At 34.4% G+C, this 72089-nt stretch overlaps 1 protein-coding gene and 1 long non-coding RNA gene across 5 annotated transcripts; both read right to left on the bottom strand.

Annotated features, from left to right (window-relative positions):
* Window positions 1-1185: 1185 nt before the first annotated feature.
* Window positions 1186-29488, bottom strand: LOC140442639 (uncharacterized). 3 transcript variants are annotated; one of them, XM_072533643.1, is made up of 4 exons: window positions 29303-29405; window positions 27315-27345; window positions 14552-14757; window positions 1186-1446 (listed from the first exon to the last, which is right to left on the bottom strand). In XM_072533643.1, the coding sequence occupies exons 1-4, from the start codon at window positions 29307-29309 to the stop codon at window positions 1274-1276; spliced, it is 417 nt and encodes a 138-aa protein (XP_072389744.1). In that variant the 5' UTR covers window positions 29310-29405; the 3' UTR covers window positions 1186-1273. The 3 variants fall into 3 exon arrangements, 1 of the variants encoding a protein (XP_072389744.1); XR_011951089.1 differs by lacking the exons at window positions 27315-27345; window positions 29303-29405 and adding an exon at window positions 29410-29488; XR_011951090.1 differs by lacking the exon at window positions 27315-27345 and having other exon boundaries at window positions 29303-29419.
* An 18769-nt stretch (window positions 29489-48257) lies between these two features.
* Window positions 48258-66801, bottom strand: LOC140442638 (uncharacterized). Of its 2 annotated transcripts, none has more exons than XR_011951087.1 (3): window positions 66684-66801; window positions 58299-58504; window positions 48258-48518 (listed from the first exon to the last, which is right to left on the bottom strand). It is a non-coding gene; the product is annotated as an uncharacterized lncRNA (long non-coding RNA). The 2 variants fall into 2 exon arrangements; XR_011951088.1 differs by lacking the exon at window positions 66684-66801 and adding an exon at window positions 66577-66662.
* Window positions 66802-72089: the final 5288 nt, after the last annotated feature.

Raw genomic sequence — 72089 nt, 5'->3', positions numbered from 1 at the left:
TTGCCACTGCTATTCTACATAACCATCAATTGATTCCGGTGTGGATTCTAGGTTTGCATTAATTTCTTGTTTCAGTTTTATTTGACGTCTTCTGATTCTAATTTTTGTATGTTTATTTTATCACTTTTGTAGCTTTTTTGTATCTTTTTTAAGTGAAGTTGGAATTTTGCTACAAGAGGATTGTGGTCCGACACCATGTCTGCACCTAGGTTCGCTTTCACCGATTGTATTGCGTTTCTGTATATGTGGTTTATTAAAATATAGTCAATTTGATTTCTAATGATTTTATCGACCGTGTCAGCTGCCGATTTCCAAGTGTAAAGGCGTCGTTTAGGCAGTTTGAAGAAAGTATTGATTACCGCAAGATTATGTTCTAGGCAGAATTCTATAAGGAGTTCTCTAAGCGTATTAATTAATGCAATATTTTAATCATGATAGCCTCTTCCTCTTCATTGCTCTTCGTGTGACTTTTTTATTGCTTCGTTTACTTTTAGAAGGTGTTTGCTTTATCTTTTTACTTCTTTTAAAATATTCATCCTGGTTTCTTCTCTTGCCTTTCGCTTTTTTATCTGTATCCATTTTGCTTTCTCTTATTTTTTCACTTTTATTTATTTTCTCATCATAGTAAAGCTTTTAAATTGCAATGTCAATTATTATTTATTATTTTAATTAAAATATTTAATTATAATCTTTAATATCTAAACTTTAATCTAATTTATTCTAAGGCCGGATCTGGACTTTTGTGATGAAATGATGTGGCTTATATTTTAATACTAAATTTCTTGTTGGTACTAATTACTTTGTTATCTACAAAAAACTCGTAGGAATGCCTAGGCGGGTAGACCTCTCGGACTTAAAACATTCGCCAAAACCAGTGTTTTAATGTTTCGCACAATTATTCATTTACTCAAAACTTATTAATATCATTAAAATAGTTCTATTTTATTTGTCTTATGTTATTTTATTTATTCACTACTATTACCTGTATGCACTAGCCCTTAAGACTTATTTTTGAACTCTGTTAAATTTTCAAACTTGCAATACCTCAATTATTTGAAGTTTATTATGAAGCAAACATCACCTGAAATACTGTTGTCCCTTGCAGGACCGTATCATTCCTAAGTATTTGTCTTCTAAATAATCTAAATCCAACTCTAACGCGCTTGCTTTTAAAATTAAAACTAATTTATTAATTTGTTACACTTTATTTAATTTGTTATTAATTCAGCAAATATGGTTTGTTCATGAATATTATATAAACATTTATGCAGTTTCAATTGTTATTAGCAGGTTTTAAATGTGGATATTCCTCATAAAATTTATTCCAGTCATCCTCATTTTCACAAGGCCCTTTTTTTATGAGTTGATCATTCTCGGTTTGTATACACTTGAATTCCGGTACTCTATTTTTGCCTTTAGGTGTTTCTGGTTCTGCAGTGGCTGGATCTATAAAAAATATTTTGTTTTTATTTTTATTTTGACTAACTTGATAAAACAATTATAGGTTGTATTAATAAATTAGCTAGAGATGCTTACAGAGATACTAATATATTTTCTCTTAATAGACAAAGTTCGCTGACCTACAAAGAGTAGGATTGGATGAGAAGGACATTCGGATCATCATGAATTTATACTGGAACCAGCGTGCTCAAGTCAATGTTGAAGACAAGCTGACCGACCAATTGAAGATCATGCAAGGAGTAAGGCAAGGCTGTGTGCTCTCGCCGACTGTTTTTAATATATACTCTGAGAACATTTTTACTGAATCCCTCACAAACCCAGAGATGGGAATCCGAATGAACGGTGAATACATCAATAATATCCGCTACGCCGATGACACTGTGTTACTAGCAACCAGCCTAAATAATCTACAAGCCTTACTAGACCGAGTGAGAACTGTGAGCGTAACATACGAACTAGACCTTGATATTAAGAAAACCAAATTCATGGTTGTCAGCCGTGCAAATTTAGATCCCGGGACACTAATGGCAGGTAGCGAAGAGATCCAGAGAGTCGACAGATTCACTTACATTGGAACTAACCTCAACTCACTATGGGACTACTCTCAAGAGATTAGATCCAGAACTGAAATTGCACGGTCTACTTTTATCAAGTTTGGGATCCAAGATGCGGATAGTAAGGTGCTACATTCTTCCAGTGTTACTATATGGAGTTGAAGCCTGGACACTGATGCAAGCCACAGAAAATCGGACTAAAGCCTTAGAGATGTGGATCTACCGGAGGATACTAAAAGTATCGTGTGTGGACCATGCCACCAACGTTGAAGTCCTACAGCGCATGAGAAAATAAAAAAAGTGCTTAATTTAGTGCAACAACGTAAGCTTGAGTACCTCGGGCACGTGATACGAAACGAAGAAAAATATCGAATGTTTCAACTCGTTATGCAGGGTAAATTATTTTGCAGGAGAGGACAGCGGCGCTGTCATATCTCGTGGTTAAAAAACCTCCGACAATGGTTTGGGATGACCTTCGCGGAGCTGTTTCGCAACGCAGTTAACAAAACCATGATAGCCTTGATGATCGCCAACATCCGGACCGGATAAAGCACTTGAGAAGAAGAAGAAGAAGACAAAGTTTATCATCATATTTATCTCTAGTCCCCCTAGTATTTTCTTCACTGCATTAGCGTTCACAATGAAGCGTTATACCGAGCGATAAACCCAATTGTGTCCGGTTAAATTTAACGCTGCTTAAAATAAGATCTCTTCTTTATTTGAGAAGAAGCTAGTAATATGACAATAAAAATCCAAAACCCCTACTGTTTACACCACTATTTGTAAGACAAATAGTAAATTGGTACTTTGTATTACAGCTTTTCAAAATAGTCCAATACCCGTAGAAGAAACTGCATTGGCTAAATATTTGATAGGTTTGGATGTACTAATGGTAGAGGAAAAAAAATGCTGCTCATGAGACCTCGTGAAAAGAAAATTAGTCAAAAACAAAAAATTAGAGAAACTCAGGTTTGTGTATTGACTGAAGCCACCCGTACTCATGTAGATGTTCAATTTTTTCGCATGCGAAAAATCATGTCATTTTTCGTTGTATTATTAACTATCATTCTATCACAATTTTATAATCACTACCTTAGTCTAACCCTTGACAATCCTTTCTATTCCAGTTAAACCTTCCCTCCTTTAGAAAAACGAACAATTCTGAACAAAATTAAATGAACGCATGTTTCCTCCATTCGTTCCTTGCACTCACTAAAATTAAAAAACGTGATTTATTAGATGTTGCTTTAGTAAATGCAGAATATGGTGCTCCTTTAGTAAGGCTAGAAATTAGAATACTGGTCAGATAATATTTAGATTCCAAACGAACTCGAGTTGTGGCAAACACAAAGAGTTCAAAGAGCAGAAACAAAAAAAAATTAAAGACTAATTTCGGACACATTCGGAAACATTCCTAGAGGCAGAGGCGCAATCCTCTTCTTCCTTAAGTGCCCTGTCCGTTGCAAACGTTGGCTATTAACATGGCAATGTCTTAATCTTGTTTGCGGCGCTTCTGAATAGTTCGACCGATGTGAGCCCGAACCACTTCCTCAGATTTTGGAGCCACGAGTGTCTTCTCCTGCCTGGCCCGCGCTTACTGTTTATTTTTCCCTGGACAATCAATTGCAGTAGACGGTACTTATTGTGTCTCAATATGTGGCCTAGATATTCAAGCTTTCTTTGTTTAATTGTATTCACGATTTCTTTCTCCTTTCCGATTTTTTGGATTACCTCTATGTTGGTGAACTGTTCGGTCCAGGATATACGAAGAATGCGTCGGTACACCCACATTTCGAATGCTTCTAGTTTTCTCGTGAGCGTCTCCGTCAGCGTCCAGGCCTCCACACCATACAGTAAGATCGGAAAAATGTAGCATTTAACTAGACGTAGTTTTAGGGGAAGAGACAAATCCCTGCTTGTGAGGAGCTTTTTCGTATTGCTAAATGCTGCTCTAGCTCGTTCTATTCTCGCCTTAATTTCTGTGACCTGTTCCCATTTTGCATTTACGTTGGTGCCAAGGTACACATAAGATTCTACATGGTCAATTAGTATGTTACTGTTGTGAATTTATTAAAAGGTTCAATATTTATAACACTTACGGATTTAATTTATTTCTTTATTTATATTAACTTATCTGACAATAATTTATTATATCCGTACGTAACAAATTCGCGAGCGCGGGTCTTGAGAATTAACTGTCCCTCCATATAAAAATGTTGTATTTATATACGAAATCCTGATATACTAGAACAGCATCGAAAGATCGCATTGTCTTGCATCGAAAAATCGAGAAGCATCTAGTTGGAGAATTCACCATAATTTGAATCTAGAACCTCCGGCGAAATTTCTACAACTAAACAGAATATTAGTCATCATATATTTTACAGTTATTTTTAGGCCAGGATTTTTATCGTAACATTGCCCCCCTCTTAAAAGATGGTTCCTCCTGGAACCTTGTCGGGACTGGAACCGGAACTGTATGCTGGTATCGGCAACTGGACCCTCTTTTACAACTTCCACTTGTATAAAAATGACAAGGAACGGTTTTCTCTCCGCACCAGTAACTATGCGGATTGCAACAGACTAACACCTGGACTTCGGTGTCTTTGAAGATCTCCTCCACCATATTTCGGATAACCCTCCAATCTAATTGGCGGCACTCCAACTTTGGCATGGCTAACTTTTGCACGTCGGACTCTAGTACGTGCTCTCTCAATTGAAGTAAGGCTTCCCATACATCTCGGTAGGTAGGTTGGTCACGGGCAGTGTCTTTTGTTACCAGGTAGAAAAGGTAACGTGATGCATCTTGGAGTTTCAAGGTTTTACCGGGAGCTGGCACCTGGCATTGAAGTTCTGCAACTCGACCAAACTTCCTTCGAAAGACGGATGCCAACCCTGGTGCGTCTTTGATACTGGCCGGGATGGTGAGGGCCAGCGAGTAGTCATCGGGGAGCGCGAGTAGATCTTGCTTTTCTTCAGTGGTAACACCATGTCTCGCTTTACCGGTACCTCCATAGGCACCCATGAATTCCTCAAACGTGAGGTCAGACACATCGTGGACTTGGTTTACTTCCACTTCTTCATCTACGTCGTGGTCACCTTCGAAAGACGCCAGCCGGTTATGGTGTACTATCATCGGCTTTCCCTTCGGAATCTTGCTTATTCGGTAGATGACATCGTTGATCTTCTCCATAATGAGGTATGGACCTTCCCAAAACTGCTGCAATTTGGGAGAACAACCTTTTCGCTTCTTGGGATTATACAGCCATACTTTGTCGTTCTTCTTAAAGCAACCCTTTTCGGCTAGTGTATCGTACCGTTTCTTCATTCGGTCGCTAGCGATCTGAAGGTGGGAACGGACCAACTCATGTACATCGTCCATTCTTCTTCGTAATTCGATCACATAATCTTCACCTGCTACATCTTCTCCAGGTCGACACCCAAACTCTAGATCACAAGGTAGTCGCATTTCGCGTCCGAATAGGACTTTCGCTGGTGTCTGGCCTGTTGATTCGTTAACAGCAGATCTGTAGGCCATTGTAAAGAACGGAAGGTATTGGTCCCAGTCTCGCTGATGATCGGACACCATCTTTGTCAAATATTTGCCAACTGTCCTATTCATCCGTTCTACCATACCATCAGATTGCGGATGATATGCTGTAGTTCTTGTTTTCTTCATGCCTAGTCTATCACATATTCCTTGGAATAGATCGCTTTCGAAGTTCCTGCCTTGGTCACTATGGATCTCCAAAGGCACTCCAAATCGGCTGATATATTCTTGGATCAACTTATCTGCAACGGTGGCGGCCTTCTGGTCTGGAAGTGCGTAAATCTCGACCCACTTACTGAAGTAATCCATTACTACCAGCATGTACTTGCCTCCATTTTCACTTTCTGGAAATGGCCCAGCGATGTCCAAAGCTATTCTTTCAAACGGGCTTCCAACATTATATTGTCTCATAGGAGCTCTCCTTTTTCGGTAAGGCCCGTTACTCGTGGCACAGATAGTACATTTCTTACACCAGTCTTTTACATCGTCGGAACTGTTCATCCAATAAAACCGTTCCCGAATTCGCTGAAGGGTTTTCCTTACACCAAAATGCCCTCCCGATGGACTGTCGTGTAACTGACGAAGTACTTCGGCTATTCTGCTCTTTGGGATCACCAACTGTCTTCTCTTCTCTGAACCGTCATCATTTTCCAGGACTCGTTTAAGCAAGCCATCTTCGATGATAAATGAGTCCCACTGGGCCCAATACGTCTTAACTACTGAGCATAGGTTTGATATTTCCTGCCAAGGTGGTCGACGGTTTTCCTCTTTCCATTTTCGGATTTTCTGTATAACTGGATCTCTCTCTTGTTCTTCCCTGATCTTAGTAGGCGTCCAGTCGTCGTTGACAATCGTCGTTCTTAGCACTGCTGCTTCCTTGGATTCCGTTTTGTTGCAGTGGGAACACTCTGCTGAGCATGGCCTTCTGGAAAGAGAATCAGCGTTTCTGTGGCTAACTCCGGCCCGGTGCTCAATCTTAAAATCGTATTCTTGGAGTCGTTCGATCCACCTGGCTATCTGACCCTCTGGATTCTTAAACTGCATCAACCACTTAAGGGCGGCATGGTCGGTTCGGATTAGAAACTTTCTTCCATAGAGGTATTGATAGAAGTGCTCTACTGATTTCACTACTGCCAGAAGTTCTCTTCTCGTGACGCAATAATTCCGCTCAGGTTTTGAAAGAACTTTACTAAAATATCCGAGGACTCGTTCCTGTCCTCCTTGAATCTGAGACAGCACTCCTCCAATTCCCACATTACTTGCATCTGTATCTAAGATGAACTCTCCTTCTGGCAGTGGATACCCTAAAATTGGTGCTGTTATTAAATGCTTTTTCAAGGTCTCAAAGGCATTTTGGCAGTCTATATCCCAGCGGTATTCTCTTGCTTCCTCTGTAAGTCGCGTTAATGGCTTAGCGATATCTGCAAACTTCTTAATAAACCTCCGGTAGTAAGTACATAGTCCAAGAAAACTTCTCACTTGATGTTTGTCAGTTGGTTTTGGCCATTCCTTAATGGAATCGATTTTTCCCTTATCCACGGCCACTCCTTCTTTACTGACTATATGACCCAGATAATTGACTTTACCTTGAAATAGCTGGCACTTCTTGGGGTTTAGCATCAATTGGGCAGCTTTAAGTCGATTAAAAACGTTTTCTAAATTCCTCAAATGATCTTCGAATGTCTCCCCCAAGACGATTATGTCATCTAAATAAACCAGGCATGTTTTCCAAGATAACCCTCTCAACACATTTTCCATAAGCCTCTCAAATGTAGCAGGAGCATTACAAAGTCCAAATGGCATAACGTTGAATTGCCACAATCCAGATCCTGTGGTGAAGGCTGTCTTTTCTTTATCGACTGGGTCCATTTCTACCTGCCAGTATCCAGACTTTAAATCTAAAGTAGAAAACAATTTACTTCCAGCCAATGTGTCCAATGTGTCATCGATCCGAGGCAGAGGATAACTATCTTTCTTGGTAACGCTGTTCAGCAAACGGTAATCCACACAGAACCTCGTCGTTCCGTCTTTCTTCTTAACCAGGACCACCGGAGAGACCCATGGACTCGTAGAAGGTTCTATCACCCCGTCTTTCTTCATTTCCTGAACAATCGTTTCAGCTTCCGCTCTCTTCGCCTGTGGTAATCGTCGAGCTGTTTGACGAATTGGCTTAGCATTACCAGTATCAATTTTATGCTTAACAACGGTAGTTCTTCCCGTCTTTCCTCCTTTCGGTACGAAAATATCACGATACTGCCGAAGAAATTCCCTTAATTTCCTTTTCTCCATCTGATTTAGAGACTGTCCTGCAACTGCAACCATTTGGTCGAATTTGTCGTTGGAATTATCAGATGTTGTCGCCTGACGGATTATGGATGTCACAGGTACACAAGTTCCTACCTTTGTCTCTTTCTTGATGGTCACTGGGTAGTCGTTGACATTGATAAGTCTCACAGGAATTTCTTTAGCCGAAGTCACCAATTCCTTTCCAATTATGATTCCACGGCCAACCTCATCGTCGTGGTTCCAAGGCTCCATCATAACAGGTCTCCCTTCGTCCACAATTCCCTGTAGCCGCGCTACTATGATCGTTTCGCTTCTCGCAGGCACGACTGTATCTTCTTTAATGGCTGCTTGCACAGTGTTGTCATTATGTGGATGGAGAAATACCTCCTCGTTGCCAACTTTGATTACCTTATTCTTAAAATCCAATTGGAATCCATGCATATTCATTACGTCCATTCCTAATATAACATCCTCTTCGATGTCAGCAACTATAACAGTATGGACAAACTTTTCTGCTCCAATTCCCAATTGTACCTGGATTTCTCCATGAATGTTGGCATTTTCACCTGTAGCGGTCCGAAGTCGCAACCTCGTTGGTAACAGTTTCTTTCGGCTGTTTATAACTGTTGGACGTATAATGGTTCTGGTCGCTCCGGTATCCACCAACAACGTATGTCTTTTACCATTTATTTCTCCATCTACATATACACTATCTTCACGACATTTCAAAGAAGCTATTAGTATAAGAGGGTCTTTGGAAAAGTTCCGGGTCGAAGCTGCTCCCCTAAAGCCAACTCGTTCTGGTTTTCCTGATGGTGAGTTTCTTGATTTTATGGTTTTCGTTTTCTTGCATGTAATAATTTTCATCATATTAACGAGCTGGTCAAGTTTATCTTCATCTCCTTCCTCTTTTACAGTCCTAACTTTACTGTATCCTCCAGAGGCGTGCGTAGCTGACTCGTATTCGAGGGCGGCGGATAAGACATCAACCAGCGTCTTGTGACGAGCTAATCGCAGTGTTCTCTGCATTTCATGATCACGAAGACCATCAATAAACGTTTGAACGGCCAATTTTTCCATCATGTCTTCGGGAGCTGTTGGATAAGCATATCGTACTAATCTGGCAATATCTACCTCATATTCTTGAAGAGCCTCATCTTTCTTCTGTCTACGATTTTTAAGCTGTGACTGATATACATGCTCCAAATGTTCGTGGCCATATCGCATATTTAACCTCTTCTTCAGTTGTTCGAAATCATCGGTCTCCTCTACGGCTATGGTCTGAAGCACATCTAAGGCATCTCCTCGAAGGGCGATAGTCAGGTTTACAGCCTTTTCTTTTTCAGACCATCCATTTGCTCTTGCGGCTGATTCGAACTGTTTCATGTAGTTGTTCCATGATGATTTTCCGTCGAAAGTTGGGACTTTAACATGAATAGAACCTCCACTTCCTTCAAATTTCGGCCGTGTCTCCAACTTAAATTTCGTCTCGTCTTCTTTTATCTCCACTGTAATCGGATTGTTACCTCTCTCTGCTGTCCCTGTTTCCTCCATCTTCTTTGTTCTCTAATGATGCGATATCACCGGAAACTTTGTTCTCTAATTTCGAAATCGACGAGATGACAGCATCTTCAAATATATAAGTCTCTGGATCTAGTCCTTCTTCTAGCAAAGCGTTCTTTAGTCGTTGGACTAACTCAGCCTTTTTTCCGGTAGAAGCTAATTCTCTGTCTTCAAGATGTCTTCTTAAATTAGTCACTGTCAGCTCATAAATCGTAGCCATTTTCACAATTTATTTTATATCACACTTGTATTATTATTATAAGTCTAATTTATGTTCGATCCCACTTCTGACACCATTTGTTGTGAATTTATTAAAAGGTTCAATATTTATAACACTTACGGATTTAATTTATTTCTTTATTTATATTAACTTATCTGACAATAATTTATTATATCCGTACGTAACAAATTCGCGAGCGCGGGTCTTGAGAATTAACTGTCCCTCCATATAAAAATGTTGTATTTATATACGAAATCCTGATATACTAGAACAGCATCGAAAGATCGCATTGTCTTGCATCGAAAAATCGAGAAGCATCTAGTTGGAGAATTCACCATAATTTGAATCTAGAACCTCCGGCGAAATTTCTACAACAAAACAGAATATTAGTCATCATATATTTTACAGTTATTTTTAGGCCAGGATTTTTATCGTAACATTACTTATCCGTAACTGTCGAGCAGGCTGTTGCTTATTGCTTATCAGCATCCACTTTGTCTTCTTGAAGTTGAGGCTCAGGCCGTATTCCTCACTAACTGAATAAACTCTTTCCATTACCTACTGTAATTCGTCTATGGTACTGGCAAGGATCACCGTGTCGTCGGCATATCTTATATTGTTCGTTAACTCGCCGTTTATTTTTAAGCTCTCATTTGCATTTTCCATACATTAGTTAAATATTTCTTCGGAATAAATATTGAATAGGAGTGGGGATAATATACACCCCTGACGGACACCTCTTTTGATCTGCACACTTTCAGTGAGTTCGTTGCCAATTTTTGCTCTTGCTGTTTGACCCCAGTATAGGTTTACCACAATTCGAATGTCCTTGTCGTCAATACCTGTCTTTCGCAGAATATCTATCAATTGTTCATGATTGACATTATCAAATGCTTTTCTAAAATCTACAAAGCACAAATACACGTGATTATCAACGTCTCTACACCGCTGTATAAGCACCTGGAGAGCGAAAATTGCTTCTCTAGTTCCAAGTGCTTTCCGAAAGCCAAACTGCGATCTATCAATATTTGACTCACATTTATCATATATTGTTCTATGAATGATCTTAGTGAACGCTTTAGTGACATGATTGATCAAGCTTATAAGCCGGTAGTCATCACAGATCTGGGCATTTGGTTTCTTCGTGATTGTAATAAATGTTGACTGCAGCCAATTCTCCGGGATTTTACCGCTATTATATATGTTGTTAAAACATATATGCCTATAGACATTTTTAAAAATGTCTATAGGCCCCAGGTCGACTCAGCCTGAATAAAATAAGTACCTTGGGTAAAACCAGGGGTAATAATAGGCGGTTGAAGCGTAGCACTGGCCATGTTACCTTCCTTGTATACCGTAGGCCCTAGATATAGCAGACTACCCTGCTATACTCCCAAAGCCGCAAAGCGGTATAAAACGGGAGACTATTATTATTATATATGTTGTTAAAAAGTTCAACTAGATTATCAAGGAACTGTTTGTTTGATTTACATAGGATCTTTAATATTTCGCAGGGTACATTGTCCGGACCTGCTGACTTATTGTTTTTTAGTGCTGCAATGGCATCTTCTATCTCCGATTTAAGGATTGAAGATCCTGTTTCTTCTTCTCCATATAGGTGATCATCAGTACTGTCAGATGCAAATAATTTTTCTATGTATGATTTCCATGTTTCTAAGATCGTTGATGGCTCCGAGATAAGATTTCCATCGCCATCTTTTATGCTGTTGGGTGACTTATTGAATTTCTGCTTAATTGTCATTGATTTTATTTGTTTGTCCATATTGTAACTGTTGTATTTTCGTTCGTATTGTTTTATTTCCCTGCATTTTCGTTCTTATGATTTTGTGGATCTGCTGGTATTTTTCTGCATTTTTATTCTTGAATTTACGTCTTTCATCCATCATATTCATTATCTCATCAGACATCCATTCTTTCTTCTTCCGTCTGTCACGCTTTAATAGAGTCGCGCATGTTGTTTGGATTGCTTCCCTCGATTTATCCCATCTCTCTATTATGTCTGACGTGTTCTCGTTAATGTCGTTTATTTTCTTTCCTAGTTGTTCTCGTACTTTTATTTCGGTTTCTGGGTTGGTGAGTTTCTTAATATCAATTGTGTTTAAATTAGATCTTTTCTCGAGCCGTTTTACTCTCATGACCATTCTGCATAACAACAGATTGTGGTCCGTAGGCACATCGGCACCTGGGTACGTTTTTGATGATTTTATCGTGTTTTTATATCTTGTTGGTACTGCTATATAATCTGATTCCTTATGATGTTGTCAGGTGAGTCAGCGGGGGATTTCCATGTGTAAAGTCGACGTTTGGGGAGCTTGAAGAGTGTATTACTTAACAGCAGGTTATATTCCTGAGAGAAGCATATAAGTCTATCACCTCTATCGTTTCTCTCTCCTAGGCCGAAGTTACCCACGATCTCATTCACCTTGCCTCTGCCAACCTTTGCGTTAAAATCTCCCATCGCTATTATTACTTCATGTTTTTTTGTAGAAAAAGGCCTAGAAAAAGGTGGAAAGACGCAGTCAGGGAAGACCTGGAGAAGATGGAAGTAAGGCCATGGGAAATAATAGCACAGGATCTAAATCAATGGAAGGCAATTAATAGTAAAGGCGGCAAAAACTCACGAAGAGTTGTAAAAGCCAATGATGATGATGATGATGATGTTTTTTGTCATTTTCATCAGGCTTTCCAGTTGTTCATAGAATTCTTCACTGGTTGTCCCATCTTTATCTGCCGTTGGCGCATATACCTGTAATATGTTAATATTCACCGGTGTTGCTTGAATTTGTAAAAGCATTATTCTATCTATTGTGGGTGGTGCAATCCACCCACAATAAATTAATGGTGGATGTAACTCCAATGTGCAGGGGTACAACTAACATCAAAGAAAAGTGTCAAATATCTGGGAGTGACACTACACCAATATGGCGGTTAGGGGAGCATATACGGATGGTAGCCTAGAAGGGAGCAAAGAGTGCTGCTGCGATGGGGAGAGTTATTCCTAACATTGGAGGATCTAAATCAGAAAGGAGGAGGGATTTAGACGGTGTTGTGAAATCAGTCATCCTCTTCGCGGTACCAGTCTGGAGTGAGGCGATCAAAATACCGACCTACAAAGGGCTCATAATACGAGTAGAGAGAACAAGTCTGTTGCGACTATCATGCGCCTACAGGACTGTATCTGCAGCGACCTTGTGAACTATCACGGGTTGTGTTCACCTGCATGTGCTAGCAGTAGAAGGAGAAATCTCTATGAGAGAAGAGAACAGCCGTAAAAAAGAAGAAAAGTAAAGATAAATGAAAAGAATGCAAGAAGAGTGAAACAGCACCAAAGATGTTGCTAAGTGGACCAAGATGCTGATGGTGGACTGTGATCACAGGTGACTGGATTACTTCTTCTTCTTCTTAAAGTGCCCTCTCCTCAATGGAGGTTGGCTACTACAATTTTAAAATCTTCTCTATCTTCAGCTGTTCTTATTAGCTGTTCGAAATTTAGCCCTGTCCATTGTCGGATGTTTCTGAGCCACGATAGTCTTTTCCTTCCTAGGCCTCTCTTTCCCTCGATTTTTCCTTTCACTATAAGTTGGGCATATTGGTACTTATTATTTCTCAGTATGTGGCCTAGGTATGATGTTTTTCTAACTTTTACTGTGTTAAAAATTTCTCTTTCCTTGCCTACTCTATGCAGCACTTCTTCGTTTGAGGTATGCGATGTCCATGAAATTTTGAGCATTCTCCGGTAGATCCACATTTCAAGGGCCTCCAATTTATTTACGGTTGATGTTTTTAGGGTCCACGTTTCAACTGCATATAGAAGAGTCGACCAAACGTAGCATTTTGATAAACGTAGTCGAATTTCGAGTTTTATTCGAGAATCACAAAGCAGTTTTTTTATTTTTTCGAAAGATTTTCTGGCCTGTTCTATTCTCGATCTTATTTCTAGATCAGGATTTAGGCTGCTATCGATCCAACATCCCAGGTACTTAAATCTATTGACCTGTTCTAAAATGTGCCCATTTATTGTGCAAGGTTGAGGTACGTTTTGGTTTTTTCGGATTGACATCACTTTGGTTTTTTTAATGTTTATTTTCATACCAAATTGCTCACAGGTCGAGTTGGTCTTGTCGATGAGTCGTTGTAGACCTACGTCGGAATCCGCAATTAACACTGTATCATCGGCGTATCTGATACTGTTGATATTTACGCCATTCACCTTGACTCCATCTTTGGAATCCTCCTCTACTACCTGACGCAAATACTCACAGGACATGGTTGTTTTAGGACATATCTTCATAGATTCAGAAAGACAGGTACAGATAAATGCCTATACTGTGAATATTCTGACACTGTTACTTCACACAGCAACCTTCCAAAAGTAGAGGAGGATATTTTTCTTTTAAAGAAAATTTAAGATATTTTCATTTATAATTTTTCTTGAATTTTTTTAATAGAAGTTTTTTAACGAACAACTCTCTGTTACGTTTTAATTTTGCCCTACAGTTTATTTAAAGAAGTTGGAACGTTGAAGTTTTCCGCGGCAACTTTTATCGATTTTTTGTATCGATTGTGATGATAAACGATAAGTACATTGGCGTAGATACGCTACCGGACAAACAGTGTGACTTATCGTCCTAGCCTTTTATATAGATAGATTCTATATTGCAAATACGAAAAATTTAATATTAATGCTTGTATTCAGAATACGTTAGCACATGTTAATGCTATTCTTTATGTAATTTTTTTCCTAATTGGATCTGAAGATGTGCGTCCATCACTTTTTAGAGAAGTCTTACAATTGATCTTATTAATGTTTATACAACAGATTTATATCAACCCGGTTAAGTTAGGTTAGGTTATGATATTTCTTAAAAAATTAATAGATACAAGATTAATACATACCTGTACATATACATTCAGGATAGATTGGTGCATTACACTCTTGTGGTGGGAACTTAGAATCCCCAAGAAAACATCTAACTATCCCATCCAAGTCTTTTCTTGGTTCAAACAGGGATCTACATTTACAGTCATCGATTTCATCAGTTCTTACTATGGCAACTGCAAGGGCGGCAAAAATAATGCGGACGGTTTTCATGTTGGGGGTTCTAAACAAAAATTTTTTTTTTAATATGTAAACGTTTAAAATACAAGTAAAATAATTCTTCTTGTGCTCACTAATAAAATGCAAAAGGAGTCTGCCTCTAATATGCAAATCAGACATTTAACATCATTACCTGTATAAAGTGGCAGCCGTAGTGCAGTGGCTATGTTACTGGCTTAACAAGCTGGAGGGCCTGGGTTCGAATCCCGGCCCCACAAAAATTAAAAATTTCTAATTTAACTGAGCTGCCACCGTGCTTCGGAGGGCACGTAAAGCCGTCGGTCCCAGCTACGAAAGTATTCGTTAGGTCATGTTAGGGGCGCTTGCGCGACCTAAAAACCATAACACCAGACCTTAGCCAGAAGGTTACACGAACTTTACTTTACTTTACCTGTATAGAGTAGTCGACTGCTGCACATTTACTACAATTTCACATAACTGTACAAGACCAGCACCAGTAAAGGAAATAGAAACTAGACTAATACTCATTTAATTAAAATCTCATGTTATGAATGAACAAAAATCAGCCAAAATAAACGAAGGCATAAATGTAACAGTGGTTAAAATAGTTGATGATACAAAAACTATTTTACGAACTGAAGCAAAAAACCAGGAAACAACTATCTAGAGAGATACAAAAACTGCAAGAATTTAACTTTAAGCAAATGAACTAATTCTGAGTATCCTTTTTATTGAATCACCTTCTTTTTCTTTTTCTTCGAGTTTTCTTCGAGTTTGCCGTTTTCGTTTCACAAAAATCAGTTAGCACAAAAAAAATGTAAGAAATATAATACAATGGAAATAAATGCTAAAGGTAATATATGTATATAGCTTATCGTCTATGCTTCGCCTAGCTCGGGCTCTCAAGTGTTAATTCGTTTTGTCTTAAACTATGAATTAAACAATAGATCCTTAGCTGATAGCAAATAAAACAATAATTTAACTAATTATGTTTATTTAACACATGAAACATAATATTTAAATAGCAAAAACCCTGCCTAATGCTTAATATTAAATACATTTAAATGATACTTGTGGCATCGATGGGCTGCTTGCTTCTTAATATGTGTGGCCTGCAGATTATGTGGATAGGTCCTGTTGCCGGCTCCAAAGTATGTAAGTACGTCTTGAAGATAGCTGTTTAAGCCCACATCACTCCATAAAGTATTTTCAATAAAATGTTGCAGACATATCCCATAAATTCTCCAATAAATTCAATAAACTAGAATATTAACTAGCCTGTATTAGGGAAACATCAAAGGGAGTTAACTTCCTTGCCAATTATTTTACCAAAATTACAATTAAACAAATAGCAAATGGGAAGGATAAAACGAAATAGACTTACCATTAAAATTAGCAAAATTTTGTAAGGTTACTATATGCAAAAAATTGAGAACGTGGCTTTAAAAGAAGTCAGGTTACGAATATTGAAAATGCTGTCAGAATTATAAAATAAATAGATTACAGTGAAAGTACTCACCCCAAGATAATTCTGCAGACGATAAAATGAACCATATGGTAATTTTTACCTTATTTTTTAAATTTTAATTACAGACAAAAAACAATATTCCCGCTACGAAAGGTGATTGACACAAAGTGAGTGGGATTAAAATGAAGTATAGCACAGATGTCATAGGATGTATGCCTATGATGGAATTAGCTCTTATGTCAACATAGAACAGAATATTTACTAGCGGACAGAAAGAGAAAGGGCGAATATTTATTTTACCGGAAAGAAAGAATTACGAAATAAAGAGAGAGGGCGAATATTTATTCTGCGGGACAGAGAAAGAGAGAGAGAGAGAGAGAGAGAGAGAGAGGGCGCCAACTAGTTTTTGAAGAAAAAATGGTAAAAAAGAAACTGAAGTTAAAGGAATTAATAAATTAATAAAGAAATTAAAATAAAATAATTATTTAAATATAAATTAATAAAGATGTGACGTTTATAACATTACAAATGAAACAAAATAAGATTAACTGAATTAAAATTATAGTTATTTATTACTATCCGGCTCGAAGGCTCAATGTTTTATGTAAAACTTAATGAGGTCGCTGGTTGATATATAATTTAAAATAACAATAATGCAATAGGTATGTGTATATGGATATGTAAAGTAAAAGATTGTAATTCAAATAACAATTGGCAGATTTAATAACGTATTGTCAATTCTAATGAGAATCACTTACCTTTTATAAATGCGGCCGATATTTAAACAAATGGACAGCGGCGTTTGTGGCTGGTGTACCGCTCGAAATCTTAGGGTAGGCTGGACGCACAGTTGACGATAGCCTCCGTTCGGCTCGCGGAGATAAGAATACGGCCAAGGCGATTTTCCCTGCCTGTCATAACAGGCCACTATTGGGAAGGCCTACACTCCTAGTATCCGAGACGAGTCTCTCGTGGGTCCACTCTACTCTCATTCAACAGAACAAGGTTAGGTTGAACGTGCTGCGTCCCTGACATGCCCTTTCCCCATTAAGGGAGTGGGTTTACGGCATATACTCACCTGGTAGATTTGTAAGTGGCAGAGGAGAGCTCCTCAGCGGCGACCTGTCAAACGTGTTCACCTATCCGCCCGGGGGGGGGGGGATTAACGGAAGGTGTGTGTTCCGCAAAACAGGTACTACGGGGAGGGTGGAGCCCTGTGTTACTTTATGTAATCATGACACCCTCAAATAGTGTCGGACTCATAGTGGTAGAGGTTCCTCTTACGGTCGTATGTTGAAAGGCCATGCAGACCAGGGTTCTGCCAGTACTTGTTATTGAAGGGAACACGAATCATTTCAATGTACGGTCTTGACATGCGTTCGCGACATCGAGTTGGTTTAGAGTGCCGCTCATACAGAAAAATACGCATCTATTAAAGTCAACTAAGGTGGTTCCCTTGTTTTTAGGACCTTCGTACATAGCTTAAAATGTCATTTTAAACTTTCTGCACAAAGGACGGGTACATTTCCTTGAGGAATCTGAAGTGTTTTTGGTTGATAAATAGTTTCCCAAAAATATGTACGTTGTTTGCAGATAAGTGAATTCTTAGAACTTGACAATAATGAATCAGCCAAATTGATAGTGAAAATTTAAAAGATGCGTAACTAAAGCCATATTATGATTAGCTAATATATTATAAAAGATTTAAGACTAAATAAGGTCATCTTTTAAATATTAAAAAAAAATATTTAAATAAGGCTTGGACAGTTTTTCAAACAATATATATATATATATATATATATATATATATATATATATATATATATATTGTTATGGATCAGTTTATCAATCAGAAATAGAATAAAGAGTTTTTTTTTATTATTTTAATATACCGCGGGCATATAAGTTAAAATACAACCCTGTACTTATTTGTAATAGTTAGAATAAGAGAAGACATTGTTCCGTGACGGGACCCGGACAAGTTTTTCCTTGAAAGATTGAGTGAATAGTGAAAGGACAATGGAACCCGTATAATTTTATAGATTTAAGAATAAACTTATAATTGTATTTTGTGTTTTCGTTTGTTAGTGAAAAAGGTGGAAGCTGAGAGCAGATCAAAATCGAGAAGATTAGTACCTCTTTTTGAGTCTGCATAGTCCACGAGATAATATATAATTAAGAAAGAAAGGAGAATTTGTGAATAAAGAGTACCGGTCAAAAGAGGCTTGGGCTTGTGTTTTCGGAGGAGTAGTTTGCTGGTATGCGGTTTGGATCGATGCTGAGAACGGGAAAGATTTGATGGTAGCCGGACATAATCAATCAAGAAAGGAACTGTGGTTTGATCGAGAGGAGACATCATTGGTGTAAAAAAATAAAGGTCAGTCAAATAATTTGAATGAAAGAAAACTTTAAGATATTCTAGATAAAATCAAATATAAGCATACGAACTAAGATTCCAAGTTTCAAAGAGTTAATTTTTTGTGAATAAATTATATTTTATATGGTCAATTTTTAGTAGATATTATTATAAAACAGATCAATAGATAGTTTGTAATTAGAATTAAATTTAGAGTATAGGAGTTTGTTGGGAAAGATAATTGCCCACAAAAGTTATTTATTAATATTCATCATATTGCTTATTGAAAATAAATAATAATTTGTGTGCATATTTATGTTGTTTTAATGTTAGTTCCGTTTCCTGTTCTATCCCGATTATGAGCAACTAGGAGATACTGAACCCACTAGAAGAGATATATAAAGTAAACTGATTAAAGTAAAATTAAAAAGGCACCCTGAGAAATTTTTAACAGTAATTGATTTGTATGACTCTGCATAAATTAGTGAAATAATTAATTAAATAATTGGATTAATTAAATTAGTATTAATTAATAATAAAACATCATAAAGCAGATCACAACAACATGGCGAGCCAACGTGGGGCTTAAAAGTATCTCTAGTTGTGAATTTGAAGGATCAGAAACGGAAAACAGGTGATTGAGAGAATTTATTTGCCCGTCGGAAAGAATTTGATATATTTATTTGAAAATTTATGAAATATTATTTGAGTTATTTTATCTAGGTACAATTTTACATTTATTCTATTTTTGATTGATTTAATTTTTTGATGAATTTAAAATGTATGTGATAAATTGATAATATTTGGGATAAGAGGAAAAGTTTTCGTCTTTGCAACATTACTCGAATTTCATATTTGGCGGGGATAAACAATCGAACGAACATGTCGACCACAAGGAGTCAAAGCAAAACGCAAGAAAGGAAAGAGGATAAGATAGAAGAGGAAATAATTATTAATGAAGGAAATGCTACAATAATGGAGGAAAGAAAAGAAACAAGGATGTTAGAAAAAATATTAGCTATGATGCAAATACAGACACAACAAATACAAGAATCGTCACAAAAAATGGATAGAAATAACAGAAATATAGAGCAGCGTTTGGACAAATATGAAAATGATGTAAAAGTCTGTTTAGAAAAAGTCAGAGAAGAAACAGAGAGGAAACTAGAGTTGCAAAGAGAAGAAGTAGAAACTAAAATGAAAGATATTAAGACTGTCCAGAAAAAGAAATTAGATCAGTTAGAAGAAAATTTTGAAATGGCGCTACTAGAAGACAGGAAAGAAGTAGAAATGAGATTAAAGCAAAATGAAAAACAAATTGAGGATATCAGTAAACAACGAGAGACGGGAGACAGGAGAGAAGTACTCATCCAAAGTCCGGGTGACATAAAAATACAGTTTGGCGGGGACGTAAAAAAATTACACCCAGTAATTTTCATCAACAATTTAAAAAAGAAAGTACGACATATCGGTAATTTCGAAACAGCAAAGGAAACGATAAGGAACCATCTTAAAGATGAGGCAAGTTTATGGTTTGATAGCAAAGAAGAAGAATTGCAAAATTGGCATACATTTGAACAAAAATTTCTGAATTATTTCTGGGTGAAAATCCAACAGATAGAGATAAACAAGGAATAACAAAATGGGAGATACCAGGATAGTATAGGTATATCAGAAAAAACATATGCCCTACAACTATACAACAATGCAAGACACTTACATTACAACTATTCGTCCGAACAGCTAGTGGAACTAATAGCCAGACATTTTGAAGATACCTTAGAAGATCACATAACTCTACAAAACTACAAAGATATTGACAGTTTATGTCAATTCTTACAAATACGAGAAGCAAAATTAAGAGAAAGAAAAATGAGGAGAACGCAAGAAAATTATAGACAACGAGCAAATCAAGAGTATAGAGATGGAGGACAAAACTTTAGGAGAGAGTACAAAAGAAGAGAAATTGTCCCGAGGAGGGAGAACAAAAGTATAGACAACGGAAGAGTAAACTATGAACAACGAAATCGGCAATGGAACGAAAACAGATATCGAGAGAACCAGAATAGAAACAACACTCGCACATATCAGGAAAACCGAAATAATAATAGAACGAATGAACCGGAAAATCGCGGAAACCGATACGGGTCCGAGAGACCAAGAGAAAATAGAAGAGCGGTCAACAACACACACGTAGAGGAATATGAGGATGAACGACAAAGCGACTGAACTAGAGTTTGCTAGCGTACTTTTCTGTGTAAATAAGTTAAGATTTTATCTGTTGGGAGCAAAATTCACAATCGAAGCTCATCATGCAGCTTTGGTACATATAATGAAAAATCGTCTGGTTAACAATCGTATACATAGAGGCATTTTGTTACTACAGGAGTATGACTTTGAGTTTCGATATATAAAAGGAAAAGACAACATTATAGCCGACGCTCTCACAAGGGATGAAGACTCGGGGAAAAAGGAAGTAATTGCTTTTCATGTAGGACTGAACATTTTGATACAAGAGGAAGGTGTATTTTCGTTAAACGAAATTAGAACAAATCATGAAGACCTGGAAGAAAGAGAAAAAAGAAGAGCGGAGAGTGAAAACAGTATATTTTTCAAACGAATTGATGGAAAGGAACTATACGTGATAACACAGACATTGGCAGAAAGGATCATACAGAAATTACACGAGGACAATGGACATATCGGCAGCAGGAAGGTTTGGCTGGTTTTTCGCGAAAACTATATATGCCGAAAAGATTACCGGATTGCAAAAGAAGTTACCCAAAGATGTGAAACATGTCAAAAATATAAAAGCAGAAATTTCCGAAATGAAAATGTGGCTAAAAATATTGTATCCCACCAAAAATTAGACATTGTAGCAATAGATATGTTAAGTGATCTGATAATGACCACGCAGAGGAACAAACATATTTTGGTGATGGTAGATATTTTTTCGAAATATGTAAAGCTATACACATGCCGTACGACAAAGGGGGAAGAAATTATGAGAAAGATAGACAATTTTATAGCCACCGTAGGAACACCAAGGAAAATTCTTTTAGACAATGCTACGTATTTCCGGAGTGACCGATTCAAGAGACAGTTGCAAGACAGAGGAATAGGGACAAATTTTGTCAGTATCCGACATCCTAAAAGTAATCCGTCAGAACGTTTTATACAAGAGACTACAAAATTCCTTCGCATTGCTGCCATTGGACAACATCGACGATGGGATAGGAAAGTGGCAGAAATCGAAAACTACTTGAACACCACTCCAAGTACGGTGACAAAAGAGACGCCGGAATATGTCATGAAGGGTATTATGCCAGTACGGCCATGGGAAGAACCGGAGCAGAGAGAGTATCAAATAGTATTGGAAACTGTTCGAAGGAGGCTGCAGCGCAGTAATGAAAAATATCTCCAAAGGCAAATCCAGAATAGAAAACGAAGACCAGTGACTTTCCAGAAGGGAGAAAAGGTGCTTGTAAGGGCGTTACGAGTATCAAATCTCACGGGGGACGTGTGTGCAAAGCTAATGCCTATTTTCGAGGGTCCATACATCATACAAAATGAAAATGGAATAAACAGCTATGTTCTTAGACGTGTAGAATCAGAAAAGATACGAGGAGTTTACAATATCCAGGATGTGTACAAATACCATGAATAAAAATCGTATAGATTTTAAGATGGAGTAATAAAAATTTAGGATAGGATAAAATGACTACAAAAGAAAAATTTTGTGTTGAGAGAAAATAATATTTTTTTTTGGTTACACTTAAAAAAAAAAGAAAATTTGTATCTCAAAACAAGGCGGGGATTTGTTATGGATCAGTTTATCAGAAATGGAATAAAGAGTTTTTTTTTATTATTTTAATATACCGCGGGCATATAAGTTAAAATACAACCCTGTACTTATTTGTAATAGTTAGAATAAGAGAAGACATTGTTCCGTGACGGGACCCGGACGAGTTTTTCCTTGAAAGATTAAGTGAATAGTGAAAGGACAATGGAACCCGTATAATTTTATAGATTTAAGAATAAACTTGTAATTGTATTTTGCGGTGGGCATTTTTCGAAAGTAAATAAGAATTAGATTTAGATATGAGATAACAAGAATTTGGAAACTTATTTCTGTTGAAAAAGGCAAAATTGTTAATGGTTTCTGAAAAGTAATTTTAGTGAAAGTAGTTTATTTGTTTTAAATATTATGTTGGAAATTTTCTAAATCGAAAATAAGTGGGGAAGATGAATGCTTATGATTGGTTAAAAAGGAATGATGGAGAATGAGAGAGTTGAGAAGGTTTGTCTGGGGAGATTGAAAAGATTTATTATGTTATCGGCAGACCAGAAGAGAAGACGTGTTTTTGTGTAGTCAATCTGAGTACCAGTGTTTTCGTTTGTTAGTGAAAAAGGTGGAAGCTGAGAGCAGATCAAAATCGAGAAGATTAGTACCTCTTTTTGAGTCTGCATAGTCCACGAGATAATATATAATTGAGAAAGAAAGGAGAATTTGTGAATAAAGAGTACCGGTCAAAAGAGGCTTGGGCTTGTGTTTTCGGAGGAGTAGTTTGCTGGTATGCGGTTTGGATCGATGCTGAGAACGGGAAAGATTTGATGGTAGCCGGACATAATCAATCAAGGAAGGAACTGTGGTTTGATCGAGAGGAGACATCATTGGTGTAAAAAAATAAAGGTCAGTCAAATAATTTGAATATAGATATTCTAGATAAAGATAAAGATATTCTAGATAAAATCAAATATAAGCATACGAACTAAGATTCCAAGTTTCAAAGAGTTAATTTTTTGTGAATAAACTATATTTTATATGGTCAATTTTTAGTAGATATTATTATAAAACAGATCAATAGATAGTTTGTAATTAAAATTAAATTTAGAGTATAGGAGTTTGTTGGGAAAGATAATTGCCCACAAAAGTTATTTATTAATATTCATCGTATTGCTTATTGAAAATAAATAATAATTTGTGTGCATATTTATGTTGTTTTAATGTTAGTTCCGTTTCCTGTTCTATCCCGATTATGAGCAACTAGAAGATACTGAACCCACTAGAAGAGATATATAAAGTAAACTGATTAAAGTAAAATTAAAAAGGCACCCTGAGAAATTTTTAATAGTAATTGATTTGTATGACTCTGCATAAATTAGTGAATTAATTAATTAAATAATTGGATTAATTAAATTAGTGTTAATTAATAATAAAACATCATAAAGCAGATCACAACAATATATAAATATATATATATATATATATATATATATATATATATATATATATATATATAATCTTAAAAACATGATGAAAACAATATATATATATATATATATATATATATATATATATATATATATATATATAGATATATATATATATATATATTGTAACGATTGGGGTTTATAGAAAATAATTTATAAGTTATATACTACATAATATTAGATATAAAAAAGTATTTGATTATTTTAAATAAGTTATATACTAGAGAATTTTATAAAAATATATTTATGTGAGGGCATTTTAAGAAATTAGCATATAATAATTGTAAAAAGTTGTATTTTAGTAATTTTAATGTTGTAAATAGATTTAAGTGAGCCATGTGCATAGGCAACCAAAAATACTCTCGAAGTAATTTGACAGATAGAAATTAATCATAAGGGAATATAAAGTGGGGTTATATAATATATTGTTTGAAATGTGTATTTTATTAAATTAGAGTGTTAGTTACTAATTTAATTATATATTCTGATCTGAAAAGCCTAAATGTAAACAAAATTATTAATAGAAAAGAATGGAATTCTCTGGATCTCCAGAGATGGCCATGTTTGCGAAATGGTTTGTTCCAGAAAATTCAGACAAGTAGAAATAGAACAAATTGGAACATGATATCTTACGAGATGGTGCTAGAAATCCAAAAACATATAAATACCCGTGATTTGGATTGAAGATAGCAGTTTTTGAGTTTTTAGTCTGAAGTCGGGCAGTTTTTAAGTTTTTAGTCAGAAGTCAAGCAGTTTATTATGAAAGTTAGTTAGAGTCAGTGAATCAAGTACAAATAGTCCAATAGTTTAATATAGTGAGTTAAATGAAGATTAAAAATTATGCATATAATTTAATGCACATTTATAATTATACACAAATAATTATTGAAGATAAAAAAAGGTATATTGGAAGAAATTAAATTATATTATGGTTGGAGATTAGTATAAATCAACTTATAATAATTGGATATTGGTATATTGAAAAGAAGAATAAATATAAATGCTGTTTGCTGGTTTGGTTGGTGGTGTATAAATGCTGGTGAAGAAAACTATATCTTAAATTGGTAGAAGCTGATAATTGGAAAAAGTAATTTCACAAAAAAACAAGGATAACTGAAGTATGAAGACATTCAGTGGTGATTAGAATCTATATACTTAGTGGAAAACAGTTCATTTAGGCATTCAGTGAAAGAAAGGTACAAAATTTTGTGAATATAATTTAGTTAGTGTCATAACAATTTCAATTTTGAAGATAGTTTGTTTAAATTTTAGATTGTCTATAGAATTTAATTAGTTTTATAAGAATATCAGTTTAAAGATAGTTTATTTTAAATTTACATTGACTAGGTTAGATATATATGTGTGTTTCATAATAGTTATAATAAAGATAATTTAAAAAAGTACTTACAAGCTAATTCTTTGAGAACCGCGATAAAAACCCTATATATTATTAAAAATACTCATTGCTCATCATTCAAACAAAAAACACATCATAACAATATATATATATATATATATATATATATATATATATATATATATATAATCTTAAAAACATGATAAAAATCACGATAAACAATATCGCTGTTGTAGATAAATTTGTGTATCTGGGCTCATTAATAACCAACAAATGAGGCTGTACTGAAGAAATAAAGCGGCGGTCAGCAATAGCAAAAAGCGCTATGGAAAAATTAACAAAAATTTGGAAAAGCCATGAAATAACTACCGATACAAAAATGAGACTAGTAAGAAGCCTAGTTTTTCCAGTTTTTACTTATGCATCGGAATGCTAGACCCTTACTGAGAAAGAAAAAAAGAACATAGATATATTTGAGATGTACTGCTGGAGACGAATGCTGAGAATACCATGGGTGGCCCGAAGAACAAATGAATCCATACTGGACCAGCTAAATATAAAGAAAAGACTAAGAACTCAAATATCAGAACAAATAATAAGCTAGTTTGGACATGTGCTTCGAAGAAATGGTCTTGAAAAACTTACCATCCAGGGAAAAGTAGAAGGCAAAAGAAATAGAGGTAGATCTCCCACACGATACACGGACCATATTGTTGCTACCATTGGCGCTCCATTGTCAGAATGTGCTAGAATGGCAGAAGATAGAAAAACGTGGAGGAACATTGGGAACTTTAGCTAATAGCTTCATGATATTACGATACCTGCATCAGGTTAACGACTAAGAAGAAGAATCTTAAAAAGTGTAGGTGATAGACCACATCCCTGTTTAAAAACTTTTGTTGCGATTTTTTTGTTAATGCATTGCCTAACTATATTTACAGCTCTGTTTTTTATATAATATTTGTGTTATATTCACCCATTTTTCTCTAACGTACATTTTTCTCATTGCTTCCCATAGTTGTTTCCTGTGCACACTATCATATGCTTTGTTTAAGTCTGTAAAGGTCATATGCGTTTTACCATTTTTTTCTTTGTTCTTTTCTATCACCTGTCTTATGATAAATATAATATCTAGACACGATCTGGTTTTTCGGACTCCGGCTTATTATTCGTCCTAATAGTCCACGTGCTGTTCTATTTTTTCTTTTATTACTGTGAAAAAGATTCTTGTTAATAAATGTATTACACTAAGTTTTCTGGTTATTTGGTGATCTTTTGTCACCTTTTTTTAAAGTGGAGGGCATATATAATATATGATGACTCCCCTCCTCTAAAATCCCCTGTCCTGCTTCAATTTTATTAAACAACCTTGCGCCTCCATATTTTATGTTCCCTGGTCCTGGTACATTGCTATTTTTGGCTTTCTTTTGTGCTGTAGTGCTTTCTTTAGTGTTTTAATTATATTTTCGGCTTTCTCTATTTTTATTGTCACAGGATCTTGTGAAATATACTCCGGTCTATCTCCTGCAATCATTTTGTGTAATAATTTTGTTCACTCCCTAGATGTAATTATCTGTATAATATTTTTATCTCGTTTAAGTATTGCTTTTGGTGTTTTTTTTTTAAATTTTATTCCATTCTTTCGAATATCTGTAATACCCTATCGTATTGTCCATGTTTCTGCACATTCTCTCCCAGTAGTCTTTCTTTTCCAGCCTTATTATTTGTTTCACTTATTGTGTGAGGGTAACATACTTTTCTCGTATTCCTGGGCTTCTGTCGTTTAGCCATTTATGAAACGTACTTTTTTTAAATCATCTCTTCTAGGTCGTCACTGAATTTCTCCAAATATATATTTTTGTGTCGTTCAATACCTCGTTGCTTCGTACAAATAAGTGTGAAAAGTTTTTGCATACAGGTGATAGTAGTGAATAAAGAATATACCATCAGATAAACCAGACAACTATTTTAATAATTTTGATAAGTTATGAGTTAATAAATAATTGTGTGAAATACTAAAAAACTGGTTTTGGCGAATATTTTAAGTTGGAGGGGTCGGCCCGCTTAGGCATTCATACGCGTTTTTTTGGCAGATAAGAAAGTAATTAGTACCGACAAGAAATTAAATATTAAAATAAAACTCACATAATTTTATTACAAATATCCAGATCCAGCCCTAAAATAAATTAGATTAAACTTAGATTATAATTAAATTAAATTAAAATAATAATTGTTATTGTAATAAAAGAGTTTTATTAATATAGGAAAATGAATAGAAGTGACAAAGGAACAGAAAGCGAACTAGATAGAGATGAATAAACAAAACGCAAGTGAAGTAACCAGGAGGAATATTTTGGAAGTAAAATGACAAAGCGTACACCTTCTAAAAGTGACACGGTGAGGAAGAAAAAGAAAGAAAAATGCCATGATTAAAATGATACAGCAACTGAAGGAAAAAAAAAATTAAGAAATGATGAATAAAATAAAGTAAATAAGAAAAGAACAAATGGAAATAATAAACAACTAAAAGAAATAAAGGAAAACAACAAAGAATTAAAAAACGACGTTAAACAATTACAAGATAGACTGGAACAAGAGGAGAAAACAGGTAAAAAGAAGAGTTTGAATATATCGGGTTTAAAAATAGATCAAAATGGTGATAAGAAACTAAAAGAAAGCAAGGAAACATTCATATCGCAAGAACTGCAGGCGCAAATAAAACTGAGGAACGTAACAAAAATAGAAGAAACAGTCTATGCCATAGAAACAGAAACTTTCACTGATAAAATTGAAATACTAAATAGGAAAAGTAAGTCGAACTATCATAAAGATCGCATCTAAATAAATAATGATCAAACATCAGAAGAAAAAGAAATACAGAAAGAATAGTTAAAATAACAAAGAAAGAAAAATTACGAGACAGACAAAAATAGGCTAGAAGTTGTTCGCGAATGGGAATTAATGGATATACGAAAAAAGCGAAAAGATACGGATTTTTAATAAACCAAACAAAATCGCAATATGTATATAAAAATGAGAAAAGACATAACAAATATATCAAAATGAAAATAGCAGAGACTGTCTAGTCAGAATTTGACTACTTTGGAGTAACAAACACGGGAAAGCAAGACAAAGAGATAAACAAAAGATTAATGAAGGGAAGCAGAGCGATAGGGTGATTAAATTAATTACTGACATGTGTCAAATATATGAGACAAAAATGTGTCAAGAACAGCTAAACTGAGTCTACGGGACAGAAATCAGATCAATAGTGATGCCAGTGAAACGTGGATTATAAACCAGCAGGAAAAAAAGATCTGGAAAGAAAAGGTGCTCAAATAAAAAGTCGAACAAATAAAAAAATAATGAATGTATCGAAAACCAGCAATTGCGGCAAAAATACGAGCCTAAAGAGCTAGATAGCTTGGTCACATTATACGAATGCCAGAGAGTCGAAATGTTAAAACAATACTGAAGGAGGGAAAAATGGGGAAAAAAGAAGAGGACTACCAAAGAAAAAATGGTGGAAAGCAGTAAAGCAAGATTTGTCAGAAATAAGCTTGAGAAATAAGCATTTTTAGAAGCCAGGAGCCTACAAGGCCTGTAGCGCTGTTACATATATATTCTGATAGCAGGTTCTGTAGTGTTCGAGTACTAAATTATTGTAGAAGTTCTACTTTATGCCTCAAATTTACGATTTTTTGCATCTCCTTATATCTCTGGATATTGACTTTTTGTAGTTTTTCCGTGTATACGAATTTCCCTAGTACTATGGAAATTGTACCATCAATAACCGAGAAAAAAATTAAATTTTCGGTCTATAAAATTTTTTGAAAAAACTAGATGTGTATGGCTTATAAAGAGTCTTACTATGTTAACACTATGGTTAAATTAAGATACACCATTTAGAATAATCTGGTGTGCCTGTGCATCTTACTCTTCCTTTTTATAAGGAATTCTGCTTATTTATTGTCTATCTTTTGAGCGGTTCTTCGATCCCGATACTTCTAATACCGATTGGTAATTATCTCTTAGTATTTTGACCATAAGGGTCACTCCAGTTTGCTTATGTTTGAATAGAGCTCAGGATAGTTTTAAGTTAAATAAGAAATACATTACTACGACTTACATACCTGTCATGTAATCACTAAAAAATCTATTTAAAATATTCTAGGTGTTTAAAATAATATGTAATAAGTTAAAATAATCATAAATTATTTATAGAAAACATTTGACTTACTACACTTCAGTTCAGTTTCTTCTACAAAATATAAAATAAATTGATAAGAATTTAATTTTATAGTACAATAAATAATAAATCTGGGGTATTGTTTTATAAACATTGTTTTAATTTAAATAAGCCCACCAGGAATTATAACTTTACGTAATAAATCTGAAGGGAGTATAATCATTTGGAAATTTTATAGTAAAATCTCTCTTATCCGGCATTTCAATAAAACAAAAGATTCAATAATCTGACACATTCCGCCCGAGACTTTCTGTCCTCTTTCTTCATCACGCACTACATTAAAATGAACATATTGTAGTTAAAATTGTCAAGCCATTTTTAATTTTATTACCTAAAACTACTTATAATTTTAATTTACAGGACGTTATATATTCGTAGATACATTTTAATATCTGCTGGTTATTTGAAAAAATAATTGTATTTAAATCGACAAGCGATGGACAATTTAGCTCAATTAGTTTTTCATACATAATTTTGATATTTTGTCTGTACTGTCACACTACAATATAAGGTGCTGGAGATTTCCCACTTTACCACAGGAGCAATATGGGTTATCAGTGATACCTATGCTACGTTTGTATGCAGGAGTGAGTGCGTGGTTTGATCTTATTCTGTTTATTGTTTTTATAGATAACCTATTTGGCATATATTTAAACCATCTCTCATTGGGAATTAGTGGTTGGCAAATCTTAAAGTTTATTCTAGTCGTACTTTGGTTGTATAAACGTCGCCATCTTTGTTTGGAATTGTTTTTACTTATATTATCTGTGTCTGTTACGGGTCGAAGTATGTTCTACCAGTATGTATGTATATTATGTTTGGATAAAGCTGAAGATTTCGCTAATTTGTCGACTTCTTCATTTCTTAATATTTCAGAGTGTCCTTTTACATAGCAAATAATAATCAAGCTACCTGTGGAAGTAATATTATAATGGAAACTCTTTATTTCTATCTCAATTCTGGTTTTTTCTGGTTTTGATAGAAGTGATTTTGTCCGCGATGCTTCTACAATCGGTCAGAATGATATAATTATTCATACCAATAGAGGCCATATATTTTAACGCAAGTCATAAAGCTGATAGTTTGGCAGTATATATTGAAGCTTCATTGGACAACTGACATGATTCTTTTTTAATCAGATTTCCAGTGGTATATTGCACAACCAGTTTTATTTTGAATTTTGAAGCCGTGAGTAAAAATATGTTGAAATGCTGACCACTTATCTTTAATTATTTTGTTGATCATACTTCCTGGAAAGTTTGAATCCATATAATATGTTTCTATTACCTTGGAGAAGAGAGTCTTAGGAAGTTGAGTATAAATTGGTGGTATTTTATTTTAATACAATTGATCTTTAAATATTGTCAATTTCCTATAACTTTTAACGTATAGTCGGTTCGCTATATTTACGCGGGTTTCGGATTAACAAAATTATGCTAATGACTCATTGATATCCAGTTGCAGTAAACGACTTCCCAGAAAATTAGGTAAAAACTGCATTAATGGTCATATTTTAAAATACATTAAAATAACATTAGGGTAGGTATAAATTTGTTACAATATTGCAGTTGAATTGATTCTTTGCCAGTGTTGACATAATATGTTTGGTGGAAATATAAAATGCCCAGACGTGTGTTAGATGTAGATAGTCTAACTTGTAGTGTACATAAGTATTTTACGGATGAAAAAGAAAATGGCGGTCCTTTAAAATCGGTAATGTCTGTTCAACAACGCGTATGTGATGCTCTAGGAATTAGTGAAACGAAACTAAGAGGGGTATTACAAAATCGCAATAATGAACGGCCGAAAGAAGATCACCGAAAAACTCGCCTATCATTGAAAACGAAAGATATTCCAGATGGAAAAAAATTTGAAATTCGTGATACCATTTATCGAATGCGAGCCAACAAGGAACATGTGACCTTAAATACAATTCTCTCGGAATTAAAAGATAGAAAATTTGACGAAATTGGCAGAACAAGTCTATGGCAAGTGATACATAATTTGGGTTTCAAATTTCAAAAGAAGGATAACAGAAAAGCCCTTTGTGAAAGATGTTCTGTTGTGCATAAAAGAATTAACTTTCTAAGAAAATATTTTGAATTAAAAGAAGAAAGGGCAAATTTTATATATTTAGACGAAACATGGATATTTTCTAGGGGTGCAACCAAGAGAATATGGCAAGATGATAACGTAAAGTCTATCAAACATACTGATGGAGAAGGGAAGCGACACATAATTTTACATGCAGGAGGAAAATCGGGTTTTATAGAAGGTGCTGATTTAATATTTTCATCTAAATCAAAATCAAGTGACTATTACGATAATATGAACACAGAAATGTTTGTAAAATGGTTACATGAAAAACTTCTCCCAGGTTTAAGTGAGCCCAGCGTAATTATTTTAGACAATGCCCCTTACCATTCTGAAGTATTAAACAAAAGTCCAACGAATTCTTGGACTGTTAATAAAATTAAAGAATGGTTGACAAAGGAACATATACCATTTACACAACATATTTTAAAATCAGAATTATTACGCTTGGCAAATATCCACGCAAAACCAAAAACCTTTGTTGTGGATCAGATTATTGAAAGTTACGGTCATCAAGTTTTACGTCTGCCACCGTATAATTGCCAGTTTAATCCCATCGAATATATATGGGGAATAGCAAAACAATATTATGACAACCATATTGGGCCTAACGGTTATAGCGACGACGCAGTTCGGAAAACTTGGCGAAAGGCACTTTCAATTGTAACTCCACAAGTGTGGTGCAACTGTATATTCAAGTGCGAGAAACTAATAGAAGATTGGTGGACTCGTGAAAATAAAATAAACGAAATAAGTCCAATCATAATAACAATTAATGGTGATGACAGTGATGATGATGACGATTATGATATTTTTGATGATAATGACTGATTTTCATTTTTGTTGGCAAGTTATTTTTTTTATTTTTCATTAGAAGTTCTCTCCATGGAACAAGTATACATAGACCATATTTTCTGTGTGAAGTGTAATATAAAATTATTATTAGGTTTATATTAGCCACATTAGACTCCATTAATGAAGTAATTCTCCTTATTATACTCTCAATTATATAAAAGATTTTCCATTATTATTTAATTAAAAAAGTTACGGATTATTTTTCATTTCATTTGACCAGTTGATATTTCCCCAAAGAGCAGCTAATTAAAACTGGGTACTTACAATAAAATTTTTAATCCGAAACCCGCGTAAATATAGCGAACCAACTTTAGTTGAGCTGAGTTTTTTTGTTACGCCAATATTTGTGGCTTAAGTCTAATATATTTAAGTTACGAATATTGTTTAAATAGGTAGTTGAAGTTTTTTGAGGTAGCTTTAGCTACAAACTTATCTGTACAAAACTGTGTGCCTAGTGTAAGGGATGGCTCTTTAGCTTCAATTTCAATAATAGTATAATAGGAGTAGATTTTAAGTAACCAAGCCTCAAACATTTATTCTTTTGGGTTTCAATTTTATTAAGATGTCTTGTTGACGCAGACCCATATAGATGACAACTATAGTCGAAAATTGATAGAATCATTGAGAGATAGAATATCAATGCAATATTCCGGTCATCTCCCTCAACTCTCTTACAAAGTCAACTAGTCTTACAAAATGCTCTAAGGATACTCATGGAGTTTTCCGAGTTTTTTATAATAAAATGAATGTGATCTGTCCATAATAGTTTACGGTCCAAATATGTGCCTAGATGTTTTACACAATTTTTGATTGGAAATTCTACTTTTCCTAATTTGAAGTTACCTTCAGAAGTTTGGCGTTTTTTGGAAAAAAAACAAATTTCCGTCTTTGTAGTTGATATTGATAAACCTAGAGAGTGGTAAAAATTTTTTAATACAATCTAGTATAATTTCGAGTTGACGCCCACAAATGTCTAGGGTATCATGGAAGGTATCCAACACAACATCATCTGCAAACTGTAATATATTAGAGTGTGAAGGTACTATCTGTTCTAGATATATATTGTACAATGAAAAGAGAAGTGAACTTAAAATACTACCTTCTGGTATACTAATAGTTTCTCATTTATTTTTAAGCAAGTCCATCTATTCTTGTACAAGGATATAATGAAATTTGAAATTTTAAATGACATTCCGAGATATAACAATTTCTCATGTAGAATATATAAATTTATGTTATCAAATGCAGAGGTTAAATCTATAAGTGCTGCAGCTGTTGATTCTTGATTTGTGAAATTGACCTGAACAGAGAAAACTAGTAAAGTGAGACTTGTGTAGACCTGATTTTCCGAAAACCATATTGAGATTTGGAAAGGATATCTTCGGATTCAAGTCAGTATTCAAGCCGATTTTTGATTAATCTCCCTAGAGTTTTTAGTATACAAGAACTTAAAGATATAGGTCTGTAAGATTTAACGTTGTTATCTGGCTTTCCTTGTTCCTTTATAGGCAATAGAATATAGTCCTTCCATGTTTTGGGAACTAAATTCTCATTTTGCCATAATATATCATTAAAAATTTGTATTAATAATGATTTTTATTCTGTGGGTAAAAAATATAGCATAGAGTATGATATACAGGCCATCTCTGGAGACCAACTAATATTTTGTTTGAGTCCAAGATTTATTTAATTTCCACAATACAAATGGTTTTTCTAGATTGGAGTATTCTCTGGAAAAGGTGACTGTAGCTTCGTTTATTTGATTTGGTACCCAAGGAGGTGAAATTTTGAATTGAAAATCTTCTATCCATCCAGCTTCGCAGTTTATCGGGAGTTTATTGGACTGCTTTTGGTTTTTGTAGCGATGTACTTTCTTCCAGACGTCACTGATTGAACTGTGGGAGTTAAGGCTTTCGCAGTAGTTTATACAACTTTGTTTGTTTCCAATTTTAAAAGTTTTTTTGCTAATGCACCCTTTTTTTGTATTCAATTAAATTATGAATATTGGGTTTGGTTTTATAACGTCTATATGCTGTTTTACGGTTATTTGCAGCTGTTTCGCAGTTATTATCCCACCATGGTTTTGGAATCTTTTCTGTAGGATATTTTTTATTTTTTAATACTTTTGGAATAGAAATGGTTGCGCATTGGTTTATTTCAATAACTAATTCCTCATAAGTTTGAGAAAGTTTTTTTGATGAGAAGTTGGATGAATGAAAATTCCAATTTGCCTTATTTAGATTCCATCTTTTGTGTGTATTGTTAACAGATGGTATTGCTCGTTTAAAATTTTCCAAGGCGATGGTCAAGGGTAGATGATCAGAACCATTTGGATCCTGAATAACAGACCAAGTTAATTTAGATATAATGTTCTGGGTGCAAATTGTTATGTCGATTGCTGATGGACTGGAACTTCGTGCAAGAGTTGAGAACTCATGTTTCTCATCTCATGTGATTTTCTGGACTACTGCTAATATAAAACATTTGTGAAGAGAACTTTTTTGCGATTCATTTGGAGTTACTTGATAGAACTAATCATTGTTATTAGAGTTGGTTGGCAAGGAAGAACTATTATGTATGGCGGCGATAATGGCATATGAGATTTTCGGTACTTGTTTACAGGCATCAAAAGTGATTACCTTGACAGCTGAACAGTAGAAGTATATTTATTTACTGTAAAATTTTTGTGTTATTAAAATCATGACATTTATTGCACCTGGGACGTGCTTTGCATTGAGATTCCAAGATATCCAAAACGAAGACAAGAGAAACAAAATAAAACTTTTTGAATATAGGGTCGGACTTCTCAGTATATGATATGGTTGGAACCTTGTCTATTACTGTTTTATCTTCGATATGTTTTTCTACCTTTCTATTATTTATTCTTCTAACCGAAAATACTTCAAACTTACAGTGCATATGGTATTGTTTAATTTTATTTTTGATGTATTCCTCAGAAAATTCAGTATCTATCAGTCTCTAATTATACCCTGTTTATGGAGTATAAAATTTGGAACGTAAACATCAAAATTGTTGTTAGTAAATAATGAGCAAGTTTTTTGATTGATTAAAAAATTGGCTGATTAATAGTCTTTATATTTAATTCTGATTCTATTCTTGCCGATTAAATCAATACTAGTAATTTTGCTATCTAAATTTGAAAAAATTTGATAGTATAATATCACCAATTTTGAAAGCATTTATCTTACCTTTAAAATCAGGAGTATTGTTTTCTATATATACATGAAAAGGACCTGTATCACTGCTCGGATATAGAAAATGTTCTCTTAAATTTTCTGTAGAATTATTAGAAGTTTTATTACTTACAGTTTCTCCGTTGTTTTTGTTTGGAGTTACCGTCCCATGTGTTGTTTATGTTGAATTATATTTTTTTTATATTAACATTTTCCTGCATCTGGCTAATATCTGAAGGTTTTTAATAATTTAACACTTTAACACTTACACTTACTTATCTATCTTACACTTAAACCCTTTCCAGTCCAAAATATTATTTTAGCATTAGCATGATTTAAAACAATTTTAATTTTATTTCTACCAATAGATTTTATTTCAACAATGGTTCTTTTGAAATTATTTAAATGTAGATAATAACCAACTCTAACATGATGTAACATTTTTCAACATTTTTATCAGTAGATTCTATGCAAACTTTAAATTGACCGGTATCGTCTAAATGATAGCGAATATTTTTGTCATATTGTTTTTTCTCAAAACTAGAAATATTATCTTTATTAAAGTTATCTGTAATTGGATCAGACTCACCAGGACTTTCCAAAATTGTTTCACCAATTTAACAGACATATCACAAAATTTAATATATTTTTACCAATATCCAGCCAGATAGTACGCCTACTCTGTTTCAAAGCTTAGACGGAACTCTGGCAAGTGGGTAGGTATAAACTAATATAATACATCTATCATTATCATCAACCTGTATGCGTTCACCGCTGGCCATAATCTCCCTCAGCCCTTTCCATCTGTCTCTGTCTTGTGCGGCTTGCATCGAGTTGTTGCTAACACACTTTAGATCGTCAGTCCGTCTAGTTACTGGGCGTCCTCTGCTCCGTATTGCTTCTTGTCGTGGTCTTTACTCAAGTATACGTTTTTTCCATCGGTTTTCCGATAATCTGGCGACATATTTTGCCCAATTCCATTTTCGTTTCAGTCTCTCAGAGTGACACCAAACATATGGTGCTCCATAGCCCTCTGAGTCATGCGAATCTTATTCACCACTTTTCTTTTTGAGGTTTGTAGGTAGATCCGATTTAAATACATAGTTTAATTTACCAAACGCTGCCCAGTCTAATCGTATGCGACGTGGGAGCTCACATGTCTGGTTATTTCTGCCCAACCGAATTTTATGCCCTAAGTACTTATACGATGTCGTCTACACAATATTCCTTCCATTTTTTTATTGGGCTTCGGCAGTTTGCCATACAGTCAGTTACATGATCTTTTAATCTCATTAGGCGCAATAAAAAGTTTTTGAATTATATAAACTTAAAGTTGGGAAATCAGTCCAACAATTAATAAAAAGAAAAGAAAAAATATATGTACATACACATATATATCCATAAACACATACACTTAACATGGGTCACTCTTCACGTCCAGGGGCCCATCAGGACATTATAATAAATAACATACACAGAAGAACTAAAACTTGTAGGCCACGGTAAATAGGATTAAACATATAAAAGAGAAAAAACAAAGGTAAAAAGTAAAAACAAAAATTTATTTTTTTTTTAACTACAGAAAAATATTACATTTGGTCAAAAAATCGATTATGCAATCGTAAATTTCTAATTTGAGTCGACAGGGCAGATAAAACATTAAACGGAGATTTACCGGTAATATGAACTATATTATTGTATAATAAGGTGGATTCCAAATTATATTTGGCACAACCAAAAATTACATGATCTACGTCACCTTCTACTCCACATTCCACATACTTTTTACTCTCGATCACATGAATTTTTGCATGAAGAGCAGGAAAACAAGCATGTCCAAATTTTAGCCTAGATATAGTTGTTATATGTATAACGCCTAGGGATATAATAAGTTCTATGCCAATGTGCAACAGGGACAGTTGTGTATAAAGGAGTGTATCTATTTCGGTTAGTAAAACAAAACTCAGACCATAGATCACTCCATTTATATTTCAACACTGCCTTGCGTGAAGCAACCAAATCAGAAATACTGGATAGATATTCTGTGGTATCCACTGAATAAATACTTAATTTGGCTAGTTGGTTCACATATTCATTATGTTATTAAACAAGCCCTGTTAAGAGCATGTACTATGAATCTGGGGAGCCTTCACTTTAGCTTAGAAGGGAATATTTAAGTCTTTTATATGCTACAAGGGTTGCGGCAAATCCAATCATTCCTGTTTTTAGAAACACTTTTGCTGACAGATTTTTGTCGACGTTTCAATCAAGAAGAAGATTAGATCCATCATTCTATCATCATATCAGCACAATTCTAAATAACCTTGACATCAATGTACCTCCTGTATAAACACTTACAAATTCTGATAATCCTCCATCATAGACAATATCCCTCCCAAAGTGCGGTTTCAGTGTTACATAATTTAAAAAATCTGATACTTCATCATACCTCTTTCAAACCAAAGCCTTAGAGAAGTTAAATAGTCATCACAAGTCCATCCATATTTATAATGATACATCAAAATCGTAAAATGGTGTGGGTGCTGCATTTGCAACAACCAATGAAGAACGGTCATTTCAACTTCCTAAGCAATTCACTAATATTCTCTGCTGAACTATTTGCCATTCTTCAGGCAATAAAATTCTACAATGAAAATAACATCGTTAATAGTCTAATAATTAGTAATTCATTGAGTTCATTATCCTCATTAAACAAACTTTTTACTAAACACCCTATTGTAAGTTTAATTAAGTCGCAACTCATCATATGCCAAATCAATTATCGAACTGTTCAGTTTTTTTGGACCCCTTCACATTGTGGAATAAAAGGAAATGAAAGAGTGGACAAAGTTGAAAACCAAGCAATTGAGAAACTGATTTCATTATCAATGTCTACAGTCACCACCTTGATATCAAACAATATTTTAAAAAGAAAATCATGAACAAATGGCAAGAAACATGGGATGTCTCAAATTCTAACCTTAGATCCATAAAACAAACTGTCCTACCACGGAAGCTACCTATGAAAAGAAGAGATTAAGTTATCATCTCCAGACTACGATTAGGACATATCAAGATCACTCATGATTTGCTACTACAGAAGCAACCCAAACCTTTGTGTTACGCGTGTGATAGTGATCTAACAGTACATCATTTATTAGTGAAGTGTCCGTTGTACGCATTTTTGAAATACAACATGAACAGTTACCTACAACAATAAATGACATTCTAAGTGAACAGAGTGACCACAATCGTATCATACGTTTTTTGGTTTCCTCAGGACTAATCAACAAAGTCTAATTGTTTTCTTTTTATATGTGTGTTATCTGTAAAATCTCCCATTGCTATTAACCCTTGTAGTTCAAGCAGTTTCAAATCAAAAAAACACTCTAGTTTATTTCAAATTTATTTATTTTACATTGTTCAAGCTTGCGAATCGCATTACGGATGCCTATATATACTGAATTTGAGATGAATAACGTTCAATTGTAATTAGGATAGAAATAAAAAGGGTAGTATTCTTATTTTTTTCTTAAAAATTGAAACAATAAAGAGAAATCGATCTAATTTTAATCATAAATTCCTTAGTTCGTATGACAGATAGTTCTATAAAGTTTTTTTTCAATGCTTTTTTGAGCATTTTAAAAAATGTGTAACGAATTTTTTAAGTAAAATTAACCGTTTTTTTATTATTCCATTTTGCTGGTTTCAAATTTTTCATTAGGTACGAATTTGTCACCTTTAAAAATTAAAAACTCAATAACTTTGATTTTTTATTCGATACATTTGATCCATTTATAGTTTTTTCAATAAAATGTAAATTTTGAGGGTTATTGGTAAAGAATTAATTAAAAACATAGGAAAAATTTAATAATCGCGAATAAACTTCATAGTATTGATTAAAAAAAAGAGAAAATATTTTTTGCTTGGAATATATTTTTCTATCGATTCTTGAGATTATTTTCAATATAAAATTTTCAATTCCCCAGTTATAGTAGCATCCATCCCCAAGGTAACAGCACACTTCTTTATAGGGTAGATTTTGAAGTTATTGCTAAATAAAGGTTTATTATAAAATTTTATCAAAATCGATGGGTGCTGATATAATGTGCTAATTGATCTATAGAATTGATATATAATTGATACGTGTTGATGGAAATCAGAAGATATACCATATTTTCACCGTGACATACTTGACTGTTATTTTTATTACACTTACTTAGATTTTTCTCAGATGATTACGTAAAAATGTATCATTCAGAATTTTATATCACTTCATAACATCATTTCAGAATTTTTATTTGAAAACTATAATTTTTTTTTAATTACAAAATAATGCAGATGGTATTAGAATTGGGTACACGTAAACTGGTGTCGGCCGATATGCGCTCGACCGTTTTGCGTGCTTACCTGAAATCTCGGGAAAATAATTTTCTAAGGCACCAATCACTGCCTGTTCAAAATCCAGTTTTATAAGAGATGGTTTCCAATTTGGTAGTTTCTCTTTCATTGATGAAAATAACATATCGTATGTCTCTTTGGTTTTGTTAGAAAGTAACGCAAATATCAATGGAATTGTATTTGTCTCCTCTGACGTACTATCAATATCGATATGAACGGAATATATTTGACTAAATTGCTTACTGCAGCTTTTGAATTTTCCATCCATATATACAGTGTCCTTGCTGTTAACCAAAATCTCCCTAGCTTTGTTGCTGTCAAACACCAAGATTTTGTATCCAGAGGGAGCGCTCTTGTCGATAAATAAATATTTTGTTTTGTCATTCAATGTAATAATTGCTTCAGGAAATACTATTTCGGATGCTGTCGCTGGAACTGTGAGCAGCCCACGCGCACGTTTTCTATAATCGTTTAAATCACTTTTCACTGAATAGAATTTTGGGACGTCTGTCACGAAATCCAGTCCTTGACTATATAATCTTTGAAATTCATCTTGATATATTTTTGACATCGGCAAATAACTATTGTCTTCCCTAGCCCTTTTTCGAGCATTGACGACAAACTGCTTCACTTCTGTCGCTGCAACACTCGGCTTTACAGATGTTTTCTTCTTGCAGTACCGTCTCCTATCGGAGGTTGTCTACCATCACAGCAATCTTTACTTTGTTAGCTGCAGCTCTGAACAACTGTATTGAACTGCATCCATACCACTCCCTTAAATTTCACAACCAGGAAATCCTCCTACGTCCCAAATTTCTCTTTCCCGAGATTTTTCCTTGGATTATGAGTCTAAGCAGAGAGTACTTTTCTCCTCTCATTATGTGGCCCAGATATTCCAGTTTTTTCATTTGTATGGTTTTTATGACTTCGCATTCCTTCCCCATCTTCAGCAGAACATCTTGATTTGTTACTCTTTCTGTCCATGGTATTTTCCACATTCTCCTATAACACCACGTCTCGAATGCCTCAATGTTTTTGATGTTTATCTTTTTCAGTGTCCAGGCTTCCATGCCGTACAGCAGAACGGAGAAAACACAGCACCTTAACGTTCTCCTTTTTAAGTTTACATTTATGTCCCGGCTGCATAGGAACTTTTTCATTTTGACAAACGATTGTCTCGCTATCTCTATTCGCCTCTTGATTTCTCTTGTCTGGTCATTAGTATCAGTGAAGCAAACCCCTAAATATTTGTAATACGTAACTCTTTCAACTGGCTGATTATTTATGGTTAAATTCACATTGGTGTGTAGCTTCTTTGTTACAATCATGAATTTAGTCTTTTTGATGTTAAGTTTTAGACCATACTTTTCGGTATGGGTGTTTATGTTTTCCATTAAAAACTGTTAATTTGTTAGGTTATGTGTTACTATTAGCGTGTTATCAGCGTATCGTATATTGTTAATTAACTCTCTGTTAATGTTCATACCAATGTTTTGCTCTAGAAGCGCTTCCTGACATACTGTTTCGCTATATATATTGAATAATAGTGGAGAAAGCACACAACCCTGACGCACACCTCGTCGAATCTCAATTTCTTTGGTTAACTCATTATCAACTTTGATTTCGACAACTCACAGATGTTCGGCTTCCTTAATTATTGTGTTATTATTCATAATTATGTGGCCTCGACATTTTTCAGTTTTCTCTTTCTAACAACTTCAAAAAATCGAACCATCCTTATTTGTTTTTTTCATACGAACTGTACCCTTTATACAATGCTCATGGTTTTCCCTTTTCAAGTTTCAATAATTTGCACATCCACTTTTAAAACACGTATCACGTAGAATTTTCAGGTAATTTTTCTGTTACCATACTCTTTGTTAATATCTTAAGTAGTTACAGATCGCATTATCAGGTAGAAAGTTAGTTCCAGCGATCTCTCATTTTGGGAATTCTAGTTACTAATTATATCTAAACAATTAACTTCCAGGTAGAAGGATTATAAACAGAGGTATTAAAGAACACTCTGTTATTCGACAGCATTAGAAAAATTTAATAATTTTGTTAGTTTTGATTTGACATTTTTTTTCAAATCTAAAGGAAAAAGATGTTCTGTTTATGTGACGGGTTAGTTTGTTCATTGCAGGTTCACCAGACTATTATTGTAGAATGAAATTAATATTATATTGCAAGAGAGCGCAAATCGGCCGATTAAGGAAACTATAATAGTTAGATATTTCTATTATGAAAATTGCAAAGCGCATACCGGTCGATTTCAGGTAAGGGCGCAGAACGGTCGAGCGCAAACCGGCCGTATTCACGTAAACTCATCACCAATTAGCATAAATACCCTCGGACATAGTACAAACTTATCATCGCTCTAAAACTAGGGATTTTAAAATGGACCCCGAGAGATTGGTAAACTCATCACTGGTCTACCTGCACTCTGTGGCAGGTATAGACCATAAACCCCTTGCAAGCCGCTAAGATTTAGTAATTTGATAGAATAATATAAAATAATTCTATAAAACTTGGCTATTTTTCTTAGTTGACACAATTTCTATGTTTCGTGAACGGTGGTAGAGTGAAACGCCCTGCATATTTACAAGTTTAAATCTAATTACAAATGTATATCAATATTGTTCTTTAAAGTTTGTTAAGAAATGCTCTACATTCCTCTTGCTAGTTATTGTTAATAAAAATTTAAAGTGCCAAGGTTGGAAAACTTATTTCTGTGTATAATGTAGAATTGCAATAATTGTACAATTAATTGTACAATTGTACAATTATTTTACTCTTAAAATAAGTTTTGCAATATTAGTTGAAGATCCAGATTTTTTTTGACTTAACCACAAATAGATCAGTTTTTATAATTCAATAAAGTAATTTTTTACATAAAACGTAAAAATATGCAAAGAATATATTCAAATTTTAAGATTAAAGAAGACTTTATTTTATGGAATAAAGCCCAGTTGTCTGAAAATGACCAGTATGTGTTTATATTTATACAATTATTTTAGTTGCAGAAATTGTTCTGCCCTGCAACTTGGAACAGAATCACTTAAGCGACCTTCAAAAATTAAGCAGTCAAGTCATCAGCTTAAACTAAACTCCTGCAAGATGAAAGTTCAAGAGGTTTTATCGCAGAGGCCATCAAAAATCATTTACCAGAAGATTGCAATTTCTTCTTTCAAAGAACACCTGACAACCACATCTCTTGTATTTGGAGGAATATGTGCAAAGATCATTTGCCTTTTATGACACCTGTACCTAAGACAATGAGGAAGGGTATCAAGCAATCCGACAGATGAATCTAAATGGGGACCGCGATAAATGTTTGTGTTGCATAACGATTCGCAACAAAATATTATTATTTTTGGCATTCTTGAGAACTTACGTTACTTGGCGAAAGCAAATGAATATTACATGGATAATACATTTCAATATGCTCCAAAATTTTTCTTGCAATTGTTTACCATCCATGGCTTATTAAATGAGCATTACGTGCCCAGAAGCCAACGTTACGGTCTTTACTCAATTAGTTCGTTGCTCCGAAGAAGTTGGTGTCGATTTAAATAAATCAAGACTTGTGGCTGCTTTTGAAATTTCGATTCACAAGGCCGCATTTGCCAATCGGCCATCTGAGAAACGAATTGGGTGTTTATTTTACTTGACTCAAAATTGGTTTCGCAAAATCCAAAAACTTGGTTTGGTAACCACTTACAAGAGGAGAGATTTCAATGGCAAGTGACAGCAACACTATTTTGTAAAATGGCCGATTATATGGTACAGAACCACATAAATATTGACTCTCTTTTTCCTATAACTGTTTGGGCATCCCAGTATAGCCATATACATTTCACCACAAATCCATGCGAATTCCCATTTTTCCATTTTCCAACTGTTTTTATAAACTATTTTCATTATAAAGTTCACTATAGAAAACCTATGCAACTAAATTTTCAGATCTGAAAACCGTTTACATTGGCAGATACGTCTAATAGGCCACCCCGTAAGAAACTTGATATTAATCCACTTTTAAGAAATTTGCTTAAAATAATTTCTGAATTTAATCAATTACCACACAAACAAGAATTTTAACTTGTAACAGTCAATCTTCCGCATTAGAAACCAGCGCCTTGGAGCAAAAATGCTGCTGATGAGTTGACCTATTTGCGGTGATGAGTTTACCTATCTCCAAAGGATGCCTGTGATCAGTTTACTATATCTTGAAGGGTCTAACAATTTTATGAGGGCTATTAAGTGATGAGTTCGTACACGTCCTAGGCAAAAATATAGACCGTAATATAATGTTTCTATATTGTTCCAAATATTAAATATAAACAAACAAAGTCTTAAAGCTCAAAACAAACAGTTGTGGATCGTTATAAATTCTAGTCTATTATTTGTCAACACTAAATATAATTTGGATCTATAAATCCCAAGTTATTAATATTTAAAAATGCGTAAACTTTTTAAACTAATGTCATTATTTTCTTTTCCAGGTAAGTTTTGCGGTTACTGAGTTCCCATGAATAATTTGTAAGTACAATATGCTTATATAAGATTAAATGTAATATAAAATTAAAATTAGTATTTAATCATACATTTAACACAATGTTTACTATTAGTACAAGACAGTTAAAAGTTACAAATAAAGCTAATCTTTTGTGATTATATTCTCATTAAAACTTTTACCAGAAAACGATGCGCTACTCTCTTCAGCTAATTTCGAGTCCAACTTAAATTAATCGTAATAATTTTCAAAGCATGAACAGGTACTATTTTTGTAATTTTTCTTTTTACTTGTTGTCTTAAGTTTTTCTATTCTATCGTGTAGTTGTTTTACGTCGTTTTTAATTTTATGCTTTGTCCGTTATAATATATAGTTGATTATGATTTTCCATTTGTTTTTTTCTTATTTGCTTTATTTAGTTTATCATTTCTTCATTTTTTTTTCATTACTTGTTGTATCATTTTAATCATTTAATCTTCGTGGCACTTTTAGACGGTGTTTGCTTTGTATTTTTACTTCTTTTAAAATGTTTATCCTGTTTTCTTCTTTTGCGTTTCGTTTCTTTATATGTATATATTTTTCTTCCTGTTCCTTTTTTACTTCTATTTATTTTTCTATATTAATAAAGCTTTTAAATTATAATTTTAATTATTATTTATTATTTCAATTTAATTTTATTCTAATCTAACTTTCTTCTTATTCTTTAAGTGCCATCTCCGCGACGAAGGTTGGCAATCATCATGGCTATTCTGACCTTCGAGGCAGCTGCTCTGAACAATTGCCTTGAGCTGCAACCAAACCACTCTCTCAGATTCTTCAACCAGAAAATGCGTCTTCTTCCTAAGCTTCTCCCACCCTCTACTTTTTCTTGAATTATGAGTCTCAAGATATTGTATTTTTCGCTTCTCATCACATGTCCGATATATTGCAATTTCCTTTCTTTTATTGTATTTTCCATTTCCCTTTCTCTGCCTATTCTCCTTAAACACTTCTGTATTCGTGACTCTATCTACCCATGGAATCCTTAACAATCTTCTAAATGTCCACATTTCAAACACGTTAAGTCAATTTATTGTATTCCGGTTTAATGTTCATGATTCAGCTCCATAGTAGAATACACTATGTACATAGCATTTTATTAGCCTTATTCTGAGAGCCAATGTCAGATTTTTGTTGCATAAAATCATTTTCATTTTTACGAAGTTTGCACGTGCTTTTTAAATTATGAATCTTATTTCTGCAGTATAATCGTTAATTTTTATGATCATCGTTCCCAAGTAAGTATATAGTTTTACTCCCTCAATCTGCTAGCCGCCTATCGGTACTATTTCGTTTGTGTTGTTGTTCTTGCTAATTTTCATGAATTTGGTTTTTTTATGTTAAGAGAGAGTCCGTATTCTCCACTATGTCTTAATATTTTGTTTATTATTTTTTCTACGTCTTTCAAGTTGTTGGCTATTATGACTGTATCGTCGGCATACCTAATGTTGTTAATTAAACTTCCGTCACTTTTATGCCGACTGTCTCGTATACCAAAGTTTCTTGTATGATTTCTTCAAAATAAGCATTAAACAATAACTGCGACAATATGCAACTTTGTCTGACCCCTCTCCTTATCTCCTTTTCTTCTGATACTTCTCATTCAATTTTCACATTTGATCGTTGGCTGTTGTATAAATTTAATATCAATGTTACATCCCTACCATCCAGATTATTGTTTTTGAGTAGTTCTATAAGTCGGTCATGTTTACCTTATCGAATACCTTGTTCTAGTCTATAAAGCATACATAAAGATCTCGATTAACATCCAAACATCTTTAGGTCAGCACGTTAAAAGTAAATTGTGCCTCTCTTTTGCCCATTACATTCCGAAATCCAAACTGGAAATCACTAATACCCATCTCCAGCTTAGCGTGTATTCTATTATGGATGATTTTTAGCAGGGTTTAAAGGTATCTAACATTAGACTGATCGTTCGATAATGACTACATTCTTTGGCATTTACTTTCTCTGGTAGACAAATTAATGTTGATGTCAGCATTTCACGTGGAATGATTCCTGTGAAATAGATTGTGTTCAGTAGTTGAACTAAAAGATGTTTTTTTCATTGACTGGTTTTAGCAATTTCCGGTATTTCATCTGGACCAGCAGCTTTATTATTTTTCATGGACTTTACTGCATGCATAATTTCTGACTCTGATATTTTGGGTCCCTTGTCTTTAGTCTGATTATCTTCTTCGTCTATATATTCTTTCCATCATCCTAATTTTTGTTCTGTCTTAACTAATCCTTGTTTGTCCGATAGTATGCTTAAGGTTTTTTGTTTTGCTACCCCAGATAATTCTTTAACTTTCTTATGGAGATTGAAGTTATCATATTTGTTTTGTAAGTCTTCTATTTCTTCGCATTTTTCAGCAAAATAAGTCTCTTTAGCTTCTCTTATTTTCCTCCTTATTTGATTATGCAGCTGTTGGTACTGAGTTATGTTTATATTCTTTTGCCTTCTTCTGTTCTCCATCATTTCCAAAATTTTTTCTGTCATCCAATCTCCTTTCTTGTATCTGGTTGTTTTGAGTTATCTGCGACTTGGTTCAATAATTGCATTTTTAAAGAATTGCCACTGCTATTCTACATAACCATCAATTGATTCCGGTGTGGATTCTAGGTTTGCATTAATTTCTTGTTTCAGTTTTTTTTGACGTCTTCTGATTCTAATTTTTGTATGTTTATTTTATCAATTTTGTAGCTTTTTTGTATCTTTTTTAAGTGAAGTTGGAATTTTGCTACAAGAGGATTGTGGTCCGACACCATGTCTGCACCTAGGTTCGCTTTCACCGATTGTATTGCGTTTCTGTATATGTGGTTTATTAAAATACAGTCAATTTGATTTCTAACGATTTTATCGACCGTGTCAGCTGACGATTTCCAAGTGTAAAGGCGTCGTTTAGGCAGTTTGAAGAAAGTATTGATTACCGCAAGATTATGTTCTAGGCAGAATTCTATAGGAGTTCTCTAAGCGTATTAATTAATGCAATATTTTAATCATGATAGCCTCTTCCTCTTCATTGCTCTTCGTGTTACTTTTAGAAGGTGTTTGCTTTGTATTTTTACTTCTTTTAAAATATTCATCCTGGTTTCTTCTCTTGCCTTTCGCTTTTTTATCTGTATCCATTTTGCTTTCTCTTATTTTTTCACTTTTATTTATTTTCTCATAATAGTAAAGCTTTTAAATTGCAATGTCAATTATTATTTATTATTTTAATTAAAATAATTAATTACAATATTTAATATCTAAACTTTAATCTAATTTATTCTAAGGCCGGATCTGGACTTTTGTGATGAAATGATGTGGCTTATATTTTAATACTTAATTTCTTGTTGGTACTAATTACTTTGTTATCTACAAAAAACTCGTAGGAATGCCTAGGCGGGTAGACCTCTCGTACTTAAAACATTCGCCAAAACCAGTGTTTTAATGTTTCGCACAATTATTCATTTACTCAAAACTTATTAATATCATTAAAATAGTTCTATTTTATTTGTCTTATGTTATTTTTATTTATTCACTACTATTACCTGTATGCACTAGCCCTTAAGACTTATTTTTGAACTCTGTTAAATTTTCAAACTTGCAATACCTCAATTATTTGAAGTTTATTATGAAGCAAACATCACCTGAAATACTGTTGTCCCTTGCAGGACCGTATCATTCCTAAGTATTTGTCTTCTAAATAATCTAAATCCAACTCTAACGCACTTGCTTTTAAAATTAAAACTAATTTATTAATTTGTTACACTTTATTTAATTTGTTATTAATTCAGCAAATAAGGTTTGTTCATGAATATTATATAAACATTTATGCAGTTTCAATTGTTATTAGCAGGTTTTAAATGTGGATATTCCTCATAAAATTTATTCCAGTCATCCTCATTTTCACAAGGCCCTTTTTTTATGAGTTGATCATTCTCGGTTTGTATACACTTAAATTCCGGTACTCTATTTTTGCCTTTAGGTGTTTCTGGTTCTGCAGTGGCTGGATCTATAAAAAATATTTTGTTTTTATTTTTATTTTGACTAACTTGATAAAACAATTATAGGTCGTATTAATAAATTAGCTAGAGATGCTTACAGAGATACTAATATATTTTCTCTTAATAGACAAAGTTCGCCGACCTACAAAGAGTAGGATTGGATGAGAAGGACATTCGGATCATCATGAATTTATACTGGAACCAGCGTGCTCAAGTCAATGTTGAAGACAAGCTGACCGACCAATTGAAGATCATGCAAGGAGTAAGGCAAGGCTGTGTGCTCTCGCCGACTGTTTTTAATATATACTCTGAGAACATTTTTACTGAATCCCTCACAAACCCAGAGATGGGAATCCGAATGAACGGTGAATACATCAATAATATCCTCTACGCCGATGACACTGTGTTACTAGCAACCAGCCTAAATGATCTACAAGCCTTACTAGACCGAGTGAGAACTGTGAGCGTAACATACGAACTAGACCTTGATATTAAGAAAACCAAATTCATGGTTGTCAGCCGTGCAAATTTAGATCCCGGGACACTAATGGCAGGTAGCGAAGAGATCCAGAGAGTCGACAGATTCACTTACATTGGAACTAACCTCAACTCACTATGGGACTACTCTCAAGAGATTAGATCCAGAACTGAAATTGCACGGTCTACTTTTATCAAGTTTGGGAACCAAGATGCGGATAGTAAGGTGCTACATTCTTCCAGTGTTACTATATGGAGTTGAAGCCTGGACACTGATGCAAGCCACAGAAAATCGGACTAAAGCCTTAGAGATGTGGATCTACCGGAGGATACTAAAAATATCGTATGTGGACCATGCCACCAACGTTGAAGTCCTACAGCGCATGAGAAAATAAAAAAAGTGCTTAATTTAGTGCAACAACGTAAGCTTGAGTACCTCGGGCACGTGATACGAAACGAAGAAAAATATCGAATGTTTCAACTCGTTATGCAGGGTAAATTATTTTGCAGGAGAGGACAGCGGCGCTGTCATATCTCGTGGTTAAAAAACCTCCGACAATGGTTTGGGATGACCTTCGCGGAGCTGTTTCGCAACGCAGTTAACAAAACCATGATAGCCTTGATGATCGCCAACATCCGGACCGGATAAAGCACTTGAGAAGAAGAAGAAGAAGACAAAGTTTATCATCATATTTATCTCTAGTCCCCCTAGTATTTTCTTCACTGCATTAGCGTTCACAATGAAGCGTTATACCGAGCGATAAACCCAATTGTGTCCGGTTAAATTTAACGCTGCTTAAAATAAGATCTCTTCTTTATTTGAGAAGAAGCTAGTAATATGACAATAAAAATCCAAAACCCCTACTGTTTACACCACTATTTGTAAGACAAATAGTAAATTGGTACTTTCTATTACAGCTTTTCAAAATAGTCCAATACCCGTAGAAGAAACTGCATTGGCTAATAATCATATTAGTCCAAGATCCCAGAGCGATCAGACATAACTTATTTTCACACAGATGAAATCTTAGAGTCTCAGTAGCGTCTCGCGTGCTTTGAATACCTGCGTATTTATGAAACTTGCTGAGTGACACCTGGGCAGTTACCAGGTGAGAAAGGTAACTAAAAATAAGAGCTATTTAACTTAAATTTACATAACTGATTTTTATACATATTTTGTAGAATATTATTTTGAAAATACTGTAATAAGTGTCAGACACTTGTCATGGACCAGAACTTTTGTCAGACGCTTTAAAGCTCCATTGAAATTAAATGAACTTTACTTACTTTTACATGTCTGATTTTTAAATATGTTATTAATGGAACTATAATAAAGTTATATTTAATCAGTCAGACAAATTAAAATGATAACATCCCTCAAACACAAAAATTAGTTAACCAGAAGTATGAGCGCGAGAGTGCTGTGCGCATGAGCCTCAAAGTAAAAAATTCAAATACATTAAGAATACTTACTGTTTTCGATCTGATTAAATATTTTTGCATCTCTATTTTAATATGATGAACTCTAACATTAAGATAAATATTAAAATAAATTAATGTATTGAATATATTTGGGATAATTAATTAAATCGGAGCAATTTGGTTTCATAAGAAATTATATTTACTTTTTATTGTTCTGAAGCTATTTTCTTGTGGCATTTAATAACGTCAATAAACGTACTTTAACCTTTAATTGTGGCTTATTCCCATTTAAATAGTAATTATATTTTCTTTATTGTAAAAGGATACTAGTTAGGATAATTAAAAAAATAATAATTTTTGTAAAAAATCTTCAACTGGGATTGATTGAAACAAACATTTTTCATATTTTAATCATCATATTCATTGTCGCAATTATTACAATTTTCATCATTCAACCAATCATGATGCTGCTCATCCGAGTCATCATCTTCATCATTATCAGTTATGTTGTTGCTGGCTGGTTCTTCTGCAAAAAATAGTTCAAAGAATTAAAAAGCAGAAAATCACAAACATAATAAATTCTAAACCTGAAATCAAAGTATAATACCTGAAGTTTAAAGGAATTCACTAACGTTTGCTGGTAATTGTTCACCATCAAACCAATGAAAGTGATATTGGTTTTCTTCTAATCTCTACCCATTGTGTTTAGGAGTTAAAATGGTTGGTTGTTTTACATTTGCATTATTCCATATGCTACAAATGTAATTACCACGTCGGAATTGTTGGAATAACTCACTTTAGCATGGTGGTAAACTGCTAGCATCAAAATTTTTTAAATTTTTGCGATTAAATTCTTTGTTAATATTAGATACGCTGTAATTATTTAAAAATAATTGAAGCCGGGCAGCATTAATATTGCACGTATCAGTAAAACTATAAATTTCGCAGATAATTTTTTGGATTATTTTGAAAATATCTTTTTGGGTGCGCTCATCGGTAAACAACTCTGATTTTCCAAACTGCATGAAAGCTCGCTGATATTCATGTTTCTTCATTAATATATTGAATGGTCTTTGTTTACCCTTTTTAAAAAAGGCAAGATTAAAGTGACATCCAGTTAGAGCGTGAAACCCTGGCAAATTTCTACATAAAGATGGTCCCAAGTACTCGTAAACCTTTGTCAAATTAATGTATCTCTGGTTATTTCCGGTGCCTGCGTTTAACCATACATTCGAAACATCATTTTTTAAATTATGCATATGTCCAACATAATTATCGCAATGTCAGTATCAGAACATCTAATAACAAAATTTGTTTTAACGTGTACATTACAAATATGAAAAACAATTTTAGTGTCAGCTTCTTCATGTTCAGGACACGATAAATTGTAATCAACATTCGATAAAACTGTATTATTATCAACGATGTAAGAATGACATTGTTTAGAATTAATTAGTACTCGTTTATTCTCAATAAATGGCACCATTTCATCAAATGTCCAGTGTTGAATAAAAAAATCAACGAGGGCCTGTTTAAAATTGATATTTTTGAGTTCTTGCGAAAAATCTGACGGTCTAACTTGATCGGAACCAGAAACGTTGAAATCTAATAGAGTAGACTCATGACGAAGGCCTCTTTCGTAGCCTTTGATCGAAGGAGAGAAATATTGATCAAAAGTAACGTAAAGGAGAACCAAGTTATAGACGTCTCACTCACTCTGAAATGCAAGCACAGCACTCTCGCGCTCATACTTCTGGTTAACTTATTTTTGTGTTTGAGGGATATTTGGTCATTCTGATTTGTCTGACTGATTAAATATAACTTTACTATAGTTCCATTAATAACATATTTAAAAATCAGACATGTAAAATTAAGTAAAGTTAATTTAATTTTAGCGGAGCTTTAAAGCGTCTGACAAAAGTTCTGGTCCATGACAAATGTCTGACACTTATTACAGTATTTTCAAAATAATATTCTACAAAATATGTATAAAAATCAGTTATGTAAATTTAAGTTAAATAGCTCTTATTTTTAATTACCTTTCTCACCTGGTACCTGCCCAGCTGTCACTCAGCAAGTTTCATAAATACGCAGGTATTCAAAACACGCGAGACGCTACTGAGACTATAAGGTTTCATCTGTGTGAAAATAAGTTATGTCTGATCGCTCTGGGATCTTACTCTATATATTTGATAGGTTTGGATGTACTAATGGTAGAGGAAAAAAAATGCTGCTCATGAGACCTCGTGAAAAGAAAATTAGTCAAAAACAAAAAATTAGAGAAACTCAGGTTTGTGTATTGACTGAAGCCACCCGTACTCATCTAGATGTTCAATTTTTTCGCATGCGAAAAATCATGTCATTTTTCGTTGTATTATTAACTATCAGTCTATCACAATTTTATAATCACTACCTTAGTCTAACCCTTGACAATCCTTTCTATTCCAGTTAAACCTTCCCTCCTTTAGAAAAACGAACAATTCTGAACAAAATTAAACGAACGCATGTTTCCTCCATTCGTTCCTTGCACTCACTAAAATTAAAAAACGTGATTTATTAGATGTTGCTTTAGTAAATGCAGAATATGGTGCTCCTTTAGTAAGGCTAGAAATTAGAATACTGGTCAGATAATATTTAGATTCCAAACGAACTCGAGTTGTGGCAAACACAAAGAGTTCAAAGAGCAGAAACAAAAAAAAAATAAAAGACTAATTTCGGACACATTCGGAAACATTCCTAGAGGCAGAGGCGCAATCCTCTTCTTCCTTAAGTGCCCTGTCCGTTGCAAACGTTGGCTATTAACATGGCAATGTCTTAATCTTGTTTGCGGCGCTTCTGAATAGTTCGACCGATGTGAGCCCGAACCACTTCCTCAGATTTTGGAGCCACGAGTGTCTTCTCCTGCCTGGCCCGCGCTTACTGTTTATTTTTCCCTGGACAATCAATTGCAGTAGACGGTACTTATCGTGTCTCAATATGTGGCCTAGATATTCAAGCTTTCTTTGTTTAATTGTATTCACGATTTCTTTCTCCTTTCCGATTCTTTGGATTACCTCTATGTTGGTGAACTGTTCGGTCCAGGATATACGAAGAATGCGTCGGTACACCCACATTTCGAATGCTTCTAGTTTTCTCGTGAGCGTCTCCGTCAGCGTCCAGGCCTCCACACCATACAGTAAGATCGGAAAAATGTAGCATTTAACTAGACGTAGTTTTAGGGGAAGAGACAAATCCCTGCTTGTGAGGAGCTTTTTCATATTGCTAAATGCTGCTCTAGCTCGTTCTATTCTCGCCTTAATTTCTGTGGCCTGTTTTCATTTTGCATTTACGTTGGTGCCAAGGTACACATAAGATTCTACGTGGTCAATTAGTATGTTACTTATCCGTAACTGTCGAGCAGGCTGTTGCTTATTGCTTATCAGCATCCACTTTGTCTTCTTGAAGTTGAGGCTCAGGCCGTATTCCTCACTAACTGAATAAACTCTTTCCATTACCTACTGTAATTCGTCTATGGTACTGGCAAGGATCACCGTGTCGTCGGCATATCTTATATTGTTCGTTAACTCGCCGTTTATTTTTAAGCTCTCATTTGCATTTTCCATACATTAGTTAAATATTTCTTCGGAATAAATATTGAATAGGAGTGGGGATAATATACACCCCTGACGGACACCTCTTTTGATCTGCACACTTTCAGTGAGTTCGTTGCCAATTTTTGCTCTTGCTGTTTGACCCCAGTATAGGTTTACCACAATTCGAATGTCCTTGTCGTCAATACCTGTCTTTCGCAGAATATCTATCAATTGTTCATGATTGACATTATCAAATGCTTTTCTAAAATCTACAAAGCACAAATACACGTCCTTATCAACGTCTCTACACCGCTGTATAAGCACCTGGAGAGCGAAAATTGCTTCTCTAGTTCCAAGTGCTTTCCGAAAGCCAAACTGCGATCTATCAATATTTGACTCACATTTATCATATATTGTTCTATGAATGATCTTAGCGAACGCTTTAGTGACATGATTGATCAAGCTTATAAGCCGGTAGTCATCACAGATCTGGGCATTTGGTTTCTTCGGGATTGTAATAAATGTTGACTGCAGCCAGTTCTCCGGGATTTTACCGCTATTATATATGTTGTTAAAACATATATGCCTATAGACATTTTTAAAAATGTCTATAGGCCCCAGGTCGACTCAGCCTGAATAAAATGAGTACCTTGGGTAAAACCAGGGGTAATAATAGGCGGTTGAAGCGTAGCACTGGCCATGTTACCTTCCTTGTATACCGTAGGCCCTAGATATAGCAGACCACCCTGCTATACTCCCATAGCCGCAAAGCGGTATAAAACGGGAGACTATTATTATTATATATGTTGTTAAAAAGTTCAACTAGATTATCAAGGAACTGTTTGTCTGATTTACATAGGATCTTTAATATTTCGCAGGGTACATTGTCCGGACCTGCTGACTTATTGTTTTTTAGTGCTGCAATGGCATCTTCTATCTCCGATTTAAGGATTGAAGATCCTGTTTCTCCTTCTCCATATAGGTGATCATCAGTACTGTCAGATGCAAATAATTTTTCTATGTATGATTTCCATGTTTCTAAGATCGTTGATGGCTCCGAGATAAGATTTCCATCGCCATCTTTTATGCTGTTGGGTGACTTATTGAATTTCTGCTTGTTTGTCATTGATTTTATTTTTTTGTGCATATTGTAACTGTTGTATTTTCGTTCGTATTGTTCTATTTCCCTGCATTCGTTGGAAAACCACTTTTCTTTGGCTTCTCGAATTTTCGTTCTTATGATTTTGTGGATCTGCTGGTATTTTTCTGCATTTTTATTCTTGAATTTACGTCTTTCATCCATCATATTCATTATCTCATCAGACATCCATTCTTTCTTCTTCCGTCTGTCACGCTTTAATAGAGTCGCGCATGTTGTTTGGATTGCTTCCCTCGATTTATCCCATCTCTCTATTATGTCTGACGTGTTCTCGTTAATGTCGTTTATTTTCTTTCCTAGTTGTTCTCGTACTTTTATTTTGGTTTCTGGGTTAGTGAGTTTCTTAATATCAATTGTGTTTAAATTAGATCTTTTCTCGAGCCGTTTTACTCTCATGACCATTCTGCATAACAACAGATTGTGGTCCGTAGGCACATCGGCACCTGGGTACGTTTTTGATGATTTTATCGTGTTTTTATATCTTGTTGGTACTGCTATATAATCTGATTCCTTATGATGTTGTCAGGTGAGTCAGCGGGGGATTTCCATGTGTAAAGTCGACGTTTGGGGAGCTTGAAGAGTGTATTACTTAACAGCAGGTTATATTCCTGAGAGAAGCATATAAGTCTATCACCTCTATCGTTTCTCTCTCCTAGGCCGAAGTTACCCACGATCTCATTCACCTTGCCTCTGCCAACCTTTGCGTTAAAATCTCCCATCACTATTATTACTTCATGTTTTTTTGTAGAAAAAGGCCTAGAAAAAGGTGGAAAGACGCAGTCAGGGAAGACCTGTAGAAGATGGAAGTAAGGCCATGGGAAATAATAGCAAAGGATCTAAATCAATGGAAGGCAATTAATAGTAAAGGCGGCAAAAACTCACGAAGAGTTGTAAAAGCCAATGATGATGATGATGATGATGTTTTTTTGTCATTTTCATCAGGCTTCCCAGTTGTTCATAGAATTCTTCACTGGTTGCCTCATCTTTATCTGCCGTTGGCGCATATACCTGTAATATGTTAATATTCACCGGTGTTGCTTGAATTTGTAAAAGCATTATTCTATCTATTGTGGGTGGTGCAATCCACCCACAATAAATTAATGGTGGATGTAACTCAAATGTGCAGGGGTACAACTAACATCAAAGAAAAGTGTCAAATATCTGGGAGTGACACTACACCAATATGGCGGTTAGGGGAGCATATACGGATGGTAGCCTAGAAGGGAGCAAAGAGTGCTGCTGCGATGGGGAGAGTTATTCCTAATATTGGAGGATCTAAATCAGAAAGGAGGAGGGCTTTAGACGGTGTTGTGAAATCAGTCATCCTCTTCGCGGTACCAGACTGGAGTGAGGCGATCAAAATACCGACCTACAAAGGGCTCATAATACGAGTAGAGAGAACAAGTCTGTTGCGACTATCATGCGCCTACAGGACTCTATCTGCAGCGACCTTGTGGACTATCACGGGTTGTGTTCACCTGCATGTGCTAGCAGTAAAAGGAGAAATCTCTATGAGAGAAGAGAACAGCCGTAAAAAAGAAGAAAAGTAAAGATAAATGAAAAGAATGCAAGAAGAGTGAAACAGCACCAAAGATGTTGCTATGTGGACCAAGATGCTGATGGTGGACTGTGATCACAGGTGACTGGATTACTTCTTCTTCTTCTTAAAGTGCCCTCTCCTCAATGGAGGTTGGCTACTACAATTTTAAAATCTTCTCTATCTTCAGCTGTTCTTATTAGCTGTTCGAAATTTAGCCCTGTCCATTGTCGGATGTTTCTGAGCCACGATAGTCTTTTCCTTCCTAGGCCTCTCTTTCCCTCGATTTTTCCTTTCACTATAAGTTGGGCATATTGGTACTTATTATTTCTCAGTATGTGGCCTAGGTATGATGTTTTTCTAACTTTTACTGTGTTAAAAATTTCTCTTTCCTTGCCTACTCTATGCAGCACTTCTTCGTTTGAGGTATGCGATGTCCATGAAATTTTGAGCATTCTCCGGTAGATCCACATTTCAAGGGCCTTCAATTTATTTACGGTTGATGTTTTTAGGGTCCACGTTTCAACTGCATATAGAAGAATCGACCAAACGTAGCATTTTGATAAACGTAGTCGAATTTCGAGTTTTATTCGAGAATCACAAAGCAGTTTTTTTATTTTTTCGAAAGATTTTCTGGCCTGTTCTATTCTCGATCTTATTTCTAGATCAGGATTTAGGCTGCTATCGATCCAACATCCCAGGTACTTAAATCTATTGACCTGTTCTAAAATGTGCCCATTTATTGTGCAAGGTTGAGGTACGTTTTGGTTTTTTTGGATTAACATCACTTTGGTTTTTTTAATGTTTATTTTCATACCAAATTGCTCACAGGTCGAGTTGGTCTTGTCGATGAGTCGTTGTAGACCTACGTCGGAATCCGCAATTAACACTGTATCATCGGCGTATCTGATACTGTTGATATTTACGCCATTCACCTTGACTCCATCTTTGGAATCCTCCTCTACTACCTGACGCAAATACTCACAGGACATGGTTGTTTTAGGACATATCTTCATAGATTCAGAAAGACAGGTACAGATAAATGCCTATACTGTGAATATTCTGGCACTGTTACTTCACACAGCAACCTTCCAAAAGTAGAGGAGGATATTTTTCTTTTAAAGAAAATTTAAGATATTTTCATTTATAATTTTTCTTGAATTTTTTTAATAAAAGTTTTTTAACGAACAACTCTCTGTTACGTTTTAATTTTGCCCTACAGTTTATTTAAAGAAGTTGGAACGTTGAAGTTTTCCGCGGCAACTTTTATCGATTTTTTGTATCGATTGTGATGATAAACGATAAGTACATTGGCGTAGATACGCTACCGGACAAACAGTGTGACTTATCGTCCTAGCCTTTTATATAGATAGATTCTATATTGCAAATACGAAAAATTTAATATTAATGCTTGTATTCAGAATACGTTAGCACATGTTAATGCTATTCTTTATGTAATTTTTTTCCTAATTGGATCTGAAGATGTGCGTCCATCACTTTTTAGAGAAGTCTTACAATTGATCTTATTAATGTTTATACAACAGATTTATATCAACCCGGTTAAGTTAGGTTAGGTTATGATATTTCTTAAAAAATTAATAGATACAAGATTAATACATACCTGTACATATACATTCAGGATAGATTGGTGCATTACACTCTTGTGGTGGGAACTTAGAATCCCCAAGAAAACATCTAACTATCCCATCCAAGTCTTTTCTTGGTTCAAACAGGGATCTACATTTACAGTCATCGATTTCATCAGTTCTTACTATGGCAACTGCAAGGGCGGCAAAAATAATGCGGACGGTTTTCATGTTGAGGGTTCTAAACAAAAATTTTTTTTTTAATATGTAAACGTTTAAAATACAAGTAAAATAATTCTTCTTGTGCTCACTAATAAAATGCAAAAGGAGTCTGCCTCTAATATGCAAATCAGACATTTAACATCATTACCTGTATAAAGTGGCAGCCGTAGTGCAGTGGCTATGTTACTGGCTTAACAAGCTGGAGGGCCTGGGTTCGAATCCCGGCCCCACAAAAATTAAAAATTTCTAATTTAACTGAGCTGCCACCGTGCTTCGGAGGGCACGTAAAGCCGTCGGTCCCAGCTACGAAAGTATTCGTTAGGTCATGTTAGGGGCGCTTGCGCGACCTAAAAACCATAACACCAGACCTTAGCCAGAAGGTTACACGAACTTTACTTTACTTTACCTGTATAGAGTAGTCGACTGCTGCACATTTACTACAATTTCACATAACTGTACAAGACCAGCACCAGTAAAGGAAATAGAAACTAGACTAATACTCATTTAATTAAAATCTCATGTTATGAATGAACAAAAATCAGCCAAAATAAACGAAGGCATAAATGTAACAGTGGTTAAAATAGTTGATGATACAAAAACTATTTTACGAACTGAAGCAAAAAACCAGGAAACAACTATCTAGAGAGATACAAAAACTGCAAGAATTTAACTTTAAGCAAATGAACTAATTCTGAGTATCCTTTTTATTGAATCACCTTCTTTTTCTTTTTCTTCGAGTTTGCCGTTTTCGTTTCACAAAAATCAGTTAGCACAAAAAAAATGTAAGAAATGTAATACAATGGAAATAAATGCTAAAGGTAATATATGTATATAGCTTATCGTCTATGCTTCGCCTAGCTCGGGCTCTCAAGTGTTAATTCGTTTTGTCTTAAACTATGAATTAAACAATAGATCCTTAGCTGATAGCAAATAAAACAATAATTTAACTAATTATGTTTATTTAACACATGAAACATAATATTTAAATAGCAAAAACCCTGCCTAATGCTTAATATTAAATACATTTAAATGGTACTTGTGGCATCGATGGGCTGCTTGCTTCTTAATATGTGTGGCCTGCAGATTATGTGGATAGGTCCTGTTGCCGGCTCCAAAGTATGTAAGTACGTCTTGAAGATAGCTGTTTAAGCCCACATCTCTCCATAAAGTATTTTCAATAAAATGTTGCAGACATATCCCATAAATTCTCCAATAAATTCAATAAACTAGAATATTAACTAGCCTGTATTAGGGAAACATCAAAGGGAGTTAACTTCCTTGCCAATTATTTTACCAAAATTACAATTAAACAAATAGCAAATGGGAAGGATAAAACGAAATAGACTTACCATTAAAATTAGCAAAATTTTGTAAGATTACTATATGCAAAAAATTGAGAACGTGGCTTTAAAAGAAGTCAGGTTACGAATATTGAAAATGCTGTCAGAATTATAAAATAAATAGATTACAGTGAAAGTACTCACCCCAAGATAATTCTGCAGACGATAAAATGAACCATATGGTAATTTTCACCTTATTTTTTAAATTTTAATTACAGACAAAAAACAATATTCCCGCTACGAAAGGTGATTGACACAAAGTGAGTGGGATTAAAATGAAGTATAGCACAGATGTCATAGGATGTATGCCTATGATGGAATTAGCTCTTATGTCAACATAGAACAGAATATTTACTAGCGGACAGAAAGAGAAAGGGCGAATATTTATTTTACCGGAAAGAAAGAATTACGAAATAAAGAGAGAGGGCGAATATTTATTCTGCGGGACAGAGAAAGAGAGAGAGAGAGAGAGAGAGAGAGAGAGAGAGAGAGAGAGAAAGAGGGCGCCAACTAGTTTTTGAAGAAAAAATGGTAAAAAAGAAACTGAAGTTAAAGGAATTAATAAATTAATAAAGAAATTAAAATAAAATAATTATTTAAATATAAATTAATAAAGATGTGACGTTTATAACATTACAAATGAAACAAAATAAGATTAACTGAATTAAAATTATAGTTATTTATTACTATCCGGCTCGAAGGCTCAATGTTTTGTGTAAAACTTAATGAGGTCGCTGGTTGATATATAATTTAAAATAACAATAATGCAATAGGTATGTGTATATGGATATGTAAAGTAAAAGATTGTAATTCAAATAACAATTGGCAGATTTAATAACGTATTGCCAATTCTAATGAGAATCACTTACCTTTTATAAATGCGGCCGATATTTAAACAAATGGACAGCGACGTCTGTGGCTGGTGGACCGCTCGAAATCTTAGGGTAGGCTGGACGTACAGTTGACGATAGCCTCCGTTCGGCTCGCGGAGATAAGAATACGGCCGAGGCGATTTTCCCTGCCTGTCATAACAGGCCACTATTGGGAAGGAATGAAGAGGCAGAGAGCTGTCGCTCGAGGTTTTGGGTTTGTAGAAACGCACGCAGGGCGCTTCGGCGTTTCGGTCACCGGCCTACACTCCTAGTATCCGAGACGAGTCTCTCGTGGGTCCACTCTTTTCTCATTCTACAGAACAAGGTTAGGTTGAACGTGCTGCGTCCCTGACATGCCCTTTCCCCAGTAAGGGAGTGGGGTTACGGCATATACTCACCTGGGAGATTTGTAAGTGGCAGAGGAGAGCTCCTCAGTGGCGACCTGTCAAACGTGTTCACCTATCCGCCCCGGGGGGGGGGGGGAATTAACGGAAGGTGTATGTTCCGCAAAACAGGTACTACGGGGAGGGTGGAGCCCCGTGTTACTTTATGTAATCATGCCACCCTCAAATAGTGTCGGACTCGTAGTGGTAGAGGTTCCTCTTACGGTAGTATGTTAAAAGGCCATGCAGACCAGGGTTCTGCCAGTACTTGTTATTGAAGGGAACACGAATCATTTCAATGTACGGTCTTGACATGCGTTCGCGACATCGAGTTGGTTTAGAGTGCCGCTCATACAGAAAAATACGCATCTAGGAAAGTCAACTAAGGTGGTTCCTTTGCTTTTAGGACCTTCGTATATAGCAATAAATTAAGCTTAAAATGTCATTTTAAACTTTCTGCACAAAAGACGGGTACATTTCCTTGAGGAATCTGAAGTGTTTTGGGTTGATAAATAGTTTCCCAAAAATATGTACGTTGTTTGCAGACAAGTGAATTCTTAGAACTTGACAATAATGAATAAGCCAAATTGATAGTGAAACTTTAAAAGATGCGTAACTAAAGCCATATTATGATAAGCTAATATATTATAAAAGATTTAAGACTAAATAAGGTCATTTTTAAATATTAAAAATAAAATATTTAAATAAGTCTTGGACAGTTTTTCAAACAGATATATATATATATATATATATATATATATATATATATATATATATATATATATATATATATATATATATATATATCTTAAAAACATGATAAAAATCACGATAAACAATATCGCTGTTGTAGATAAATTTGTGTATCTGGGCTCCTTAATAACCAACAAAGGAGGCTGTACTGAAGAAATAAAGCGGCGGTCAGCAATAGCAAAAAGCGCTATGGCAAAATTAACAAAAATTTGGAAAAGCCATGAAATAACTACCGATACAAAAATGAGACTAGTAAGAAGCCTAGTTTTTCCAGTTTTTACTTATGCATCGGAATGCTGGACCCTTACTGAGAAAGAAAAAAGAACATAGATGTATTTGAGATGTACTGCTGGAGACGAATGCTGAGAATACCATGGGTGGCCCAAAGAATAAATGAATCCATACTGGACCAGCTAAATATAAAGAAAAGACTAAGAACGCAAATATCAGAACAAATAATAAGCTATTTTGGACATTTGGTGCTTCGAAGAAATGGTCTTGAAAAACTTACCATCCAGGGAAAAGTAGAAGGCAAAAGAAATAGAGGTAGATCTCCCACACGATACACGGACCATATTGTTGCTACCATTGGCGCTCCATTGTCAGAATGTGCTGGAATGGCAGAAGATAGAAAAACGTGGAGGAACATTGGGAACTTTAGCTAATAGCTTCATGATATTACGATACCTGCATCAGGTTAATGACTAAGAAAAAGAATCTTAAAAAGTGTAGGTGATAGACCACATCCCTGTTTAAAAACTTTTATTGCGATTTTTTTGTTAATGCATTGCCTAACTATATTTACAGCTCTGTTTTTTTATATAATATTTGTGTCATATTCACCCATTTTTCTCTAACGTACATTTTTCTCATTGCTTCCCATAGTTATTTCCTGTGCACACTATCATATGCTTTGTTCAAGTCTATAAAGGTCATATGCGGTTTACCATTTTTTTCTTTGTTCTTTCTTATCACCTGTCTTATGATAAATATAATATCTAGACACAATCTGGTTTTTCCGACTCCGGCTTATTATTCGTCCTAATAGTCTACGTGCTGTTCTATTTTTTCTTTTATTACTGTGCAAAAGATTCTTGTTAATAAATGTATTACACTAAGTTTTCTAGTTATTTGGTGACCTTTTGTCACCTTTTTTTAAAGTGGAGGGCATATATGATATATGATGACTACCCTTCTCTAAAATCCCCTGTCCTGCTTCAATTTTATTAAACAACACTCGTATGAATGACATAATCCTTGCGCCTCCATATTTTATGTTCCCTGGTCCTGGTACGTTGCTATTTTTGGCTTTATTTTGTGCTGTAGTGCTTTTAGTGTTTTAATTATATCTTCTTCTATATTTTCGGCTTCTCTATTTTTATTGTCACAAGGTCTTGTGGCATATACTCCGGTCTATCTCCTGCAATCATTTTGTGTAATAATTTTGTTCACACCCTAGATGTAATTATCTGTATAATATTTTTAACTCGTTTAAGTATTGCTTTTGGTGGTTTTTTTTAAATTTTTTTCCATTCTTTCGAATATCTGTAATACCCTATCGTATTGTCCGTGTCTCTGCACATTCTCTCCCAGTACTCTTTCTTTTCCAGCCTTATTATTTGTTTCACTTGTTGTGTGAGGGTAACATACTTTTCTCTTATTCCTGGGCTTCTGTCGTTTAGCCATTTATGAAACGTACTTTTTTTAAATCATCTCTTCGAGGTCGTCAATGAATTTCTCCAAATATATATGTTTGTGTTGTTTAATACCTAGTACTTCGTTGCTTCGTTCAAATAAGTGTGAAAAGTTTTTACATACAGGTGATAGTAGTGAATAAAGGAAATACCATCAGATAAATCAGACAACTATTTTAACAATTTTGATAAGTTTTGAGTTAATAAATAATTGTGTGAAAGATTAAAAAACTGGTTTTGGCGAATTTTTTAAGTCGGAGGGGTCGGCCCGCTTAGGCATTCCTTCGCGTTTTTTGGCAGATAAGAAAGTAATTAGTACCGACAAAAAATTAAATATTAAAATAAAAATCACATAATTTTATTACAAAAATCCAGATCCATCCCTAAAATAAATTAGATTAAACTTAGATTAGAATTAAATTAAATTAAAATAATAATTGTTATTGTAATAAAAGAGTTTTATTAATATAGGAAAATGAATAGAAGTGACAAAGGAACAGGAAGCGAACTAGATAGAGATGAATAAACAAAACGCAAGTGAAGTAACCAGGCGGAATATTTCAGAAGTAAAATGACAAAGCTTACACCTTCTAAAAGTGACATGGTGAGGAAGAAAGAGAAAAAAAATGCCATGATTAAAATGATACAGCAACTGAAGGGAAAAAAAATGAAAAAATGATGAATGAAGTAAAGTAAATAAAAAAAGAACAAATGGAAATAATAAACAACTACAAGAGATAAAGGAGAAGAACAAAGAATTAAAAAACGACGTAAAACAATTACAATATAGACTGGAATAAGTGGAGAAAACAGGTAAAAAGAAGAGTTTGATTATACCGGGTTTAAAAATAGATCAAAATGGTGATAAGAAACTAAAAGAAAGCAAGGAAACATTCATATCGCAAGAACTGCAGGCGCAAATATAACTGAGGAACGTAACAAAAATAGAAAAAACAGTCTATGCCATAGAAACGGAAACTTTCGCAGATAAAATTAAAATACTAAATAGGAAAAGTAAGTCGAAGTATCATAAAGATCGCATCTACATAAATAATGATCAAACATCAGAAGAGAAAGAATAGTTAAAATAACAAAGACAGAAAAATTACGAGACAGACAAAAATAGGCTAGAAGAAGTTGTTCGCGAATGGGAATTAATGGATATACGAAAAAAGCGAAAAGATACGGATTTTTAATAAACCAAACAAAATCGCAATATATAAAAATAAGAGGAGACATAACAAATATATCAAAATGAAAAGAGCAGAGACTGTCTAGTCAGAATTTGACTCCTTTGGAGTAACCGTAACAAACACGGGAAAGCAAGACAAAGAGATAAACAGAAGATTCATGAAGGGAAGCAGAGCGATAGGGTGATTAAATTAATTACTGACATGTGTCAAATATATGAGACAAAAATGTGTCAAGAACAGCTAAACTTCGAGTCTACGGGACAGAAATCAGATCAATAGTGATACCAGTGAAACGTGGATTATAAACCAGCAGGAAAAAAAAATATCTGGAAAGAAAAGGTGCTCAAATAAAAAGTCGAACAAATAAAAAAATAATGAGGATGTATGGAAAACCAGCAATTACGGCAAAAATACGAGCCTAAAGAGCTAGATAGCTTGGTCACATTATACGAATGCCAGAGATTAAAACAATACTAAAGGAGGGAGAAATGGGGAAAAAAGAAGAGGACGGCCAAAGAAGAAATGGTGGAAAGCAGTAAAGCAAGATTTGTCAGAAATAAGCGTGAGAAATAAGCATTTTTAGAAGCCAGGGGCCTACAAGGCCTGTAGCGCTGTTACATATTCGCTCTGTGCGTGACTGACGCGACACCTACCGCCTTCATCTGACAGTTTTGGAGTCTACCAATTTTCAGGTTAAACATATGACATTAATGACATATGTTTGACATTGTTAAATACAGGCGAAATTGACAATTATTAATAATTAACTTTTTAACTATATTTTTTCAGTTTATGTACAAAATAAATGTAGTATTAAAAACTGGGTTTCTCAAAATTCATCATAATATATCTTTTTAAGCCCAAACGGAAAAGAAAAGTTAAAAACCTAGTACTGGCAAATCAAGTTTTTCACGTGAAAGAGCATATAATTAAAAACAGTAATAGTAAAAGTTATGATATAAAAGCTAAAGTCATCAGGCACTCTGCAGTTAGCTTGAAGCCTTATAAAATATCATTTAAGGTAAATTATTTAAATATTTCCTATTTTAATTGCATAAAAATGATGTTATGTGATATTTACTTTTTCATATTAATCGCACGGATCCATCTTTTTCTTTTCTCTAATTTATATGTAATCTTTGGAAACCTATAAAAACTACACTTTTTACACCTATAAAAACAGCTATTTTTGCTATTATTAGCACAATTAAATACGCAATATGTATTTGCACACATTTTTGATAAAATTTATGCGTATAAATACTCCAATTGTGTCATATTTCGCCGCTACGCACGCTGGCATCGTTTCAAGGTACCCCTACCATGGTCACGCACGGAGCGAATATATTCTGTTAGTAGGTTCTGTAGTGTTCGAGTACTAAATTATTGTAGAAGTTCTACTTTATGCCTCGAATTTACGATTTTTTGCATCTCCTTATATCTCTGGATATTGCCTTTTTGTAGTTTTTTCGTGTATACGAATTTCCCTAGTACTATGGAAATTGTACCATCAATAACCGAGAAAAAAAATTAATTTTCGATCTATAAAATTTTTTGAAAAAAACTAGATGTGTATGGCTTATAAAGAGTTACTATGTTAACACTATGGTTAAATTAAAATACACCATGTAGGATAATCTGGTGTGCCTGTGCATCTTACTCTTCCTTTTTTTAAGGAATTCTGCTTATTTATTGTCCATCTTTTGCGCGGTTCTTCGATCCCGATACTTCAAATACCGATTGGTCATTATCTCTTAGTATTTTGACCATAAGGGTCACCCCAGTTTGCTTATGTGTGAATATAGCTCAGGACAGTTTTAAACTAAATAAGAAATACATTACTACGACTTACATACCTCTCATGTAATCACTGAAAAAATTATTTAAAATATGCTAGGTGTTAAAAATAATATGTAATAAGTTAAAATAATCATAAATTATTTATAGAAAATATTTGACTTACTGCACTTCAGTTCAGTTTCTTCTACAAAATATAAAATCAATTTATAAGAATTTAATTTTATAGTACAATAAATAATAAATCTGGGGTATTGTTATATAAACATTGTTTTAATTAAAATAAGCCCACCAGGAATTATACCTTTACGTAATAAATCTGAAGCGAGTATAATCGTTTGGAAATTTTATAGTAAAATCTCTCTTATCCGGAATTTCAATAAAACAAAATATTCAATAATTTGACACAATCCGCCCGAGACTTTCTGTCCTCTTCCTTCATCACACACTACATTAAAATGGAAATATTGTAGTTAAAATTGTCAAGTCATTTTTAATTTTGACGTGACAACGTCTTAAATTAGGTTGTGGCTCGGAGTCATTCATGAAAAAGTGTAACGCCCGCTCACCTCTGTTACAGTGAGTCACCGAACGAGAGAGAGGCCCGCCGGACCGGCGAATGCCTTGCGTCTCTCTCCCACTCAAACATGATCGGTCCGCTGCGCGCGCAGCACTAGAGAAGTAGGCGCGTTGAATCGGTGCGTGCTTCCGTGCTTGTGTCTTTGTCTTTCTCGAACGTTCTTGGCGTTCAAGACACATTACAGCAGAAACACTTCCTTTCATTTCATATTTCTCCTATCATCGTCCTATCCTCAACAAAATCACTCAAATAGAAATTAGTTAAGTTTAAGTTTACATGTACAATGTTTTAGTAAACAAAATATATTTCTATAGTTAAAATTTGTGCAATTCTTATTTTCATTCAATTCCTTGTTCCTATTGTGCAATTTAATAATATTCATATCAATAAATATTCTACCGAGAAAAAGACGTTGTCACGTAAAATCTTCGCCCGTAAAACCGACTTTACAGGCAACCGATTTTTTTTTTATTTATTTACGCTGTAACCACCAGGGTTATTAGCGACCTAAAAAATATAATACAGGTAAAGTTAGAAAAAATTACAATAATTGATATAGTCCTGAGTCTTTAAGATAACTGATTGTGTTTTTAACGTTCATGTTTTTTCCTAAGGCTTCCTTTATATTGTTTGGGATAGTGTGCTTCTTTCTTGCTACTTCATATGTTTTGCACTGAGTTAGTATATGCTTCACGGAGAGTGTTGCTTGACAATTTTCACACATTGGCGGCTCAGTTTGCGTAAAGAGGTGTTTATGTGTAAAGTTACTGTGTCCTAGTCGCAAACGTGTTATTCTCACTTGGTCGTGTCTATTCGCTGTGGGTTGGAGCCACGGTTTCACTAATTGTTTGATTTCCTTCAGTTTATTTTGTGATGCACTCCACTTATTTTGCCACGCACTTAACACTTTATATTTTATTTCTGACTTGAAATCAGCTGAAGAAACCTTATTAGTAAGAATGGAGTCCTGGCTGAACGATGCTAAGCGGGCTAGTTCATCTGCTTCTTCATTTTCTTGTATACCTGAATGTGATGGAACAAACATGAAGTCAACAGTGATCTTATTATTATTTAGAATCTCTATTTCTGATTTGATATGTGAGGCAATTGGATTATTGGTATATAAACGTTTAATAGTGTTAAGTGAGCTTAGTGAATCGGTTATTATGAGAGACGGGGACTGTTTCGACCCTTTTATGTGGATAAGTGCTTGTAATATTGCAAACAACTCCGCAGTGTATGACGAAGTAATGGGATTGAATTTAAATTTTAAGGATGTATTGGGTGTGAGAATGGCTGCACCAACACCGTCTGAAGATTTGGATGCGTCAGTATATATCTTATAGTGATTTTTATAAGTTTCCATTTCTGTTAAGAATGATTGTTTGATCAAGTCTGTTATAGTCTCACGTTTTTTATATATACTAAGGTTAGTATTAATCTTGGGAATTGGTATTAACCAAGGTGGAGAAGTTAGGAAATTTATTGGGAGAATTTCAGGAAATTCGAGATGTAGGTCATGAAGGTTTCTTCTAACCCTTTCGTAAAATGGTGGATCTAGGCTTGATGTAGAGAAAGTGTCTTGAAATCGATCTGTGAACGTATTGGTATAAGTAGGGTGTTCTTTATTACTAGCTATTTTAGAAGCATATGAGAGAGAAAGGTATTTGCATCGTAAACTTAGGGGTGGTTCTCCTGTTAAGCATTGTAAACTTTCAACTGGTGTCGTTCGAAACGCACCTGTAGCTATTCGTAGAGCTGTGTTTTGAACAGTTTCTAATGTTTTCAATACTGATACTTTGCTTGATGAATAAACTATCGCGGTGTAGTCAAGTTTGGATCTAACTAAAGATTTATATACATGTAATAGTGTATTTTGGGAAGTTTTAAATATTTGGGAAGTATTATCTGCAGTAAAGGAACAACGGAACGAGATATAGACTATAGAGTGCAACAAGGCAGGAAGAGTGTTCAAATTCTGAATTCGATACTTTGGTCCAACAAAGCTACTATGAAAACTAAAATGACTATCTACAAAGTAATTGTAGAGCCAATTCTTACATATGGAGCAGAATGTTGGCAAATGACAGCAAAAGGAAAGAAAAAAGTTGACACGGTTGAAATGGACTACCTAAGAAGAGCTTGCCGTATATCAAGAGTAGAACGTATACCTAATTCTGAAATTAGAAGAAAAACAGATAGAGTACATACAACTTCTGAAAGAGTAGAAACTAGACAGTTAATATGGTATGGACACGTACAGAGGATGGACGACAACAGATGGCCAAAAAGAGCTATGGAATACAATCCAAGTAATACAAGGAAACGAGGAAGACCAGCCAAGTCTTGGATACAAGGTGTTATGGAAACCATGAAAGACAGAGCCATTGATGAAGACACCTGGAGAGAAAGAAAAAGATGGCGATCGAAATGCGGGAAGCGGCAGAAGCTGTAGGATCCCCGCTTATATATATATATATATATATATATATATATATATATATATATATATATATATATATATATATATATATATATATAATAGTGTATTTTGATCTGCTCCCCAGTTTTTGCTGGAAATAGTTTTCATAAAATTTAATCCTGCTTGGCATGATTTTTTAAGTTCTTCTGTATGTTTTTTCCAGGAGAGTTTTTGGTCGAAAACCATACCTAAAAATCTGATATTATTTGTGAAACTGAGGGTTTGATTATATAGCTTCAGATGTGGAATTGGAGTGTTATGTTTTCGTGTGAATAAAATACATTTAGTTTTTGTCGGTAAAAATTGTAATCCAATAGTCCTAGACCATGATTCTAACTGATTGATTGTTTGTTGTAAATGTTTTTGAATAGATGTAGAGTTTTTTCCTTTAGCAAATAAAACTAAATCGTCAGCGTATAATCTTCCTTTAACAATGGGTGAGCATTGTTGAAGTATGTCGTTTATGGCTATTAGAAAAAGGGTTGAGCTTATAACTGATCCTTGTGGTACTCCGTTCTCTTGAACTTTTTTATCTGAGTTAACGTTGTCTGATCGAACTATGAAGCTGCGAGATTGAAGAAAATTGGAAATAAATTTTAACATATTGCCTCTGATATTCCAATTATGCAATTTTGATATGATATTGTATCACCAGACAGTATCATAAGCTTTATTAATATCGAAAAAAACTGCGATACAATCTTGCTTATTTGCAAATGCTTCATGTAGTCCTGACTCTAAGTCTATTAGGTTATCTATAGTGGATCTGTTTTGCCTATATCCGCTTTGTTGTGGAATAAGGAGTTTTTGTTGTTCTAAATACCATCTCAGCCTTTTATTTACCATTTTCTCTAACACTTTACATATAATATTGGTTAAAGATATTGGTCGATATGACTCAGGTGATGTTCGTGATTTCTCAGGTTTAAGAAGTGGTAGTATTATTGCTTCGGCCCAAGTTGATGGAAAAACCTGGTTACTCCAGATAAAATTATAAAGGTCTAGTAATAAATTTTTCCCATTGTCTGGTAGATGTAGTAGAAATGCTAAGGGGATACCGTCTGGTCCTGGGCTTGAATCTTTAGAAGAGTTTAAGGCTTCAGCAAGTTCTATGAAGGAAAAAGGAACGTTAAGGTTGTGAATCTCATGTCCGTCGAATTCCAAAATGTTTTTTTCTACGTTGTTTTTATGTATTTTAAAATTATCAGTGTAATTTTCATCACTGGCATTTAATTCGTATTGGTCTGCTAACATATCTACTATTTCTTTTCTATCACTAATTATTTTGTTATTTTTTGCTAGAAAAGGAATCTTATATGGTTGGCTTTTTCCAGAGATTTTCCTTAAGTTTCTTCAAACTGTACTTATGCTTGAAGAGGTATTTAGAGATGAGATGAATTTTCTCCAGGATTCTTTTCTATTCTTTTTTAGAATGTATCTTGCCTCAGCTCTTCGTTTTTTGTAGTCCGTTATATTTTCGTCTATTTTATGATGTTTTATTCTATTGAAAGCTTTCTTATACGCTCTTGTAGCTTGGCTGCATTCAGGTGTCCACCACGGAAGAGGTTTATGTTTCTCTAAAATTTTTGTTTTTCTTACATACGTCTCTGCGGCTGCTGTGATGGTTTGTAAAAATGTACTTAAAAATTTGTCAATGTCGTTTGATGATGTAAAGTTGGTTTGGTTAATGTCCTGTTCGATTTGTTTGGTAAAATTAGTCCAATCAGCATTTTTAATATTCCACTTTGAGATAGGCGATTCGATATTTGTGGTTTTCTGATGCGTTAAAGAAAGAAAAGAAATTATAATGGGGTAGTGGTCACTACCATATAAGTAGGGTAGAACGTCCCATGTTAATGTAGTGGACAGAACTGAGTCACACAGAGAAATATCAATTGCCGATTATGTGCCATTATGTATGTTAAATCTGGTTGGTCTTCCGTCGTTACGTAGATTCAGATTTTGGGATGTTATAATATCTTCTATAATTCGTCCTTTCGGGTTACATTTTTAATTTTATTATCTAAAACTACTTATAATATTAATTTACAGGACGTTATATATTCGTAGATACATTTTAATATCTGCTTGTTATTTGAAAAAATAATTGTATTTAAATCGACAGGCGATGGACAATTTAGCTCAATTAGTTTTTCATACATAATTTTGATACTTTGTCTGTACTGTCACACTCCAATATAAGGTGCTGGAGATCTCCCACTTTACCACAGGAGCAATATGGGTTACCAGTGATACCTATGCTAAGTTTGTATGCAGGAGTGAGTGCGTGGTTTGATCTTATTCTGTTTATTGTTTTTATAGATCACCTATTTGGCTCATATTTAAACGATCTCTCATTGGGATTTAGTGGTTGGAAAATCCTAAAGTTTATTCTAGTTGTACTTTGGTTGTATAAACATTGCCATTTGTTTGTAATTATTTTTACTGATATTATCTATGTCTGTTACTGGTAGAAGTATGTTCTACCAGTATGTATGTATATTATATTT

This window comes from Diabrotica undecimpunctata, chromosome 6, assembly GCF_040954645.1.
Source record: "Diabrotica undecimpunctata isolate CICGRU chromosome 6, icDiaUnde3, whole genome shotgun sequence".
Lineage (NCBI taxonomy): Eukaryota > Metazoa > Arthropoda > Insecta > Coleoptera > Chrysomelidae > Diabrotica > Diabrotica undecimpunctata.
This window is presented reverse-complemented; position numbering and strand designations above follow the sequence as displayed.

Coding starts and splice junctions, on each gene's coding strand:
- LOC140442639 (XM_072533643.1), bottom strand. Junction 14,758..27,314: donor GATATTTGTAATAAAATTAT/GTGAGTTTTATT, acceptor ATTTTTGTTTAG/AACCCCCAACATGAAAACCG. Junction 1,447..14,551: donor TCCTGAATGTATATGTACAG/GTATGTATTAAT, acceptor TATTTTTTATAG/ATCCAGCCACTGCAGAACCA.